Source organism: Microcaecilia unicolor, chromosome 2 (assembly GCF_901765095.1).
Source record: "Microcaecilia unicolor chromosome 2, aMicUni1.1, whole genome shotgun sequence".
Taxonomy (NCBI): Eukaryota; Metazoa; Chordata; class Amphibia; order Gymnophiona; family Siphonopidae; genus Microcaecilia; species Microcaecilia unicolor.
In genome coordinates, this window is record NC_044032.1 from 271,139,577 (window position 1) to 271,211,665 (window position 72,089).

The window sequence follows — 72,089 nt, forward strand, 5'->3', positions numbered from 1 at the left end:
ATCCCTAAATTCCTTACTCTCCCCCTTTATGACCAGATCTCACAATTCAATTCTGCCTTGAAAGAGGTTTTGGACACCATTGCTCCCCTAACTTTGAAAGTGTCGCGTCCCTCACCTGTTCGGCGCTCCTTCCGGATAGTCCGCTCCCCAGTTTCTCGTAGGGGTGGATGAGTGTCAACCAGAGTGGTATCACACTCCTTCCTCTCTGCTCCTGGTGGCAGCCATCTTGGGAGGCTCAGTCGGAGCAGTGCCTGAGCAGCGGCCATCTTGGATGGTGCATGGAGGGCGGCCATCTTCATAGACTTTTTCATGCTAGTTCTTGGAGAACAGCCAGTGAGGTTCCTCGCCGTTCACTTGTGCCTAGGTTTCTCTGATGGGAGGACTATTTAAGGCTGTTTTTCCCCTCAGTAGTTGCTTCAGCTTCTACCTTGGTGTATTCTGTGGCGATTCTCCAGACAACGTCTTTCTGGACCTGACCTCTGCTGGAATATGATTTATCTCTGCTCGCTGCCTGCCCTGATCTCTGCTGGAACTTGACTACTTTTTGTTTGCTGCCGGACCTGACCTCTGCTGGATCCTGATTTCTCTGGTATGTCGCCTGCCCTACTGTTGCCAGAGTCCTGCCACTCTCCGCTTCTGGCCCCGCAATCCCTGTAGGTTCCCAAAGCCCTGTAGGCTACCCGTACCTGGGGGCTCAACCCCCGGGGAATGGCAGCCTTCCCAGGTGAAGATTCAGGGTTGCTTGGCCGCCCAGTGGGACACAGACTCTTGGGCCGTGCTCCGACTGGGCACAAGGGCTCACAGACATCCCAGCACAGTACAGAAAGTTCAACTCAACACATCTAAGAAACCTTGGCATACACCTAACTTAAAACATTTTAGGTGTCAACTTCATCATACGGAACAACACTGGTGCCAACATCAAACAGCTACTTCATGTAATGCCTTCAAAACTGTGACCTCAGACTACAAAAAAAATCATCTTAAAGGCTAAACGCAATTAGTGCTCACACTTCTGTCTTATATGCCATGGAGGGGCATAATCGAATGTCGCCGGCGAAATAGATCACCGGCGATCTATTTTGGCGGCAGCGCTACAGCTGGCTGGAACCGTATTATCGAAAAAGATGGTCGGCCATCTTTTTTTTCGATAATACAGTTAAGCCCGGCCAAATGCCAGAGTTCGCCGGGGTTGAGATGGCCGGTTTTGTTTTTCAGCAATAATGGAAAAAAATGCCGCCGATCTCCAACCCGGCGACATCCAAGGCATTTGGTCGTGGGAGGAGCCAGCATTTGTAGTGCATTGGTCCCCCTCACATGCCAGGACACCAACTGGGCACCCTAGGGGTCAGTGCAGTAGACTTCACAAAAAGCTCCCACACGCATAGCTCCCTTACTTTAGGTGCTGAGCCCCCCAACCCCCCCCTAAAACCCACTACCCACAAATGCACAACACTACTCTAGCTCTTAGGGGTGAAGGGGGCAACTACATGTGGGTACAGTGGGTTTTGGAGGGCTCCCATTACCAGCACAAGTGTTACAGGTAGGGGGCGATGGGCATGGGTGCGCCTGCCTTAAGTGCACTGCGGTACCCACTAACAGTGCTGCAGGGACCTACTACTACTACTACTACTTGACATTTCTAAAGTGCTACTAGGGTTACTCAGCGCTGTACAATTTAACATAGAAGGACAGTCCCTGCTCAAAGCAGCTTACAATCTAAAGGACAAATGTACAGTCAGTCAAATAGGGGCAGTCTAGATTTCCTGAAAGGTATAAAGGTTAGGTGCCGAAAGCAACATTGAAGAGGTGGGCTTTGAGCAAGGATTTGAAGATGGGTAGGGAGGGGGCTTGGCGTAAGGGCTCAGGAAGTTTATTCCAAGCATAGGGTGAGGCGAGGCAGAATGAGCGGAGCCTGGAGTTGGCGGTGGTGGAGAAGGGTACTGAGATGAGGGATTTGTCCTGTGAGCGGAGGTTACGGGCGGGAACGTAAGGGGAAATGAGGGTAGAGAGGTAATGAGGGGTTGCAGACTGAGTGCATTTGTAGGTAAGAAGGAAAAGCTTGAACTATATGCGGTATCTGATTGGAAGCCAGTGAAGTGACCTGAGAAGAGGGGTGATATGAGTATATACACGCAGGCCTCTAGGACTTGTTGCTGCTGTATAACCTTGGCACACCAGTTGACACCTGAAGACTAATCTCTTTGAAAAAGTCCTTTATTTGATTAACTGCAGATCAGAGGTTGCCCCACTGGCAAAGAGTCTCCCTGGTACTGAGATTAGCAGTAGGTCAGAGCTGGCAAAATGGTGTACAATGCCCTCTTTCAGCCACATTCAAGGTAATAACTAAGGTCTCTAACGTAGGTAACACATGAAAGGGATCTAAAACTGGCTTACAAAAATGGCCACTACCTCATGGACTACCGGAAACAAAACAGGGCACACTCTGATCCAGTTAGCAGGGGGAAAAGCACCATGGGAGTAGAGCCCAACCACCCTACACCCACCACAATGCATTGCTGATGTGACTCTGCAGTGCACCTAACAGAAAAGGTGTCACACTCACCTGAGAGCCACATCATAACCAGGAAAAGGCTGTCAGAGGATAGAACACATTCTGCTGTCATGGAGGTGGGTACGGCAGTTGAGGCTGGCATACAGGCTGGGGAAAAAGTTTTCTATTTTTATTGTTTTAGTGTGGGAGGGGGTTGGTGACCACTGGGGGAGTACGGGGAGGTTATCCCCGATTCCTTCTGGTGGTCATCTGGTGAGTTGGGGCACCTTTTTGAGGCTTGGTTGTGAAACTAAAAGGACCAAGTAAACCCGGCGAAATACTGCTTAACGCCGCTTTTTTTTCCCATTATCGGCGAAAGCCGGCCATCTGGTAGCCACGCCCATGCCCGCCCATGTCCCGCCTTCGCTAAGCTGCCGGCACGCCCCCTTGAACTTTCGCCAGCGAAGTGACAGGAAAGCGACGATGCTGTCAAAAATGCCGCTTTCGATTATACCGATTTCACCGCTTTTAAGAAATCGCCGGCCATCTCCCGATTTATGTCAGGAAATGGTCAGCGATCACTTTCAAAAATAAGCTGGATAGTGAAATCACTCACCACCATACCATCCCTGGCAGAAATTACTGCTAAAATCAAATCAATCAAGTCAAATACAGCTCCACATGATTCTATTCCTTCTGCTATTCTTAAATACCATGCTACTACTCTGGGTCCCTATATTCATAGTATGATCTCAACCAGTCTTTCTCTGGCGCAGGTACCTAGTACTTGGAAACTTGCTGTCATACGTCCAAAAATGAAAGATACAAGTCAGCCATCTTCTTCTTTGCTAATTTTCACCCAATATCCAATCTGCTTTTTATCGCCAAACTGACTGAACACGTTGTCCACTCTCAACTCACAGACTTTATTAACAAAACTAATGTACTCCATCCAAGTCAGACTGGCTTTAGACCACACTACAATACAGAAACCTCAGTTCTAGGGGTGACCATGTTTTTACACTACCACCTAGACCAATCCAAATTGGTGGTTCTCTTATCTCTGGATCTCTTGGCCGCATTTGATCTTGTAGATCATACCATCTTACTCCAGCAACTTCACAGGCACAACAGGTTACATATTAGACTGGTTTCATTCATATTTGTCATCCCAGGAAAACCAGGTGTATCATCAAGGTGCATTCTCCAGATCTCATCCTTTTAAGCGTGGAGTCCCTCAGGGCTCCATATTTGAACCAATTCAATTTAACATCTTTATGGCACCTCTTCTAACATTATTACAGTCTATAGATCTTGTTTACGCAGATGACATACAAATATTGACACCATTATAGCCAACTAATTCACAGGAAATCTGCTCCCTGAATGAAATATTTTTACAAGTAACTAGATGGCTAAACGATAATAAGCTCAAACTCAATCCGGAGAAATCTAAAGCACTCTTGACTTTAGATCCTACTAATAAGACACTTCCTACGCCACTCCTGCTCTGTGGAGCCCAGATTCCCTTAGTATCTATTTTAAAGCTAATGGGAATTTTTCTTGATAACTCCCTCAACTTCCATCTGCAACTCTCTTCTCTTATTAAATTCTGTTTCTTTAAGCTGCATTTGAGTCATTCCATTAGCCCACTCCTACACTCATTAGCCCTTAACATATTGGTTCATTCCATTGTAATTATGCAGCTTGACTTCTGTAAGTCACTTTAAAAAGGTTTGAGACAAAAAGATCTGCATTGCCTACAAATGATGCAAAACAATTCCATTGAATTAATCACAGGCTCATTAAAATTTGTTCACTTCATACCACTTCTTAAAAATGTATATTGGCTACCACTTGCACACAGGATCACTTATAAGATTCTTCTCTTGGTCTTCAAAGTTATAAACTCTGGACCTCCTCCCTTTCTGGCAAGACTACTAACCCCATATGCTCCTATGCACACGCTTTGCTCATGCCAACAACACCTATTGGTTGGTCCATCATTCCAGCATATATGATACGATGCTACCCATGAGTTTATCTTATCTGTTACAGGTCCCTCTCTATGGAATGCATTACCCCTTTTCTTTAGGTCACAGACCTCCCTGACTAAATTCAAGGCAGATATTAAAAACTACCTGTTTGAGGATGCCTTCATACTATCCTAAGCACTGCCCTGAGAATAAGCCTGTCAACCAGTTTAGACTTACCCCCCTCTCCTCTGACCCATCTTTTACCTATCTTTCTATCTAGTAACTGAGTTCTTTTTCTGCCTTCCCCCATTCTATTCCTTCTTTCTTTTAAAATTTGTTTCCTCTGTTTCTTATGTATTTTAATATTGTAAGCTGCATAGATATTTTTTGCTATGCAGATTAGCAAGCCTTTAATAAACATAAACCTGAAACTAGACTGTCTAATGACTTTTGAGCTGTTGTTCACTCTCACCCTTCATTTTAAACCAAAAAACAAGAGTCTAATTGAGTTCTTAAACTACCGTCATTCACTCTTTGTCAAAGTATAGCTATTTGTTAAATTGGTTGAGAAGAACCTTTTGAAGGAATTATAAGGGAAAGGCAACTTCAATCCTCTGTATAACAACTCCATGGAAGTGCAGCCATCTTCTGTCAGAATTCTGCAACTTGTACAGAATAATGTTGGAATAGCTACAGCTTGCATCCTTCATAGGTCATATCTCTCTTGTTTCTATACAGTGCTATGATGTGAGCCTTATCCACAAAGTTTAATATCCACGCTATTACTGTATATGATCTATCTTATGTGGCCTTTCCACTTTAATGAGCAGTTCTTCCAGGGTGTATACCTAGCTGCTCTGTGAGCCACTTCTCCATTACCTGTAACAGGTCTCCCTCCTTGACTAACTCTGGCAGGCCTACCAGACACACATTGTTTCTTCTGCCCTTTTTCTCCTGGTCCTCTGCTCTGTCCATCAAAATCTTTGGTGCTCCTCTAGTCTGTACATCCAGTTATCTACTGTGGCCACCTTGTCCTCTGTTTGGGACAAAGACGAAAAGATTTAGGGCGGAAAAGACTTGCAGAAATGACAATCCAAATGTCATACCCCTGGACCAAATTACTCATTATACACCCTTCCCAATTATTCTTTATCATCACTGCACATTCTTCCTAACAGTTCCCTTAAAAACATAATCACCATTAGATGATAACCTTGCTAGCGCCTGTTTCATTGGTTTGAGAATCGGGCCTTTTTTACTAGTATTTTAATTAAATGAATGATAATCTTTGGTTATGCTTGACAGTGCTTACAGAATACCTTGTCACTGCATTTTAAATTCATTGCAAGTATCTAGGTGTATATCTTTAATTTTGATGGCAGAAAAACATAACATATTTGCACAAAACCCAAATACTAAGAAGAATGTTATATGGCAACAAGTGTAGCTTGTTCAAATATAGGAAGGAAATTAATATTTTCATTAAATTCCTCTACTTTGCAGACACAATACTATTCTACTGCTATCTTCCTAACCAGTCTTAGTTCATCACACAAAAAAAAGAATGAATTTTCAATGTGGATGGTGATCATAAGGTAACCAGTTAATACTCCCTAGTAGTTAGTGAACGTAAAAGTAAGTTATTTTTATCATGCACACCATGCCATTGATTCCTGAGTGGGAAGGGCTATACACTAATGATCTTTGCTCCCTTGTAAATGCTCATTCCTTGTCAGAGTAGTGACTGATATTGTAGGATGAGTCATGTGCATCAGATCATCTCTTTCTACTTGCTGGAATCTGATGTTGTCACCAAGGAAAATCAAGTTCACTTCATTTTGAATAATGGACAGTAGACATTAATTGTCTCTGGAAGAAACATTGATCTGCTTATCTCTAAGAACCTCCTCTCCTTATCATTGATATAAAACAATTACACTTACACTTGTCTGAATAATGGAGCAAGAAATGGATCAGGATGTCCAGCAATGAATAATTGTATAATTGTTCATGCCTCATTATACTCCAAAATAATTTTTAAAAAGCTCTACTGGTATGTTATGCAATTTAGATTTATATCTGACTCAACTACAATATACAACAGCTGCAATCAGATGCTTGCTGAAAGAGTACAATCTTATTCTTGATTCAAAGGTTTGGACAGACTCTAAAGTCAAAGGCAAACAGATAATTACCATTTCTATTGAATGTTAGCATACAAGTACTACATTAGTTATCAGCAGAAAACCAAGATGTAAGGAGAACAATTGAAGAGCTCATCATTTCTGTATAGAGCCCCATTACCCTTTTCATCTGGTATCGGTACCCACAGTGCTCAGAGCATGGGTATGTTTACCCAAAATAAAGGAGAGAATCAAGGTACAGCAAGGTAAGGATACGTGGAGGGGCATAATTGAACAAAAACGTCTATCTCCATGGACGTTTATCTCCGAGAATGGGTCCGTGAAGGGGCGGACCGAACCGTATTTTCGAAAAAAAATAGACGTCCATGTTTTATTCGACAATTTGTGAGCTGGGCGTTTTTGTTTTTCAGTGATAATGGAAAATGAAAGCGCCCAGCTCAAAAATGAATAAATCCAAGGCATTTGTTTGTGGGAGGGGCCAGGAGTCGTAGTGCACTGGTCCCCCTCACATGCCAGGACACCAACCGGGCACCCTAGGGGCCACTTTTACAAAAACAAAAAAAAAGGTAAAAGAGCTCCCAGGTGCATAGCACCCTTCCCTTGTGTGTTGAGCCCCCCAAATCCCCCTCAAAACCCACTGCCCACAAGTCTACACCATTACTATAGCCCTAAGGGGTGAAGGGGGGCACCTACAAACAGTGGGTTTGGGGGGGGGGGTTGGATGACTAAGCATTAAGCAGCACAATTGTAACAGGTGGGGGGGGGATGGGCCTGGGTCCACCTGCCTGAAGTCCACTGCACCCCCTAATAACTGCTCCAGTGACCTGCATACTGCTGCCAGGGAGGTGGGTATGACATTTGAGGGTGAAAATAAAAAGTTGTGAAACGGCATATTTTGTGGTGGGAGGGGATTTGTGACCACTGGGGGAGTCAGGGGAGGTCATCCCCGATTCCCTCCAGTGGTCATCTGGTCATTTAGGGCACTTTTTGGGGCCTTATTCGTGGAAAAACAGGGTCCAGGAAAAGTGCCCTAAATTCTAGCTAAAAACGCATATTTTTCTTCCATTATCGGCGAAAGGCGCCCATCTCTGATCGCCCGATAACCACGCCCCAGTTCCGTCTTCACCACGCCTTCGACACGCCCCATCAACTTTGTCCGCATCCGCGACGGAGTGCAGTTGAAAACGTCCAAATTCGGCTTTCGATTATACCGTTTTATTCGTTTTTGTGAGATAAACGTCTACCTCCCGATCTGGGTCGCAATATAGGTGTTTTTCTTTTTCAATTATAAGCTGGATAGCCCCTGCTATCTACAGGCAAAAGGATTTTCAAAGGGAAACAGTCCAAAGACAGTTTCCATTTGAAAATAATCTTGTAATCCCATGGTAAAATACATTCACCAGACAAAAAGTCTTGTGGTTAGTTTCAAAATTGCCCCACAAATGAGGTCCCCATCAGGATATATAAGATAAGTGCTTCTGTCTTTTTGGAAAGAATTGAGAAATACTTCCAAGCTGCATTGATTTATATACAACATTTGGACTGATAGTGTCAGGCATTGTCGCTGCTCATTATTATATAGATAAGTAAAAGTAAAAAAAAAACAGACTTGAAAGATTTTATAAGAAGATAAATGTAATTTATTAAAGTGCACTATTTTCTTTTTTTTGGTGAGGTTTTTTGACCAGTGATTGGAACTGGAGTATGAGTGGTAGCAATAGATGGTCAGAGTATCATTTTGCTCCGGACCTGCTGAGGTCTTTTTCCTCCCTTAGAATTTTGTTTTGTTGAAGGATTGTGATTTACATTATATAAATATTTTCATATGATTAGGTATGTTTTTGGATCTTTTAAATTTTGTTATGATATCCTTTACCTTGTTTTCGTATTCAGAACTTAAAATCCAACATACAATCACTAGCATATATTATGATTGGTTTTACATTTTGATTATCTGCATATGGACCAATATTTTCTCAATGAAGAAGAAAACACACAATGCTGCTCAAATGAACAGTGGTTTGATAAAGTCAATAACAGAGATTGGTTCAGGCATATACCCATCTGCATGTTTATGAACACTCTACGGACCATTGATGTTTGCAATGGAGCAGACGTGAGTGCGTCATCAGTAAATTATTCCATTGAGGAGCTGATCGTGCACCTAGGGGTAACACGATTTCTGAGAAGGGGTCATTTTTCTGGTACGTGAACGCTATTTTGCTTTGTGCTTTGGGAACTTAAAGATTGGGGTTTAAAGGAGGAATTGTAGGTTAGTGATAGGCATAATAAAAATATAAAAAGCAAATTTTATCAACTAATCTCCATAGTCTTTTCCACTTAGTTTTAAAAACTTTGTACCACGGCATTAACAGATAGAATCTAGCAGGACATCCTCAGGAACACTTGGGCGCCCTATTTGATTATGCCCCTCCACATAAACTAAAAGACACTTTTATATTAGGCTAATATCCTTAATACTGTAGCAAGTTTTAAATTATTGAAAAACTCAAAAACACTAAAATGGAGTCAGCAGTCCAGCAGCGAGAAGGGTGCTATCCAGTCTTTTGCATTGAGTGTCACATGTATGATTATCTCCCAGTTGGTGAGATGTCATATGTGTGTGCCCGATGCAAAGAGCTCCTAGCTCTCAGAGAATGTGTCCGTTTTCTTGGTGGAGCTAAGGGAGACAGAGAGGTACATAGAGGAGACCTACAGGGATGTTGTAAAGAAGTTCCACCTCCAGTCTGGTAGCCCCTGTGCTACCTTGGAGGAGGGAGGTATCCTAGAAGGAGAGCATCACCCTGGTAAAGTAGGAAGTACTCCTGTAGCCAAGTCTTGCCCACCAGGGATGTACTATCCTCTCGCACTGAGAATATGTCTCCAAGTGCTGCCCTGGAGGGAAAGGTTAGGACAGCTGTTGTAGTTGGAGATTCGATCATTAGGCATATAGATAGCTGGGTGGCTGGTGGATGTGAGGATCGCCTGGTGGCAGACCTCACACTTCACCTGGGGAGGAGCCGGCTGTCTTGGTACATGTGGGTACCAATGACACAGGAAAATGTGGGGAGAGGTTCTGGAAGCCAAATTTAGGCTCTTAGGTAGAAAGCTCAAATCCAGATCCTCTAGGGTAGCATTTTCTGAAATGCTACCAGTTCCACACGCAGAGCCCAAGAGACAGGCAGAGCTCCGGAGTGTCAATGCGTGGATGAGATGATGGTGCAGGGAGGAGGGTTTTAGATTTGATAGGAATGGGCAACATTCTGGGGAAGGGGGAGCCTATTCCGAAAGGATGGGCTCCACCTTCACCAGGGTGGGACCAGGCTGCTGGCATCGGCAGTTAAAAAGGAGATAGAGCAGCTTTTAAACTAGAAATGGGGGGAAATGCTGACAGTCGCTCAAAAGCGCATGGTTCGGGATAAGGTGTCTTTCAAAGATATCACCAAAACAGGGAAGATACAGTATCCTGATAGTGAGGTTGCAAAAGAGACCATAGTAGATCAGGTGTCCTTAAATAAAAATAAAAATCAGACACAAGATTGTAAATTAATACTGTCAAGTACTAAGCATGATGTAAATAGGAACAGCAAACATAGTTTGAAATGTCTATATGTGAATGCCAGAAGACTAAGAAATAAGATGGGAGAGTTAGAATATATTGCACTAAATGAAAAATTAGATATAATAGGAATCTCTGAGACCTGGTAGAAGGAGGATAACCAGTGGGACACTGTCATACCGGGGTACAAATTATATCGTAGTGATAGGGTGGATCAAATTGGTGTAGGGGTAGCATTGTATATTAACGAGAGCCTTGAATCAAATAGATTGAAACATCTGCAGGGAACAAAACACTTCTTGGAATCTCTGTGGATTGAAATTCCATGTGTAAAGGGGAAAAGGATAGTGATAGGAGTGTACTACCGTCTGCCTGGCCAGGATGAACAGACGGATGCAGAAATGTTAAAGGAAATTAGGGACGCAAACAAACTGGGCGACACAATAATAATGGGTGATTTCAATTACTCCAATATTGACTGGGGAAATGTAACATTGGGGCACGCTAGGGAGGTAAAATTCCTTGATGAAATCAAGGACAGCTTTATGAAGCAGCTGGTACAGGAGCCGACGAGAGAAGGAAAAATTCTAGACCTAGTCCTTAGAGGAGCACAAGATCTGGTGCGGGAGATAATGGTGCTGGGGCCAGTTGATAACAGTGATCATAATATGATCGGATTTGATATTAGCTTTGAAGTAAGTATACGTAGGAAATCCAATACGTTAGCGTTTAACTTTAAAAAAGGAGAAGAACGGTGAAAAGAAAATTTAGAGGAGCGACTGCGAGGGTCAAAAATTTACATCAGGCATGGATGCTGTTCAAAAACACCATCCTGGAAGCCCAGGCCAAATATATTCTGCGTATTTAAAAAGGAGGACGGAAGACCAAACAACAGCCGGCGTGGTTAAAAAGTGAGGTGAAGGAAGCTATTAGAGCTAAAAGAAAATCCTTCAGAAAATGGAAGAAGGAACCAACTAAAAATAATAAGAAACAGCATAAGGAATGTCAAGCAAATGCAAAGCACTGATAAGGAAGGCTAAGAGGGACTTCGAAAAAAAGATTGCGTTGGAGGCAAAAACACAGTAAAATTTTTTTAGGTATATTAAAAGCAGGAAGCCAGTAAAAGAATCATTTGGACCGCTAGATGACCGAGGAGTAAAAGGGACGATCAGGGAAGACTACTACTACTACTACTACTACTATTTAGCATTTCTATAGCGCTACAAGGCATACGCAGCGCTGCACAAACATAGAAGAAAGACAGTCCCTGCTCAAAGAGCTTACAATCTAATAGAGACAATGCCGTATCGGAGAGATTAAATGAATTCTTTGCTTTGGTCTTCACCGAAGAAGATTTGGGTGGGATACCAATACCAGAAATGGTATTCAAACCTGACGAGTTGGAGAAAGTTAATGAATTCTCTGTAAACCTGGAGGATGTAATGGGGCAGTTCTACAAACTGAAGAGTAACAAATCTCCTGGACCAGATGGTATTCATCCCAAAGTACTGATAGAACTGAAAAATGAGCTTACGGAGCTATTGTTAGTAATATGTAATTTATCCTTAAAATCAAGCATGGTACTGGAAGATTGGAGGGTGGACAATGTAACGCCGATTTTTAAAAAAGGTTCCAGAGGAGATCCGGGAAATTATAGACCAGTGAGTCTGACATCAGTGCCGGGCAAAATGGTAGAGGCTATTATTAAGAAAAAAATTGCAGAACATATTCAAAAGCATGGATTAATGAGACAAAGTCAACATGGATTTAGTGAAGGGAAATCTTGCCTCACCAATCTACTACATTTCTTTGAAGGGGTGAACAAACGTGTGGATAAAGGTGAGCTGGTTGATATTGTGTATCTGGATTTTCAGAAGGCGTTTGACAAAGTACCTCATGAAAGACTCCAGAGGAAATTGGAAAGTCATGGGATAGGCGGTAGTGTTCTATTGTGGATTAAAAACTGGTTAGAAGATAGAAAACAGAGAGTAGGGTTAAATGGTCAGTATTCTCAATGGAGAAGGGTAGTTAGTGGGGTTCCCCAGGGGTCTGTGCTGGGACCGCTGCTTTTTAACATATTTATAAGTGATTATAAAGATGGGAGTAACTAGTGAGGTAATTACATTTGCTGATGATGCAAAATTATTCAAAGTTGTTAAATCGTGGGAGGGTTGTGAAAAATTACAAGAGGAACTTATGAGACTGGGAGACTGGGCGTCTAAATGGCAGATGACGTTTTATGTGAGGAAGTGCAAAGTGGTGCATGTGGGAAAGAGGAACCCGAATTATAGCTACGTCATACAAGGTTCCACGTTAGGAGTCATGGACCAAGAAAGGGATCTAGGAGTCATCGTTGATGATATGTTGAAACCTTCTGCTCAGTGTGCTGCTGCGGCTAAGAAAGCAAATAGAATGTTACGTATTATTAGGAAAGGAATGGAAAACAAAAATGAGGATGTTATAATGCCTTTCTATCGCTCCATGGTGCAACTGCACCTCGAATATTGTGTTCAATTCTGGTCGCCGCATCTCAAAAAAGATATAGTGGAATTAGAAAAGGTGCAGAGAAGGGCGACAAAAATGATAAAGGGGATGGGACGACTTCCCTATGAGGAAAGGCTAAAGCGGCTATGGCTCTTCAGCTTGGAGAAAACACAGCTGAGGGGAGATATGATAGAGGTCTATACAATAATGAGTGGAGTTGAACGGGTAGATGTGAAGCGTCTGTTTACGTTTTCCAAAATACTAGGACTAGGGGGCATGTGATGAAGCTACAATGTAGTAAATTTAAAACGAATCAGAGAAAATTTTTCTTCACTCAACATGTAATTAAACTCTGGAATTCGTTGCCAGAGAATGTGGAAAAGGCGGTTAGCTTAGCAGAGTTTAAACAAGGTTTGGATGGCTTCCTAAAGGAAAGGTCCATAGACCATTATTAAATGGACTTAGGGAAAATCCACTATTTCTTGGATAAGCAGTATAAAATGTTTTTTATTTTTGGGGATCTTGCCGGGTATTTGTGACCTGGATTGGCCACTGTTGGAAACAGGATGCTGGGCTTGATGGACCTTTGGTCTGTCACAGTATGGCAATACTTATGTACTGAGGATGGGATTGTAGAGGTGCCAAGGACGGGTGAAACACGGTCTGTGTTGAGAACAAGAATGGGAGACTGGGCGGCTAAATGGCAGATGACGTTTAATGTGAGCAAGTGCAAGGTGATGCATGTGGGAAAAAAGAATCCGAATTATAGCTACGTCATGCAAGGTTCCACGTTAGGAGTTATGGACCAAGAAAGAGATCTGGGTGTCGTCGTCAATAATACACTGAAACCTTCTGCTCAGTGTGTTGTTGCGGCTAGGAATGCGAATAGAATGTTGAGTATTATTAGGAAAGGTATGGAAAACAGGTGTGAGGATGTTATAATGCCGTTATATCGCTCCATGGTGCGACCACACCTTGAGTACTGTGTTCAATTCTGGTCGCCGCATCTCAAGAAAGATATAGTAGAATTGGAAAAGGTGCAGCGAAGGGCGACTAAAATGATAGCGGGGATAGGATGACTTCCCTATGAAGAAAGACTAAGGAGGCTAGGGCTTTTCAGCTTGGAGAAGAGACGGCTGAGGGGAGACATGATAGAGGTATATAAAATATTGAGTGGAGTGGATGTGAAGCGTCTGTTCACACTTTCCAAAAATACTAGGACTAGGGGGCATACGATGAAACTACAGTGTAGTAAATTTAAAACAAATCGGAGAAATGTTTTCTTCACCCAACGCGTAATTAAACTCTGGAATTCAATGCCGGAGAACGTAGTGAAGGCGGTTAGCTTAGCAGAGTTTAAAAAGGGGTTAGACGGTTTCCTAAAGGACAAGTCCATAAACCACTACTAAATGGACTTGGGAAAAATCCACAATTCCAGGAATAACATGTATAGAATGTTTGTACATTTGGGAAGCTCGCCAGGTGCCCTTGGCCGCTGTTGTGGACAGGATGCTGGGCTCGGTGGACCTTTGGTCTTTTCCCAGTGTGGCATTACTTATGTAAAAAACCAAGCTGGAAATTATTCACAACAAGAGTCACATTCACGTGGTTTTGTTGAACGATTACACCGGACCTATAAATAATATTGGCTGTAGTATTTACAACTCAGAGCATCTACAATTTTGTGTGGTTTGATAAAGACTTTGCAATATAAGTGATGGAAGGAAGGGAGGGATTATAGTACAATGATGTAGAATGAGTGCAATTATAATAGCCTAATATGGCTGGTGTAATGCACTAACACTGAGCACTTGTTTATATTTATATATATTTATTTATGAGAAATAGCATAAGTAAAACTTAAAAAAATATAATACAGACAACTAGTGGTTTCTTTAAAATATAGATACATTACTACAACTAGAAATCGAGGAAAGCATACTTGTTATCCCAGTATTGATTAGTGATTAAATTTTAACTGACAGATCCTCGATCATTGTTCTAACTTTTGGAGATTCCTTCTCATTGTTTCTACTCCCTCCAGGGTATCCACCCTATTGGCTATTTTCATGTTATCCGCAAAAAGGCAAACCTTTCCTTCCAACCCTTCAGAAATATCTCCCACAGAATAGGCCCCAGCACCGACCCCTGAGGAACTCCATTACTCACCTTCCTTTCCTCCAAGCGGATCCCATTTACCACAACCGTCTGCCACCTGTCAGTCAACCAGTTTCTTATCCAGTTCACGACTTTCGGTCCTAAGTTCAACCCTTTCAGCTTATTCACAAATCTGTGGGGAGCCGTATCAAAGGCTTTGCTGAAATCCAAGTAGATTACATCTAGTGCACGTCCTTCATCCAATTCTTTGGTCACCCAGTCAAAGAAGTCAATGAGATTCATTTGACATGATTTTCCTTTAGTAAAGCCATGTTGCCTCAGGTCCTGTAACCCATTGGCTTCTAGAAAGGTAACTATCCTTTCTTTCAGCAGTGACTCCATTATTTTTCCTATCACCGACGTGAGACTTACCATTCTGTAGTTTCCATTTTCTCCCTGTCTCCACTTTTGTGAAGAGGGACCACATTCGCTCGTCTCCAATCACGCGGAACCTCTCCCATCTCTAAAGAACTATTATATAAATCTTTAAAAGGTCCCTCCAGGACCTCCCATAAATTTGTTGTTTTTGTCTTCTCAATAGATTAGTAGAATAATCTAAATTTAATGCGAAGACGTGTAGAGTGATGCACATGGGATGTTGGAACCCAAAAGAGCTGTATTTGCTAGGGGGTAAGAGATTGATAAACACAGACTAGGAGAGGGACCTTGGGATGATAGTGTCAGAAGATCTTTAAGGCGATGAAACAATGTAACAAGGTGGTGGCTGTAGCCAGAAAGACAATAGGCTCCATGGAGAATGGCATATCCAGTAGAAGAAAGGAGGTGTTAATGCCTCTGTACAAGTCATTAGTGAGGTCCCATTTGGAGTATTGTGTTCAGTTTTTGAGGTCATATCTCACTAAGGACATCAAAAGACTTGAGGCGGTTCAGAAGGTGTCAAAAATGATATGGGACTTGTGCCAAAAGATGTATGAGAAGAGACTTGAAGACCTCAAAGTGTATACCCTAGTGCAGTGATGGCGAACCTATGGCACGCGTGCCAGAGAGGGCATGCAGAGCCCTCTGTGTTGGCACATGTGCCGTCACCTCAGCCAGTTCCAGCCCCCCCCGCCCCGCCCTCCGAGCACCAGGGCCCACCTTTGAATAAAAGTCATACCTGGTCAGGGTTAAGGCGGCGTTGGCGGCAGCAGCAGTAGTGAAAAGCATGCTGACTCGGCACAACTTCAGCCTTCCCTTCTGTCTCTCAAGCTCTGGTCCCGCCCTCATTTCCTGTTTCTGCAAGGGCAGGACCACAGAGCTTGAGAGACAGAAGGGAAGGCTGAAGGCGCGCTGAATCAGCACGCTTTTCACTGCTGCTGCTGCTGTCACCAACGCCGCCTTAACACCGACCAGGTATGACTTTTAAATTTTGGAGGAGGGCCCTGGTACTCGGACGGAGGGAGGGTGGGCTGCTCTGGAAAAGCTTTTGTCTTTGACACCATTGGTTTTCCTTGTCAGACCAGCCTCCAAGTAAGGTTGCTGGTGTGTTTTCACTATGACAGCACTGCAGGATTAAATAAAACACTGTTCCGTTTGTGGGGCACAAAGATTGGCTACCACAGTAGTAGGAAAATCCTGATAGGAGAGAGTCATTGAATAAGCAGCATTCTGGTTCCTCCCACGACAACCCTGAAACTGGGAGGGAGGGAGAGGGGAGGGGAGACCCTGGCCCTGGAACTAGGAGGGAGAGGGGACCCTGTGGAACTCAGAGGGAGGGGGGATTCTGTTGAACTGGGAGGGAGGGGGACCCTGGAACTCGGGGGGAGGTGGAGGGGGACAAGGGGGATGAGGGGGAGAGGGCAAGAGGAAGGGGGACGAGGGGGAGAGGGAGGGGGAATGGCACTTTGAGATAAATAATTAGATTTTGGGTTGCTGTTTGGGCACTCGGTCTCTGAAAGGTTTGCCAACACTGCCCTAGAGGAAAGGAGGAATAGGGGGGGGGGGGGGGGGATACGATTCAGGCATTTTTTTATAATTTGCTTTTCAAAAAAAAAAAGAAATACCATCAAAGCCGATAACTTTAAATAGAAATTCAGATTAAAAAATTAGGAAATTATGACAAACAGTGAGCAGCCTTCACTAAGCAATACAGCTTTAACTTAGTCCACAATATTAAGGGAGGAATCAAGAATAGGTAAATCCATAGCAAGATGGATATCTAAAAGGAAAGTAAGAAGAAGAAAAAAAAAACTCCCCTCAAATTAATACAGACCATAAATGAACAATGGAGACTTGTCAGTCAAGCAGGAGTTATACCTTTCCTTTCCAAAAAGAACCTCAGTTGGACAGATTCATAACAAATATAATGATTATTCTGATAGAACACAAACCATTTATAAGGAAACCTAAATTAGAAGGATGCGCCCAAAGAAATAACTGCTAAACTTCTTCCTTCCAAGTAGCATCTATTTGGAAACATCTGAACTTTACCTCCCAGGAAAATTGTATCTGCAGTCTTATAATAGAATCTCAATATTGACTCCCTATCCTGATGAAATATAAAAGTCACCAGCAGTGGCGGACTGACCATTTGGGCAACTGGGCAGTGCCTAAGGGCCCAGGACATTGGGGGGGGGGCAGGCATTGTGCCTGACATCCCTCTCTCACCTCCGTCCATAGGTCTGGGACTGGGGCAGGGATGTCCCCTCTCTCTTCCCCTCCTGTGCTTCCATCTCCGAACCCCCACCCTCACCCCCTGGGTAGTAGCTCAAAGCATCCTTTCCTCCATGTATGGGGCACCGGCTGCTACATTGGCCATGTGCTGATGATACCAGAATTTCTCTCTGCCATGTCACATTCTCCTTCTGATGTAACTTCCTTTTTCCACAAGGACATTCGATGGTAGAGGGAAGTTCCAGTATCAGCGGTGGATGGCCATTTTAGCTGCTGATGCCCCTGCCTCCATGGAGGAAAGGAGGCTTTGAGAAACTCGGAGGCTGAGCTGTACATGCAGCAGCTGGACTAAAGTTTTACTCCTAGGGGAATTCTGATCTACTGCACAACGTATAATTCCTGCAGAATTCCCCCTCTTGGCAGACTGTGCAAAATTATGCTTTTCCATGCAGAATTCTGTGCAGTCTGCATTTATAGGCACAGCAGCACAGATACTGGCATTGGGAAAGTGACTCTGACTCCTTCCCTCCCTCCAGCAGAGAAAGAGCTGCACAGCCACAGGTCAGGATGCTTCTTCTTCTGCTGCCTCATTCCATGGCAATTCCTTTTGGTTCCTGATTTCCTTTAAGCCATTTAGCTTAATGGAGGCCCATGTGGCTCATAGGAACAGTCAGGCCAGGGATGACAGAGGAGCACAAAGCAGATTGACCTGTGGTTCTGAAGCTCCTCTTCCTCCTCCTGATCCTGCAGTGCTGGACCAGTGAGTTTACGGGAAGGGGATCTCTGGAAAAATGTGGAGTATGGGTGCAGGGAGAGGGCTGGAAAAAATATAGATGGTGTGTGGGTGCAAGGAGGGGGGCTGGACAAAATAAGGATGGTGTGTGTGCTGGGGCTGTGGAAAAAATATGGACCTGTGTGTGTGTGTTAGAGGGGCATGGAAAAAGGGTGGATAGAGTATGGATGCAGTGAGGGGGCTGGAAAAATATAGCTGGAGTGTGGGTGCAGGAAGGGGCTGGAAAAAAGTTTGATGGTGAATGTATGCAGGGAGGAGGCCTGGATAAAAACATGGATGGAGTGTGAGGGTCTGGAAAAGGTGTATGGATACAGGGAAGGGGCTGGAAAATGGTGGATGGAGTGTGAAATTTTGGAAAAATGTGGTTGAGATGTGTGGAGGTCTGCATGGAAAACTGTGGTGGGGGTGGTGGGTATTTCATGCCTGGGGGAGATATCATCCCTTACAATAGGGGAATTCTGCACAAAAACAAGAAAAAAAATTACAAATAAAATGTGAAGAATTTTGCAGAATTTTCAATTTCTTTGCACAGAATTCCCCCTGGAGTAAGGAAAAGATCAGTGGCATTGGTAGCTTAAAAGAGGGGGGGAGGGGGAGAAGGAGGCAGCAGGACCTAGGGAGGGAGGAATGGGAGGAGGAGGAGGCCCCAATGATCATTATTGCCTGGGGGCCAGATAACTGTTAGTCTGCCCCTGGTCGCCAAGAGTAAATCTCGCCGAGACTTCAATCTCAGATGATTCCAAAATAGCAGATATGTTCAAATCCATTGAAACTTCTGCTGTTTCCTTTTAAGTAGATGGAATATAATACATCTTCTGGATAGATGGCAAAGCTGCCTCAGGGTATTTCAATACCAATTGCAAAATCCTATTAAAAAGATTCCTAGAAGAGGTCAGCTTAGACTGTGGAAAATTTAAAAGCCTTAAGTTCAAACCTTTAATCATATTTTCCAATTTTTCAATCTTCCTTAACATAAGATGTTTATCTTGAAATACAATTGACTGAGAAGATTTTAAATAAGTCACAGATTTATCAACCTCTTCATTCCAGGAGGCTTGAGAGGACAATTTAGTCTCCAAATCCTGCAGCTTATTAGTGGAAGAAAGAGAAATATTAACAAATGAAGGGCAAACATGGTACAGACTCTCCATGGTTGACCACAATGTCTCAAGGGTCACTACCTCCGGCTTCACAAGTGAAACAGGATAAAAACCACTGGAGGAACAGAAGAAAGTTCTGCTTGTGATAATTCTTCAAGATAAATCCTCCCCCCCCCCCCCCCCCACCCCACACACACACACACTTGCTAGAGACTGGGTTTGGCTTTCCTCTGAAGGCAGGTCTGTAACAAAATGCCTAGCCACCCACCTGGGGTTACCCCATGGCCACTTAGAGGGTTTATCCCCTGTACAGCTCAGGTCCGCTTGCACCTCTGCTTATGCTCTACAGTAGAATCCTCCTCCCACCAACTGGGTCACAACCGCCTCTGGATGAGTCTCCCGCTCTCAAATTATCCCCAGTGATTTCTAGGTTACTGGGTCCATACTCCCAGTGGTCCCACAGTTCCAAGGAAGCACTCACAGACCCAACACACAAACCACCAGGATTCTTTATCAGTCCAGAAAGAGAGGCAATAAACTAAATTATTGTCTTAAAAATTGAACAATGAACAAAAATGTGCAATCAGCAGAACAATAACACGCAACTGAAATATGGATTAATTATACCATTATCTAAACATTTGTATACTGTCTCAACAGTACCTGGGAAGATTAAAACTCTTCACAGATCCTTAGCAAAGAGATCTGTCTCTTTTCTCCCAGGCTAAGACTGAAGCAACAGCCAGTACTACTGGGTAATTTTTCAAACTCCAGGCCAATCAGAGCCCAGTCAATAACTTTTAAAAGTATTGTGCTGCTTGCTTCCTGCTTGTGTTAAAGAAAAAGAACATTCGAGGGCCTTTTAACTAAGGCGTGCCGAAAAATGGCCTGCACTGGTGTAGGCAAGTTAATTGGATGTGTATAGGTCCATTTTTCAGCGCACCTGCAAAAAAGCCCTTTTTTGCTGAAAATGTACATGCTGCAAAATAAAAATTGGCGCACGTCCATTTTGGACTTCAGAACTTACCGCCACCCATTGATGTAGCGGTAAGGTCTCACATGTTAACTTGGCGGTAATCATCAGTGCGGGTACACTACTGATTACTGCCAGGTTAGCGCCACACAGTAGAAAATAGAAACCATTTTTTGCCGCAAATTTTGGATGCGCATCAGAATTAGAATTACCGCCCGGGGCACACATTAGTCGGGCGGTAGTTCTAGTTTGACGCATGTTGTATGCGCATAGGTGCCTTTTGGGCTCATTTTCAAAAGAGAAAAACATCCAAAAAGTGGCATAAGTCTGCATTTGGACGTTTTTCTCACAAAAACATACAACTCAGTATTTTCAAAACTAATTTTTAGATGTTTTTTCTATGAAGTCCATCAGAAGTGTGTTCAAATCGCAAGGGGGCATGTCAGGGACGTGTTAAGGGTGAGATTTGGGCATTCCTAACACATTTTTCAGCCATAATGGAACAGAACAAAACCGTCCAAGACTAACACTTAGTTGTTTTGACCTAGACCTGTTTTTATATTGATTAAGGCACAAAAAGGTGCCCTAAATGACCAGATGACCACTAGAGGAAATCAGGGGTGACTTCCCCTTATTCCCCCAGTGGTCACTAACTTCCTCCCACCCCCCAAAAATGCGATTAAAAACATTACTTGCCAACCTTAGATGGTGTACTCAGGTCCATTAGAACATCATGCAGGTCCCTGGAATAGTCTAGTGGTGGGTGCAGTGCACTGTAGACAGGTGGGCCCAGGCCCATACCTCTTCCTACCTGTTACACTTGTGGAAGAAATTGTGAGCCCTCCAAACCTCACCAGAAACCCACTGTACCCAAATATAGGTGCCCCCTTCACCCATAAGGGCTATGGTAGTGGTGTACAGTTGGGGGTAGTGGGTTTTGGGGGGGGTTTGGGGGGGTTCAGCAGACAAGATAAGGGAGCAATGGTGAGATGTGTACCTGGGTGCATTTTATGAAGTCCACTGCAGTGCCCCCTAGGGTGCCCTATTGCTTTCCTGGGATGTCAGGGGGACCAGTCTACTAAAAATGCTGGCTCCTCCTACATCCCAATGGCTTGATTTTGTGTGTTTTGCCCTTAGACGTTTTTTGTTTGAAAATGGATCAAAAAAACAAAACATCCAAATCACAAAACCTTGTTCAAAACAGTATTTTCGAAAACAAAAGATAGACATTTTTCTTTTTTGAAAATGACCTTCTTTCCCATTCAGATTAGATGCCATATCAAAAATGCCTCTCCATGCATCTTAGTAAAAGGGCCCCACAGTTCCCTATAACAGCTTTACAGCAAAGAAACACCACCTGCTGGCCAAATAGGAGAAATACACTTTAGAACACAATTAAAACAGGAAAATTTTTAATACATTTTACAAGCTTATAACACATTGGTGCCCTTTTACCAAGCTGCAGAAAAGGGGCCTACGCTGGCGTCAGTATAGGTTTTTCATGTGCACCGAGGCCCCCTTTTACTGCAGCAGGTAAAAGGGAAGTAAAGCACTTACATCATGATCATGCACTTATATGAGTTTGGTCCTTTTTAGAGAATTCCTGTTGGAATTGTGAATATAGTTAATGTGCGACAAATTTGTTAACCAAGTATCAGATGTCTTGCCCTAGGCCAGAAACCAATCGGTTGATATGTATCTGGATAGACTTCTGCTGAGTAGATATGGCAGAGGCTGAGACTGTGTATATTGTCATAGAAGTGTGAAATTACTATTTGATGTCATGGTGCGTTCTATAATTCTGGGTGAAAATAAGTGTCCACAGTTGTAATGGCTGTTAACTCCCTCTGAAAGCCCAAATTCTGGCTCAAAGGAGAGTTACACTCATGCTTACTGCTCCATCTGGGTATTTATAGAATGGACATTTAATATTCTGAAAATTAGATTTTACTGTCTGGACCTCTGTGCTGCCTTACTGCCCATTAGTCTAGTCACAGTCTGCCAAGTGTTTGTGTTATGCTGCATGGTGCCAACCTTTGTGCTTAAGAGCATCTGCCATGGCCAGATGAAGAAACTGGAGGAGGATAATGCTGATCTTAATGCCGAAGGACAGGATACATTTTAAATACAGTGGTTGCAGCAATAAGTCAATATTTCAACTGAAATCTAGCAAGTAGTGTGTGTGTGCAGTGCTCGCCCATAGCTTATAAGGATTTGAGGTGGATTGGGTGATTCTGAATATATTTCACCCAATCACAGCAGTGGATGCCTTTAGAAAAGCAACTTTATATATGTAAAATCGGATGATGAGTATCATTCATTGTCAGAAAAATTGGTAAGGATTTTTTGCTCTCTCTTCAAAACCATGACTTCAATTGATATTATCTTTTAAAGGAGTTCCTAGGTTCACTTTTTGAGTAGAATAAGACAAGCAAAGACATCTTTGTCGTGCCTCTGCCATAAAACCCACTCCCCCCCCCCCCCTTAATTGGGTATGGCAACACTTTTAAAGATGGAATCAGAGTACCAAGATTATGAAAGAGACCATCAGTTTACACTATTCCTTAACATGACTCTTATCAGGATGTATTTTGTAGGCAAAAAAGGAAGTGGAACTGGTGGAGGGGACAGGTTGACTAGGGACAGCAGCAACAGGAAAAGAGTGGCTGAATTAAGGAGTAAAGGGACTATTCTCTGCTCCATGCTCACTCCATCCCCTCCTGCTCCCTGCAGGCTTCCTGAAAGCAGCCTCTTCATGGTCTGGAGTCTGAAAAGAAGTGGTGGAACTGTGTTCCAGGTCAGTCCCCCAGAAATTAAATCCTGTCCATTATATATAAAAATGTTCCCCAAGCATATAACAGGAGTGTAATTGTCAGTGCTGCAGATTTAGCTCACATTGGAGGTCTTTTACTAAGGTGCACTCACGTTTCTGGCACGCGCTAAACGTTAGACACCCATAGGAATGCATTGGCGTCTCTAATGTTTAGCGTGTGCCCAAAAATGTGAGTGCACCTTAGTAAAAGGGGGGGGGGGTCTTTATTTTTAGCTTTTAAGAATCCAAAATTCATAATAAAAACAATTATTTTCTGACTGAGCTCATCTCAGCTTTCTTGGAAAAAAGCTGAGGTTGATTTGTGAGCGAGAGAGAGAGAGAGATTTCCAGTCAACCAGCTTCCTCCTTTGGGTTTCCAGTTGAAGTGGAATCAGATCTGGGATCAGTTGCTATGTGCCTTTCTTCACAACTACCCACCTGTATAATCTTATCCCCCATATGTCTTTGAGGCTCACTTTCAAAAAAAAAAACGTCCAAAAAGTGAGAAGTCTGTATTTGGACATTTCTCTCGCCCAAAATCAGTATTTTTAAAACCTCTTTTTAGATGGTTTTTTTTTCTGAAGTCTGTCATAAGTCCGTCCAAATCTCAAGGGGGTGTTTCAAGGAGGGGATTTGGGCGTTCCTAAGACGTAGAAATTTTTTAGCCATAATGGAACAAAACAAAAACGTCCAGGACTAAAACTTAGACGTTTTGACGTAGACGTGTTTTTATAACGAATAAGGCACAAAAAGTTGCCCTAAATAACCAGATGATCACTGAAGGGAATCAGGAATGGCCTCTCCTTATTCCCCTGGTGGTCACTAACCCCCTCCCACCCCCAAAAATGTGATGAAAAACATTACTTGCCAGCCTCTGTGCCACCCTCAGATGTTATACTCAGGTCCATCAGAATAGCATGCAGATCCCTGGAGTAGTCTAGTAGTGGGTGCAGTGCAGTGCACTGCAGAAAGGTGAACCAATTATGGAGGAAATGTGAGTTCTATAAAACTCACCAGAAACCCACTGTACCCACATATAAGTGCCCCCTTCACCCGTAAGGGCTATGATAGTGGTGTATAGTTGGGAGTAGTGGGTTTTGGGGGGGGGGCTCAGCAGACAAAGTAAGGGAGCAATAGTCAGATGTATACCTGGCATCATTTTATAAAGTCCATTGCAGTGCCCCCTAGGGTGCCCTATTGTTGTCCTGGGATGTCAGAGGGACCAGTCTACTAAAAATGCTGGCTCCTCCTATGTCCCAATGGCTTGATTTTGGACGTTTTGCACTTGGACGTTTTTTTTTTCCAAAATGGACCAAAAAACAAAATGTCCAAATCACAAAACATCCAAAATACAAAATGTCCATAGTATTTTTGCCAAAAAAATATAGACGTTTTTCTTTTTTCAAAATTGACCTTCTTCCCTGTTCAGAATTTGGATGTTTTCTGTAAAACATCCAAATTCAGATTTAGATGTCATATCGAAAATGCCCCGTCATAATTTGTTGAGATTTCTGGTATATTCTTAGTCAGACAGTTCTATTACTGTATAAATCAAGGCAGTATCAAATTGCAATTATACATCAGAGTATAAAATGGCTTAATAGCATAAAAATCTATCGCCAAAACACGTGGACATGGATGTTTATTTATTTTATTTATTAGGATTTATCGCCTTTTTGAAGGAATTCACTCAAGGTGGTGTACAGTAAGAATAGATCATACATGAGCAATAGGCAATTACAGCAGTAAAAATATTCAAATAACGATACAAAGTATGGCATAGAGGGGCATAATCGAACGGGAACGCCCATCTCCATGGGCGTTTATCTCCGAGAACGGGTACGTGAAGGGGCGGGACAGACCGTATTTTTGAAAAAATGGGTGTCCATCTTTTTTTCTGATAATACGGTTTGTGCCAGCCAAATGCATCGGATTTGTGCGGATTTGAGCTGGGCGGTTTCGTTTTTCAGCGATAATGGAAACCAAAGGTGCTCAGCTCAAAAACGACCAAATCCAAGGCATTGGGTTGTGGGAGGGGCCAGGATTCGTAGTGCACCTGTCCCCCTGACATGCCAGGACACCAACCGGGCACCCTAGGGGGCACTTGTAACAATTAAAAAAACAAAGCAAACTACCTCTGAAGCCCATAGCTCCCTTCCCTTGGGTGCTGAGCCCCCCTAAATCCCCCCCAAAACCCACTCCCCACAACTCTACACCATTACCATAGCACTTATGCCTGAAGGGGGCACCTAGATGTGGGTACAGTGGGTCTTGGGGGCGGTTTGGAGCGCTCCCATTTACCACCACAAGTGTAACAGGTAGGGGGGGATGGGCCTGGGTCCACCTGCCTGAAGTCCACTGCACCCTCTAACAACTGTTCCAGGGATCTGCATACTGCTGTGATGGAGCTGGGTATGACATTTGAGCTGGCATACAGGCTGGAAAAAAAAGTTTTTAAAGTTGTTTTTTTTTTGGGTGGGAGGGGGTTAGTGACCACTGGGGGAGTCAGGGGTGGTCATCCCCGATTCCCTCCTGTGGTCATCTGGTCATTTAGGGCACGTTTTTGGGACTTGTTCATGAAAAAAAAGGTCCAAAAAAAGTGACCCAAATTCATGCTAAAAACGCCTTTCTTTTTTTCAATTATTGGCCAAGGACGCTCATCTCTCTTCGGCCGATAAACTTGCCCCAGTCCCGCCTTCACCACGCCTCCGACATGCCCCCGTCAACTTTGGCCGTTTCCACGACAGATGGCAGTTGAAGATGCCCAAAATCGGCTTTCGATTATACCGATTTGAACGCCCACGGGAGAAAGACGCCCATCTCCCAATTTGGGTCGAAATATGGGTGTCTTTCTCTTTCGAAAATAAGCTAGATAGTATACTACTTACAATGTCAACACAATACGTAATAGAACATTTTAATTGATAGTGAAAGATAAAGCAAAGATGAAACATATAGATAGGTAAGAGAGTAAGAAGAGTTAGAAAGTAAAGTGACTGATTTAAAGAAAGTTGCACATGAGGTCAGAGAGATGGTTAAATATTATCTCTGCTAGGGTAGGAGTGAATAAACAATGTATGTTGGTGAAATAGGAGTTTTTTAAATTACATTCTCAAGCCTTCTGTATTGTGTTTTTTGTTTCTTTCTTAGGGCCTTGTTTACTAAGCCATGGTATAGGTGTGCTAATGTTTCTAGCGTGCACTAATGCTAGAGACACCCATAGGAATATCAGGGCCCTTATTTAGTCTAATAAATAATACAAGAAAACAGCCCAGAGCTAAGTAATTTTGTTCCCCATTTTCCCATGTGGCAAATATGGCAAAGCTCATAGGAATTGAATAGGCTTTGTCGTACCTGCTATGCCAGAATCGCTAGCACGGCTTTCTAAAAGGAGCCCTTGGTCTTTTTCAAAAATCTTTTTCTGAGAAATGTTTTGATTAATGCCTGAGCTAAATAGTTTTGCTAATAATGTAATTTCAGAAATATTTGTAGACATAGCTGTAGTGTAAAAAAATTAATGATTAGCTCTCATTGCTAACTATAAGCCGGAAGAGTAGTAGTAATAATAAAAGGTGTGAACTTTGGGGAATTTTGATGAAATATTTGGAAGAACATTTTTACTGTGCGAGTAAGCAAACATGCTGAGCACCAGAACAAATTTGTTAGCAAGATAATAAAATCTCCAGCAGGAATTAGGTAATTTAAGAGATTAGACAGTCATTTTAGTTGATACTGCTCAGTAGTGAGACAATATATAAGAGATTTGGATCACACCTTTTTCAGTAGTAGCCAGGGGCGGACTGACAGTGATCTGGGCCCCCCCCCCCCCAGCCACTGCCCGCCACCCCTCTGCCACTCCACATGCTGCCGCAGCTGCCTCCCCCTTCCCACACACCACAGTCCCGCCAGCCTCAATGGGCTTTTCCTGATCCTACCTTAAAGGGTCCTGGTGGTCTAGTGGCTTCTTCAGGGGCAAGAAAGAGCCTCACATTTTCCTGTCCACTACTACTATTATGCCCGACACTGCCGTGTTTTCAAAATGGTAGTCTTGCGGGTCTTGTGAGACTGCCGGAGGGAGTCTTGACAGCCATTTTTAAAAAACGGCAGCACTGGGCAGAATAGCAGCAGTTGGCAGGAAATAGTGTTGCTCTCCCCCCCACCCCCACAGAGGCCACTAAAACACCAGGGCCCTTCAAGGTAAGACCGAGGGTTATAGTGTGTGACAGCAGAGGCGGGCAACCAGGCAGAGTCTCTGGGACTTTGGGCACTGCACGGTTGCCCGAATGGTTGCCCTGGTAGTCTCTCAAGGAGGTTCATTCAGGTTCAGTAGGTATTTCTCTGTCCCAAGAGGGCATATAATCTAAATTTGTACCTGAGGTAATGGACAATTAATAGACCTTTTTACAAAGCAGTGGTGAGCCTTAATACTGTATGTGCTTACTGCAGCAAAAAAATGGCATACTATGGGGCGTACTGAGGTGTCCTACGTTAATTTTGTTGTGTGTGCATGCTACCCAAGTGTTCAAAAATAAAATGCATTTTTTTGGCACAGGGGTTGTGTTTGGGGGTGCAGCGCGGGCATATTCTGTGCTAATCAGTTAGAGCAGCTACATTGCTGCACTTTAACTGATTAGTGCATGCTTAGCATGTGAGCCCTTACCCCCTACATAATGGGGGCAGTTAGGGCTCATAAGTACATAGAGTAGCCCTACTGGGTGAGAACAATGGTCCATCTAGCCCAGTATCCTGTTTTCCAAACAGTGGCCAAGCCAGGTCACAAGTATCTGGAAGAAACCCAAATCATGGCAACACTCCATACTACAAATCCCAGGGCAAGCAGTTGCTTCCCATGTCTGCCTCAATAGCCAGAGCTTAACTATTCATTGAGTGAAAAATTATTTCCTCCTATTTTTAAAGTATTTCCATGTAACTAGTCTTTGCGCTTTTGGAACGAGTAAAAAAAAATTGATTTACTTCTACTCGTTCTACACCACTCAGGAGTTTTGTTGACCTTAATCATATCTCCCCTCATCTGTCTCTTTTCCAAGCTGAAGAGCCCTAACCTCTTTAGCCTTTCCTCATACGAGAGGAGTTCCATCCCCGTTATCATTTTGGTTGCTCTTCTTTGAACCTTTGAACACACTAATCTGTTTTAATGACCATGCACTAATGAGCCTGTGGCCATTAATACCAAAAATAGGAATTTAGTGGGAATGAACTGTGTAAGTGCGCTAATGGGCTATTTTACTAAAGGGCAGTAGGGCTACTGTGCAGCAAAACAGCACCACCACAGGGTGCATCTCCCAGAATTGATGTCATCAAAGTGTGCCTATCTCCACACTAGAAAATAAAAATTATTTTCTAGCACGAGGGTACAGAGTGGGCATGCCCTGTGGTAATCGGACAGTGCACTGCCATCACTGTGCACTGCCCAATTACCACAGGATTAGCACATAAGCTAAGTATTTAGTAAAATAGTAACATAGTAAATGACGGCAGATAAAGACCTGCACGGTCCATCCAGTCTGCCCAACAGTCTGCCCAACAAGCCGTTAAGCCCATTTTAATGGGCTTAATGGCTTGTTTAATAATAGTTTGCGTCACTTGATATGCCACTCTTCAGAATGCTTTGTGGGACAAGCTTTTTAATTGTGGTTTCTGTGTTGCATACTTTTATATTTCAATGTCATAGTTTAGTTGCAGTCTATTTTTATGCTCGCAATCTTTTTAGTTATTTTGGTTCAGATTTACACTGGTGTGCATTTATCTTTCTCCAGCGCATATCATTGTCGCACTGACCTCGGATTCTAGGCTAATAAAGATTATAGTTTCTTTTATCTGTGCCCACTTTTTAAGGATAAATTCCATGATTATACATTTTTTTTTAATTCAGCTTTTTATACATTTTTTATGTTTAGCAGGTTCAGCATTGATTAGTCTTTATGTTTTGCATTTCAGTGTTTATTAGTGTTCACAGCTTCATAATCTTTATATATATATTTCAATGTGATTGTAGTTGTATTATATTGTAAGCCACATTGAGCCTGCAAATAGGTGGGAAAATGTGGGATATAAATGCAGCAAAAAACAAACAAACTCATTTTAAATTGTATGTGATACTTTATACGTATAGAGGGGCATAATTGAACGAAAACGTCTATCTCCATGGGCGTTTATCTCCGAGAACGGGTCCGTGAAGAGGCGGACCGAACCGTATTTTCGCAAAAAATAGATGTCCATGTTTTATTCGACAATTTGTGAGCTGGGCGTTTTTGTTTTTCAGTGATAATGGAAAATGAAAGCGCCCAGCTCAAAAATGAATAAATCCAAGTCATTTGTTCGTGGGAGGGGCCAGGATTCGTAGTGCACTGGTCCCCCTCACATGCCAGGACACCAACCGGGCACCCTAGGGGGCACTTTTACAAAAACAAAAAAAAAGGTAAAAGAGCTCCCAGGTGCATAGCACCCTTCCCTTGTGTGTTGAGCCCCCCAAATCCTCCTCAAAACCCAGTGCCCACAAGTCTACACCATTATTAAAGCCCTAAGGGGTGAAGGGGGGCACCTACATGTGGGTACAGTGGGTTTGGGGGGTTGGACGACTAATAAGCATTAAGCAGCACAATTGTAACAGGTAGGGGGGGATGGGCCTGGGTCCACCTGCCTGAAGTCCACTGCACCCCCTAACAACTGCTCCAGGGACCTGCATACTGCTGCCAGGGAGGTGGGTATGACATTTGATGGTGAAATAAAAAGTTGTGAAACATCATTTTTTTTGTGGTGGGAGGGGGTTAGTGACCACTGGGGGAGTCAGGGGAGGTCATCCCCGATTCCTTCTGGGGGTAATCTGGTCATTTAGGGCACTTTTTGGGGCCTTATTTGTGAAAAACAGGGTCCAGGAAAAGTGCCCTAAATTCTAGCTACAAACGCATACTTTTTTTTCCATTATCGGCGAAAGGCGCCCATCTCTCCTCGGCCGATAACCACGCCCCAGTTCCACCTTCGCCACGCCTCTGACACGCCCCCGTCAACTTTGTACGCTTCTGCGATGGAGTGCAGTTGAAAACGTCCAAAATTGCCTTTCCATTATACCGATGTATTCGTTTTTGTGAGATAAACGTCTATCTCCCAATTTGGGTCGAAATCTAGGCGTTTTTCTCTTTCAATTATAAGGTGGATAGTCAATTTAGGTGGCAGTAAGGGCTAGCGCACAGCTATTACTGAGACAAATTGTAATTCCAACATTTTTCAGCTGTGCTAGAGAGTGGCCGGAGAGTGTGGCAAACCCATGCGCTAATTGAAGTGCTGTCCACTTTCTACCATGGCTAGGTAAAAGGACCCCTAAGTGTGCTGAGGTCACTTTACACTGCTGTTTGGTAAAAGGGATCCTACATAAGTTATTCAAGATCACAAGGAGCAATAGCAGATTTTTTTTTTTTTTTTTTAATTTTTATTTATAGTCAATTAGGGGCCCTTTTACAAAGCCACTGTGTGCCACATTGGCCCTACTGCCAGGTTCGATCAGGAGCCCAACGGTATTTCCTGCTTCCGGCTTGTGGTGATTACAGCCCTAGAAAATACTTTTATATTTTCTAGCATAGGGGATATGACCGGTGGTAATCGCACAGCACCACACACTACCCAGTTACCGCCGGGCTACTGCCAGAGCCCCTACCGCCTCCTAAATAGGAGACGGCAAAGGTTCCCTTCGGAAATGGCTGCTCAGCAAGTGTTTAACTTACCACATGGCCATTTTCTTCCTTTAAAGAAAAAGGTCTTTTACTGGAAATTTTTCTCCACTGTCATTGAAGCCAAGATATTAGGGGAAAAAATAGAATAAATTTAGAAGTAATCTAAACTTATTACATAATGAGACAGACAAGAGGATTAACAATCACAGCCAGTCTAGCAGCGTGAGGGAATGTTTGAGGATGCATTAATTTCTCTTTCCTTCACAACTATAGATTCCAGCAGGTTTTTTTGGAACAAAAAAAAACATAATTAACAGCAGTTGAAGACGTGAAACGTCTACAGGAAATTTTCAACTAAAAAGTACCCCCCAGAGAGAGAACTCCTTTTCTGAGTGTCTCTAGTTAAGCAATAGTGGGATTTTGAACTCTCACTTCCCTCATTCTCAAGACACTGTTTTAACCATTACCCTTCTTCAAGATTTTTAGGTCTTTTCTAATGACCCCTGATTTTTAACAAAAAGACAGTCTGAATCATATAAAGACAATAACCCTAATATTGAGCTTGTAACAGTCTGCATTTTCTTTAAACATTGGCTGCCATGGGCAAACAAAAGTCCGGATATTCAGTGCTAGTATCCAGATACTGGCTGCTGCTGACTATCTGGATAAAGCAGTGAGCTGCCAGCGGTATCTGGATGGCCGCAATATTCACCTGCTTTCTGGATAGCTTATCTGGATACCACTTAAGACATCATTGTTGCTGCCCTAAGCAGGGCTGCAGACAGACTGAACTGGGTCCAGGGCAGGGCTTTGCCCCCCCCCCCCCCCAGGATCGCCGCCGCTGCTGCCCCCCACTGCAACTGCAAATACCTTGGCTGGCAGGGATCCCGAGCACTGTCAGCAGAAGTCTTCCTCCAGCACTGCTCTTCACTCCAGACGCATTGCCTACCCTACCCCTGCTTTTTCTCTCATGTCGCGCATGCTCGGTTTCAAAACCGAGCATGTGCGGCCTAAGGGGGAAAGCAGTCGCTTTGCAGACAATGCAGCAGAGTGAAGAACAGCTCTGGAGAAAGATCTCTTCTGCTGGCGGTGGGGGGAGGCCAGCCCTGGCCTGAAGCACTGCTGTATCTGCTCCTCCCCAGCCTCCAAGGGGGGTCCGGCGCCTTAGTTTTTTCAGGAGCAGGAGAGAGAGACCCCGGTGCCAGGCCCCCCTTGAAGGCTGGGTCCGGGGAATTTTGCCCCTCCCACTCTTGGCGGCCCTGGCTCTAAGTTATCTGGATAGTTATCCAAATAGGAGCGTTGAAAATCACCAGTGTCTGGTATCTTGTTTCTTCGCCCTCACACCACCCCCAAAATGCAGGAGTAGCTTGATATCCAGGGGTGGCCCTTTCAAATCCCACTGCTGCTCCTTGTGATCTTGGACAAGTCATTTAACCCTCCATTGCCTTCAGTACAAAATTAGATTGCGAGTCCTCCAGCGATAGAAAAATACCTTGTATAGCTGAAAGTAACTCACTTTGAGTTACTACTAAAAAAAGCTGTGAGCAAAATCCAAGAAATAAATAAATCTCCAGCACTATCCATATAGGGCCAAATTCTATATTTCTTACCGAAAAAAATTGGCACCTATTGAGAACGCACCTACAAGTATTCTATAAATCGCACCTAAAGTTAGGCACAATTTATAGAATACACATAGCGCCATCCACGTGACTAAAATGTAGGCAGAGCCACTTACACCAATGAAGAGCCTAACTTTAGGCACAGAGGGGTAGGTTCTATACACGGTGCCTAAAAAAATCAGAGTGGAAATCAGTACTGACTAAATATATTCTATAAGCGGTGCCTAGATTTAGGCGCAGTATATAGAATACGCTTGGTTGATATCTCAGTGCCTAAAACTTTGTGCATTCATTTACAGCAATGAAAACATGGCGTAAATCCCAGTGTGTAGATTTGTGCACACTAGGCCATATTCTATAACTATGTGTGTAAATTTCAGAATGCCCATTTTCCTGACCTGACTCTTTTATCCTGTGCATGTTAGATATTCAGTGCACTTTGTTACAGAGTACACTTAGCAAGTTGTTCATGAAACTTCTAATTATGGCTTGATAAGTGCTGTTATCAGCACTCATAGGGGAAAGGGATTGGGACTTAATATACTGCCTTTCTGTGGTTACAATCAAAGCAGTTTACATATAGGTACTTATTTTGTACCTGGAGCAATGAAGGATTAAGTGACTTGCCCAGAGCCACAAGGAGCTGCAGTGGGAATCAAACCCACTTCCCCAGATTCTCAGGCCACTGCACTAACCACTAGGCTACTCCTCCACTCCATCAAGATAGTGCCAAGACAATCTGTAAAGATATGCATTAGCTTATTAAGTTACGTGCGTTGTTATAGAATCCGCTTGGATTTTGGCACGGATTTCTAGGTGCACTATATAGAATCTGGGGAGAATGGGTTATTCAATAAAGGGTTCTTTTATAAATGTATGTTGAAAATGGCTTGCAGTATGTATGTGCAGGTTTTGGGCGCATGCCAATCCATTTTTCAGTGCACTTGTAAAAAAAGGCCTTTTTAAAATTTTTTGCCAAAAATGGATTTGCGGCCAAAACAAAATTGCCGCGCATCTATTTTGGGTCTGAGACCTTATCGCCATCCATTTTGCGGTGTCGAAGGAAGAGGAGGGAGGCAGGCTGCGTCCCTCCTCCAACCAAGGTAGGGGGCGAGCGGGGGGCAGGCAGAGAGGAAGGGTGGGCGTCGGATCGGATGGCAGAGCGGACCCTTGCCAATGCTGGGGGTTGGGTTGGGGGGGCGGTGGCCACAGCCACTGGACCACTGGACCACCAGACAGGGACCATTTGGGGGGGGGAGTTGGAGGGGCTGGAGACCCACTGGATCTCCAGCCCTCCTTGAACCTGGGGGGGGTGGGATCTTCGGGAGGGACCGGAGGTCCGCTGGACCTCCAGTCCCCTGTCGCTGGGGGGGTGGTTTGCATCGTTGGGGGGAATGGGGGCCTGCCAGCATGCAAATGCATGCTGGACAGGGCTCACCATTCCTCCCCAATGATCTGTAAACCCTAAAGCCAGCTCAGAGCTGGCGTAGGGTTTGACGCAGCCAGCGACCCAATATTTGGCGCGCTGGTCGCTGATCATTAGGGATGAATGTGTTAAGCCCCATTTAGCATGCATTAGCATGCTACTTGCGCTAAGAGCCCTCAAGTGCATTGTTTCACACACTCGAGGGCTCTGATCATGGGGCGGCAGGCAGCAAATGCCTGCGCTAGTATGGCGTTAACAGCCTCTAGCGCCGGCGTTTGCTTTTGATCATGAGGGCCTCTGTGCCATTAATCTAGGAAGCAGGTGCCCCAATAAATGCTTTGAAATATCAACTTCAATGTGTTTTTGTTTGTAATAATGCAAAGAAGGAATGCGCTACCTGCTAGTGCATATTCAACGCATTTGCTTTCTGTGGTCAAGAAAATTGCCAGGGAGAAAAGCATGCAATTAAATGAAAGTGAGTAAAAAAATCAGCCAAACGTAACACCAAACTTATTGAAAAGAAACAAACCCCATCCATCTAGGTATAAAAAAAGAGACATGTCCAAGTTAGTTTTGTGTGCTCTTAAAATTCTATACACCATGCAATCCTTTGACACAAGTGTGTCAGCTATAGAACAAAAACTAACACCTTTCTGTTCTGCTGGGTTTTTTTTATTTACAAATTGTTCAAAAACCATTAATCATCTGCATCTGCTCCACAACATTTCTGTAGCATTCTGAAAAGAAAAATGTAAGAGAATCATATGCATTAGGCAGGTTCTAAGACAAATATGTTTTAAAGTTATTTCCCAACAGAAATATGGAATGAAACACTCAAAACAGCAACAACAAAAATCACTTTTATCTTTGCTGGATCTTGCTGAACTTGGTGAGGAGGCTGCAGGACTATGTTCTAGTAGCTGATAGTAACTGAGTACTGGCTGTGTCCTAAATATAGCTGAAGAGTCAGGTTGTTTGTTGGTTCGGTGACTTCCTAGCAGTGGCGTAGCCAAGGGGGGCCTGGGTGGGCCAAGGACCACCCACTTTGGGCTCAGGCCCACCCAGTAGCAACACACCTATGATGTGGCTGGCAGTGATCCCCGCCATTAGGTAATGATTTACTGAGATGGGAAGGTACGATTTACTCTTCTGCAGATGACATTCTGTTCTTGATACCTGCATTAGATGATTTAGTCCAAACATTTCTCAGAGCTGAAGAAAGCATTGATCTTGTGGAAAATTAGACTTCAAAACATTTCTTAAAACAGAAAAAGCAAAACAAAAAGACAAAACAAAAATTATTTGGTTTGGTAATGTCCATGATTTCTTACCAACAGTTATTTAATTGCCTTCAGGTGAATCCCTTCCAACTGATAGGTCCTCAAAGGTTTTGAGGTTTGTACTGGATTCCATTCTGTCTATGGAGGCTCAGATAAATAGTTTGATCAAGAAAACTTTCTTCAAAACAATTAAGACCTAGTAGATTTTGAGAGGCATTGCTGCGTGCGTCTGGTAGCGCTATACAAATGTTAATAATAATAATATGTCCAAATGTTGAAATAAATGTTTACAGGAAAACATCTAAAACGTGTCTATAATGGAAGAAAAAATAAATGTGTTCTGATATTCAAAAATACACATGAAAAATGTTTAGAAAGGATGCACTGCAAAAATCTTAGATGTTTTGAGGTAAACATCTCTGTCGATCGGAAATACACTATCAGGCTCATTTTCGAAAGAGATGGATGTCCAAAAAGTGACAAGAATCGGCACTTGGACGTCCATGTCACAGAGACGTCCAAATCGGTATAATCGCAAACTGATTTTGGACGTCTTTCTCTGAATGTTGCTAATAATTGGGTTTCTGCCAGGCACTTGTGACCTGGCTTGGCCACTATTTGGAAACGAGATGCTGGGCTAGATGGACCATTGGTCAGACCCAGTATGGCTACTCTTATGTTCTTATAGCACCTGTGTCTGAATACTGCACTTCCTCAACCCCTTCCCGCCCCCAAATCTGGCTGTATCCATCTGTCACAGGCTATGTGAAGAGCATTGCACATGCCATTAAAAAACAATGCATTTGATACCAGGAAGGCCAATCATCTGAACCCTGTCTCCACCAGCTTTTGTTTTGTAGGATATTCAGCAGCCACAGGGACACTGAGGCGCTGAGGTGCCAGCACTGTAAAATATGGTGGGAAGATCCAGACCTAATCCAGTGCATGAGGAAGCCTCAGGGCCTGACATAAGTACCACTGACATTGTAGCCCTATAACAGCACTGTCCTGGATCAAGGCCTGAGTGTGCAGCTACCCTCATGACAGTGTTGCCCCCACCCCCTATATCCACTAAAATATGTTGCAGCCAAATCCAAACTTATGAGATCACATAGAAAGGAAGGGGGATGAGGAAAGACATTTTGGTCAACATCCTCCTGTGACCCAGTGTCTGCAAATCTCTTAGATTCCTTTGGCATCTCCTCACTACCAAGGTGCCCCCAGGAATTTTCAGGGGAATATCTAGCCTAAGGTCTCATCTCAGGAAAGGCCTCACTCACAGATGCCCTACAGCCAGAGCCTAGTCAGTGTCCCCCTGAGGAGTTGGGGGAAAGTAGCCTATGAGCTGAACAATACCAATCTCCTCATATGTAGCTACAGTAACCTACAGGAAGGAGTGGGAAATAGACCAGGCAAACCAGAAGAAAGCAAGGAGTCTAGTCCTATATGCCCCCTCCACCCTGCAGACCCACACCCATTTACCAGACTGCATATAGCTAAGCTAAGTAAACGCTTGTTGTCTTCCTGGTGTTCCTAGGCAGTGCCCAGACTAAAGTTTACTCTCAGTTCAGCCTGCTGCCTTGCCCCCAACCAGCATGGATGAGGGCTTAGGATGATGCACAAACAGCTGCTTATCTATATATTTACATTTTTAAAACAACTTCAATAAGATGGGTTGAGGGAAGGAAAAACAACTATATACAAATATGGATGATATATACAAGTGGAGGAAAAGGAAATATTATACACGTATCTGTTGTCTCACAATAGCGACCAGTCAGGTACAAACCAGCAGACCTTCTTTACTACTGCACAGACTAGAGTTTATTCTGTGTTGCGCAGGCCAGATGACAGGGGAATAGTCTAAGCATGGTGCACACACCAAGGTTTGCAACAGCACACTACAACTCCCCACCACCACTACCACCAGCACCACCACCACCAGCAGACACATGACCCTAGCACTAGAACTGGTGAGGACCCGAGAGTTGACTGCCACCACAGATTGCAGGTGGGAACCAAGTTGGTCCTGTGTGGCCCCAGCATCAGCTCCAGGGAATCCTAAAGCTAGGACAGGGGCCCTGGCCTCTACTCAATGTGAAGGCCAGGATCGGGATAAAGGTTCCCAATACTGGACATTGTAAACCTAAATGGTGGGAATGGTTGGCCATATGCCCCAAGCTTAGTGGAGTTTATTACACAAATGGAGATGCTGAGGACTAGCCAAAAAAAAAACCCCAGGAGGTAGCTGAAGAGGGAGGTGAAGGGCAAATCTGGAGAGAATCCGCTGGATGTGGACCCTGTGAACCTCAGTCCTGAGGAGCACATGGTACACAGACCCATTCCCCAGGGACACCAACTCTCACCCAGTTTCTCATGAAGATAGCCAGAAAAGGGTGTGTCTACTGGGGTACAATCTGTATATATCCCACAGTTAGTTCATTTTAGAATTGAATAATAAATAAATAAATAAATAAATAAATACCTAGAATAAAATGGTGTGTTGCAAAGTCCACTACTGTCCCTTGTGTTGCTGCTGACCAGTGACTGTGCTATATGTTGTCCAGTAGCCAGGTCCTGTAAAATGAAAGGAGTCCTTGGTTAGAAGAAACAAGGGGCTGACCAGATTTCAGGTCATCTACCTAGAAGAGGGGGAAGGATAGGTTCTGAGGTCTCTGCTTACCTGGAGACAGTGGTTCATGGCTCCCAGGGTTAAGCTGCCTGATGCTATGGGGATAGAATGGAGAGTATAAAAGTCAGTTTCTCAGGTGTTTAGGATTCCTGGTTTCTCCCTTAGTAATGTTAAGGTATCATTGAGGGTCGAAAATGGCGTCTAAATCACTTTATTTAGCTGTCATTTTCCCCAACGGTTTTATGTGTGAGCCATTACCAAAAAAAAAAAAGTTTATCCCCCAAATGTCTAAGTGCCCACAGCTGATACATCTAAAGTGCTCTATAAAAACGTGCATCTTGGGGTGCCTACAGGAGAGAAAAAAGGATATTAGACCTATTGTATGCCCTAATAGAGAAGAGACCTATTCCCAACTGCCATCACCCATACGGTGCTTTATTTATTTATTATTTATTTTACAAACTTCTATACCAACTAAATATAAGTAGTTTGTAAAATACAAACAGAACAAAATTATAATAAAACGCACACACAAAAAAATTGAAAAACTCTGCTACAGCTGTAACCTACTATTGCACTCCATTTACAACTGTTACAGTCTAAATTTACATTTATTTATTTATTTGTTTGTTTGTTTGTTACATTTGTATCCCACATTTTCCCACCTATTTGTAGGCTCAATATGGCTTACATATTACCGGAGAGGCATTTGCAGACTCCGGTGTGAACAAATACACAGTGATGTTGTGGTAAGATAAAATTCATGTGGCACAGCTACATTAGGGAATCGTACAGCGGAAGTGTTGTGTCACGTCCATTACGTTCTTTAGTTTGTTGTGTTGCGGAGATCAGGCATTTAAGTTGGATCACTAGGTTATGCCTTTTTAAACAGGTTGTTTTTTAGTGTTTTACAGAAGTTTAGATGGTCGTACGGCATTTTCAAGGCTTTTGGTAATGCGTTCCACAGTTGTGTGCTTAAGTAGGAGAAACTGGATGCATAAGTTGATTTGTATTTAAGGCCTTTGTAGCTTGGGTAGTGCAGATTTAGATAGGTTCATGCTGATTCGGATGTGTTCCTAGTTGGTAAGTCGATCAAGTCTGTCATATATCCCGGGGCCTCACCGTAGATAATGTTGTGGACCAGGGTGCAGATTTTGAAAGCAATGCGTTCTTTGATTGGGAGCCAGTGTAGTTTTTCGCGGATGGGGTTTTGCGCTTTCAAATTGCGGTTTACCAAATATAAGCCTAGCTGCCGTGTTTTGAGCGGTCTGAAGTTTCTTTAAGGTTTGCATTCCACATAAATTCCATTGCAGTAGTCTACGTGGCTTAGTACCATTGATTGTATCAGGTTGCGAAAAGTATCCCTCGGGAAGAATTGTTTCACGCGTTTGAGTTTCCACATTGAGTGGAACATTTTCTTTGTTGTGGATGTCTTTTGACTCTCTAGTGTTAAGTTGCGGTCCAATGTAATGCCAAGGATTTTCAGGCTGTCTGAGATTGGGAGGGTGTAATCTGGGGTGTCGATACTTGTGGGATTGTCCACACTGTGCTGGGATGAGAGGATGAGACAGTGTGTTTTTTTTTCTTTATTGAGTTTTAGTTGAAATGCATTTGCCCATGAGTCCATGATGTTCAAGCTGATCTTGATTTCTTTGGTGATTTCTGTCAATTTAGTTTTGTATGGGATGTATATTGTGACATCGTCTGCATAGATGAAAGGGTTGAGGCCTTGGCTGGATAGGGACTTGGCTAGTCGGGTCATCATTAGCTTGAAGAGGATCGGTGATAGTGGTGATCCTTGTGGTACTCCACAATCTGCTTTCCACGGTGATGATATGTTTGAGTTTGATTTTACTTGATATGTTCTTGTGGTTAGGAAACCCTTGATCCAGCTAATTATGTTTCCACCAATCCCGAACTTGTCTAGTAATCTTATTAATATATTGTGGTTTACCATGTCAAATGCACTAGACATGTCGAATTGGAGGAGAAGGATGTTTTTGCCCATTGCCATTTCCTGCTTGAATTTGGCTAGGAGAGTGAGTAGTACTGTTTCAGTGCTGTGGATGGGGCGAAAGCCTGACTGTGATTTGTGTAATATTGAGAAGTTGTTTATATAATCTGTAAATTGTTTGGTTACAATGCTTTCCATCAGTTTGATGGAACGGGATAGATGCTACTGGACGGTAGTTAGTGATTTAATTTGTTTTTTTCTTGGTATCTTTTGGTATCGGGGTGAATAGGATGTTGCCATTTTCCTTAGGGAAGAGACCTTGCTGAAACATGTAATTTAGGTGGGATGTGAGGTTTGCTATGAAGCGGTCAGGGGCGGATTTCATTAGGTAGCTGGGTCAGATATCTAGTTTACAGTGAGTGTTGGAGAACCTGCTGATCGCCTGGGTAACTGTTTTGACGGTAAGGAGGGCGAAGTTTAACCAGGTTCGGTCAGCCGGGTATTCTCCAATGGTTGGGTCCAGCTCATTAAGGAAGTTTTCAATGTCAGTGTTGTCCTCAGGTAGCGTGTTGCACAGGTTTACAATTTTTTCATTGAAATACTTAGCAAGTTTATCTGTGGATGGGATGTCTGTATTCATTGTAGAGACCAAGTTGGTGTCTAGGAGTTTGTTCACGAGTTTGTATAATTTCTTCATGTCTTTGTAATCTGTCCCTATTTTAGTTTTATAGTATGATCTTTTGGATTGTCTTATTGCGTATTTGTATTTTCTTTGTATTTGTTTCCATGTGTTGAGTGTATGTTCATCTTTAGTTTTTCTCCATGCTCGTTCGAGTTTCCTGGATTGTGTTTTTAGCTTTCTCAGTTCATCGTTGAACCATGGTATCGAGTTATGCTTACGTGAAGTTCTTATTCGTAAGGGTGCAATTTCATCTAGTATGCTTTTGCATCTTTTATCCCATTCTATGAGGTAGTATACGGAGTCTGTTTGTGCTGTCCATTCGTTATTGTATATCAGTTGCCAGAATGTTTTCATGTCTAGTTGACCTCTTGTGTTGTAGGATATGCGTTCTTGTATTCGGTATGAACCTTTCTTCCGCCAATGTAGGGATACGTTTAGATTGTAGTGATCAGTCCAGGGTGTTTCTGTCCATTTAATATCTGTTATTATTATATTCTGGTCTGTTGAAAATTTATGTGAGACGAGATCGAGTGTGTGCCCTTTGACGTGAGTAGTTTGCATTTGTGGCCATTTGAGATCACATGAGTGGAGGAATTCCTTACATTCTCGTGCGTTGATACAGTTTGGGTCTTCTAAGTGAAGGTTGATGTCTCCTAGTACCAGTATATTGGAGTTGGTTACACATGTGTTTGAAATAAAGTCCATGAAGTTAGTTTGGCTTTCGTTCCAATTGCCTGGAGGTCTGTAAAACAAGACACAGTTCAAATGATCGCAAAGGGTTTTGTTGTGGATTCTGATTGAGGCAATTTCAAGCTGAGGTGTTATAGACTCGGCAGTGGTTTCAGTGGTAAAGTGGGATCGATAGATTAGTGCTATGCCTCCGCCTCTCTTTTCCTTTCTGGTCCAGTGTGTGATTTTGTATCCTGGAGGGCACAGGTCTAGAATTATAGGGTCCTTTTGGTCATGGATCCAGGTTTCGTTGATGAAAAGTAGGTCAATGTTTTCTGACATGATCCAGTCTGTTAGTATTGCTGTTTTATTTACTACGGATCTGGCGTTGATGTAGCCCACTTGGATTGTTTGGAATGGGTCTTATGTGTTTGGTGTTGTGTGGACTTTTATTAGTTGTCGTTTTTTGTTAAGGTGGGTTTGTTTGGACCCTTCTTTCCCTTCTGTTGAGGTTGAATACCTCGATGGTTAAAGAGGTCTCCAAATAATGTTTAAATTGTGAAACCTCTGTACGTAAAAGATGAGGATACTAGTCCTGAAGAGGCGGCTCTTTCCAAACAGTCATCATCCAATATGGTACTCTTATATTATCTATGAGTGCTAGTGGATAAAAGGAATTATCCATCTGCCGTGTCTGTGGGAAAGAGGAGGATTATAGACCTATCATGCACCCTGAGGGAAGCCTGTTCCTGACTGCTATCACCCATACAATGCTCTGTTATCTGTCAGCGCTGGTGGATAAAATGAATGTCCTGGCTGTGGTGCAGCCACAAGGATGTGCCCAAAGGAGTACGACCCAAGAGGCACGTTAGAGAAAAATCACTTTTATAATTCTATCAGGCTTTTGGATTTCCCTGGATGACCAGACCCTGCCAATGGATGAGAATAGACCATAGACTGATCCCAGTGGCACTACTTTCTTAGATTTATTTATGTATTAAGTTTTTTATTCTATATGTTTTTTATGTTTTATTATTTATTTATGCATTTGTTTATAATATTTTTAGACCCCTAATGCAGGCCAGTAGGTTGAAACAAGTTGTGTCAGGTCCCTTTATTATTGAAGACTGTTGTTAATAAAGATCTTTCCTGGATACCATCTGCGAGAGGTTTTTCCTTTTTTTCTCTACTGTTTGATGCCCGGTGTTCTCCTTCAGTGGAGGTTTTCTTCTGTTTGTGTTTGACACCCTATTAATGCCATTATCCTCAGAGTAAACTTCATTTACCACTGAACTTTGTTGGATTCTCAACCAGTTTCCAACCTAGTCTGTCAGTTTAGGGCCCATATCAAGGGTGTTCAGCTAATTTAAGTTACCTGTGTGAACTCTGTCAAAGGCTTTGTTTAAATCTAAATATCTCACATCTAGTGTTGTTGCTTGCTTGATACAATTCTCTGGTCATCCAGTCAAAGAAATTAGTCAGATTTGTCTCTATTAAAACAGATTGTTTGTGTTTAGTAAGGAAAGATGCTGTATTGCTTCCCATTCTGTATTAGCTTGAATACCACAGTGCAGAAAAGTTATTTTCTGGCTATGAGCTCCTATCATTTCCATTCTCTGTGCTGACATTATGGTTTGTTCATCTTCATTGTGCTTCATGTATGCCTATTCTTGGCAGGATTAAAGCAGCCTTAACAGTTTGCACTAAATTGAAGTCAATGTATATTTGCTAGAAAGTTTGTAGACACTGCCATTTGAATTAAGAAGGTTTCATAATTAAGTGACATTTTCAATCTGAACATTTGCAGCATTAATGGACTAGATTTCTTTATGCCCAGATTGCTCTTTGTACTCATCCATGCTTCTAGAACTTGACCTTTTTTAATGTCATCAACCCAGACTGCTCTATTTTTCATGCTTATCATGCTTTATAGTATTAACCGACTTCTTCTCTCTTTCCCTTTTTAGGATGAACTTATATTTGGTTCAGTGACCATGGTTTACAAGTGAAAAATTCATCTTGATTAGTATTCTTCGTTCCTGATATTTTGAATAGCCAATCAATGCAATGAATACAAAAAGGAAGCACAATTAGTAATGCATTGCTCATTAGAAAAAAAAAAATTAGTGAACATTCCAAGAATGCAAAAATAGAACTCTATGTCCATTTATTTAAATCAGGTGGAACTTTTCCTTAATTCTTATTGGATAGTAGTTTTGGGGGCCCTTTTACTAAGGCACATAGGTGCCTATGCACATCCAATGTTTGGAACCAACACCTGGCTACCACAAGCCCCGGGCAGTAAATCCATTTTTACACACATCTGATGCACTCATCTGAAAATATTTTTTATTTTCTACCACTTGGCACTAACCGGGTGGTAATCGGCGGTGTACACACATTGACGACCACCACCCAAGTTAAAGTATGAGACCTTACCGCTTAGTCAATGGGTGGCGGTAAAGTCTCAGGCCCAAAATGGGTGCTTGCCAATTTTTATTTTGCTGCACGTCCATTTTTGGCCAAAAAAGGCCTTTTTTGCAGCGCGCTGAAAAAATGGACCTGCGCGCGTCCAATACACACGCCTACAACAGCGCAGGCCATTTTTGGGCACATCTTAGTAAAAAGACCCCTCTGTATGTATACAATTTGAAGTTGAAATACAGTGTGTGCTGTGGATATTGGAATAGTAGATCCAAACAGTCTGAATGGTATTGCACTATTGTATATATGCTTCTCTATAAATTATGTAGAACTATTCAAAATATTGTAAAAGACTTTTATTTATTATTTACAGTATGCTATTTATATGAGAATCTTATTCAGGCCTTAGAATTCTACTACATCCATAAATATGGTAATTTTAACATTTACTACCTATTTGCTTCATAGAAGTGATGCTCTCTACAGGCCCACCACTTTGACATTTCCTTTCTTTCTTACAAAGCTATGTAGCATCCTGGAAGCTCCTGCCTCAGTCCCAGTTTCATTAGCATTCATAATAATAATTGCCAAAAATTACCAGCTGCAAAAAGTTTTATCTAACAAAAGCTTTGTGGTTTTCTCCAGACAATTTAGTGCCATTTGTGTCCCGAGCAAACACTTGCGAATGTAAATAAGAGAAGTCAACAGTGTAATTAATATTTAAAAAGGAAAATGTCAAGCTCTACTTAGCAGATTTTCTGCATCCATCTTCCTTTTTTGTCTGATTCAAGTTCCATTGAGCACTGTGGTTTGGGACTTCACTAAGGAGGTTACAATTGATTTGAAACATTTATACAAACAGCAAAAAGTTAACCATTACTAAAGAAAGAACCTAAGCTGAAGACAAGTGCAGTTTAACTGCAAAATGAACCAGCATTTTTACTTTATTAATGGCATAAATCTGTTAAATAAATGGATCTAAATGTGATAATCTGCAAATTAGGGTAAGCATATAACAAATGTATACACATAAAAAAAAAAATCAAAGAGATCAATACTGTGCTAACCAAGCCAAACTTAGGGCCCCTTTTATTAAACCACTAGTAAAAAAGGCCCGTTTCTTAACGCAATGAAACGGGCGCTAGCAATGTAATGAGTTCCTGCCATTAATGTTTCCACGGTTGTATTCTGAATATAATTGTTGTTTACATGTGTAAGATTTCTTTATATACAATATTTTTTGTGTAAACTGTGTTACAATGTGGTAAAAGGTTTCCTTGTTCAGGCCCTTCAATCAGTTTAACAGTCACATCAGAAGAGCTCCTTACTCGTGAGAATGCAACATACAGTTGCCCATGCGAGAGACTGAGAGTGACAGTGTGTTTTACAGACAGGGTAAGAGAGAGATACACAGAGTGATTGAGTGTGTGTGTGTGATGTGTGTGTGACAAAGTGATTAAATGTTTGTCTTCCTTTCCGTTCTGTGCACTTGCCTCCACTGATGTTCGTACAGAGTAGTTACTTACCTGTAACAGGTGTTCTCCGAAGACAGCAGGCTGCATATTCTCACAAGTGGGTGACGTCACGTCGGCCCCGGAGGATTTTAAAGCAAAATCTAAAAATCTGTTTAACGGCGTTCCGTCGCGCGAGCGATCACACCGCGCATGTGCGCACACATCTTCCCGCTCGCCATGCGGACACGCCCCTCAGTTAAATCCAAAAGATGAAGGAGACAACTCCAAAAGGGGAGGTGGGAGGGTTTGTGAGAATATGCAGCCTGCTGTCTTCGGAGAACACCTGTTACAGGTAAGTAACTACTCTTTCTCCGAAGACAAGCAGGCTGATATTCTCACAAGTGGGGTATCCCTAGCTTCCAGGCTTACACAACACAACAAACAGTGGTCAATTGAGTCTCGCAACGGCGAGGCCAGAATAAAAATTGACCTGAAAAGAAGAAACATCTAAATGAGTGTAGCCTGGAACAGAACAAAAATGGGCCTAGGAGGGTTGGAGTTGGATTCTAAACCCCAATTAAGTTCTGCAGCCCCGACTGCCCAAACTGACTGTCGCGTCGGCTATCCTGCTGAAGGCAGTAGTGAAATGTGAATGTGTGGACTGATGACCACGCCGCAGCCTTGCAGATATCTTCAATAGTGACTGATCTTAGATGAGCCACCGACTCAGCCATGGCTTTAATTTTGTGAGCCGTGACATGGCCCTCTAGAGTCAGTCCAGCTTGGACAAAAACAAAGGAAATGCAATCTGATAGCCAAGAAGAAATGGTGCGGTTTCCGCCAGCAACTCCTCTCTATTGGCATTAAAAGAAATAAACAACTAGGCGGACTGTCTGAGGGGGCTCGTCCGCTCCACGTAAAAAGTGCGCAGCTTGCTTTCGCCAGGGCTTGTAAGATGAGGGAGAAAGAATGTTGGCAAGACAATTGACTGGATCAGATGGTACTCCGATACCACCGCCAGTAAGAACTTTGGCTGCATGCGGAGAACTACTCTGTTAAGATGAAAAGTAAGGTAAGGCGCTTGAGCTACTAGAGTCTGAAGCTCACCGACCTTACGAGTTGAAGGATCAGCCACCAAGGAAAACGACCTTCCAGGTCCAATACTTCAGATGGCAGGAATCCAGTGACCCAAATTGAGCTTTCAGTAGCTGGATGAAAACGACATTGAGACCCCAAGATACTGGAGAAGGATTGATAGGGGCTTTGAGCGAAGCATAAGAGCCAACTTTCAAAATTATTGGGGGTGCTAAGCCCAACAGAAATAACCCCCCCTAGACACATACAAGGAATTCTCTCAATATTGGGGGAGAAGTAAACCTCTCATGAAGTGGACAGCTAAAGGCTGACCTTCTACACGTTGATGATAAGCACTTATTGCACGAAGATGAACACTGACAGAGTTGGTCTTGAGACCAGACTCAGACAGGTGTAGAAAGAACTCAAGCAAGGTCTGTATAAGACAAGAGGCAGGATCTAGGGCCTTGCTGTCACACCAGATGGCAAACCTCTTCCATGAAAAAGAATAACACCTCTTCGTGGAATCTTTTCTGGAAGCAAGCAAGACTCGGGAGACACTCTCTGGAAGACTCAACGAAATCCACACTCTCAACATCCAGACCGTGTGAGCCAGAGATTGGAGGTTGGGATGTAAAAGTGCTCCCTCATTCTGCAAAATGAGAGCTGGAAAACATTCCAACTCCAGAAGAAGAGGGAACCGTATCCAACGCAGCTAGAAGGGAGCGATCAGAATCATGGCTCCACAATCTTGCTTGAGAATCAGCAAAGTCTTTTCCACCAGAGGTATGGGAGGATACGCATACAGAAAGCCTGTCCAGGACTTCGAGCATCTGGGGCCTTGGGCTGATTCACAATCTCCACTGTAATGTGTCAAGACAGATAGAAGATCTAGAGAATTCTCAGCACAGAAAACCCCATGGCCTTCATGTTCATCAGATGAGCCATCATTGAATTGAGCTAACAACTCAGACAGAGCAGCTCAGATCCAAACCCGTCCGACATGGAGGCGCGGTAACCTCTACGACGGGGTCGCTCTCCAGACGACTCCAGTGAAGGAGAATCGACCCAGTAGGCTGCGAACACCAATACCGGAGGCAGCATCGGTGAAGGAGATCTAATCCCAGGTGAAAAGCTAGATGCCGCAGGAGGCGCTAGCATCAATGGCACCCGATGGTACCCATGGTACCGAAGCCGAGGGCAGAATCTGGAAATGCTGGGGAATCGATACCAGACTGCCAGATGACGTGCGTGTCCATAACAGAGATGGGACCGATGGTACCGATAGTACCCATGGCACCGACGGTACCAATGGTACACATGGTACCGATGGTACCCATGATACCCGGTGCCGATAGTACCCATGATACCTGGTACCTATGCTACCCATGGTACTGATGGTACCTGGTACCGATGACAGTCATGATATCTGGTATCGATGGTACACATGGTACCGATTATATCTGGTACCGATGATACCCATGATACCTGGTACCGATGGTACCCATGGTATCGAAGATACCTGGTACCGATGATACCCATGACATCTGGTACCGATGGTACCCATGATACCTGGTACCGATGGCACCGACGATACACATGGTACTGATGGTACCGATGGTACCCATGATACCTGGTACCGATGGTACCCATGGTACTGATGGTACCTGGTACCGATAGTCATAATATCTGGTATCAATGATACCCATGGTATCGATTATACCTGGTACCGATGATACCCATGATACCTGGTACCCATGACATCTGGTACCGATGGTACCCATGATACCTGGTACCGATGGTACCCATGATACCCGGTACCGATGGTACCCATGATACCTGGTACCCATGGTACCGATTATACCTGGTACCGATGATACCTGGTACCGATGGTACCCATGACATCTGGTACCGATGGTACCCATGATACCTGGTACCGACGTCCGATGCCAGGATACCTCCATAACAGAGGGAGCAACGCTCTGGGCACCGATGGTACCGATGTCCGCCGATACGCCCGAATGACCTGCAAAGCAGGAGGCGCCGAGGCGGGTGGAGACTCACTCGATGCATCCGGTTGCAGCGGGTACAAGGCTTAAAGTCAGTGGAGTGCTGGAGCAGGCTCTCACAGCTCTCGAGAGCCATTTGTTAAGTTTTTAAGAATTTTGGGACTTTAACAAATGGATCCTAAAATGTGGGCTTGGCCTCCTGAATTCTCTTTTACTTTGCTGGCAAGAGAGAGCCCACAGATAACAATTTACCAGCACACTCTTCTTTAATAATAAAAAAGAAACTTAAAAAGAAATACCTATAAGTTTTGGTTCTCATTTCAGGCACAGCCCCTTGTGACTCTGGCAATTACTTAAACGTTCCTTGCCCCAGGTACAAACAGTACCTGTATATGTAAGCCACAATGAGCCTGCCATGAGAAAGTACAACTGAAAAAATAAAGAACACCCAAAAGGGTAAAATAAAAAAGAGATTTAACTCCAAGGACCTGAAGAAAACACGAAGCACTAACGAACTCCGTGTCTCCTCAGACGCGGAAAAAGAAGAACTGAGGGGCATGTCCGCACGGCGAGCGGGAAGATGTGTGCGCACATGTGCGTTGCGATCGCTCGCGTGACGGAACGCCGTTAAAGAGATTTTTAGATTTTGCTTTAAAATCCTCCGGGGCCGATGTGACGTCACCCACTTGTGAGAATATCAGCCTGCTTGTCTTCGGAGAACTCCCTGTATATGATTGTTTGTTAGAGATTCCAAGTTCCGTTCTGTCTGATTGGTTCTTCGTTGGCAGTGAGAGCCAATGATGAAATGCTGAACTACAGACTTACGAACCCTACACTGCCACAGTGCCACAGAGTCAGCTTCAGAATGTTGGAGGTGCTTTATATTATATAGGATGCTAGTAATTCCCAGCATGGCAAATGTGAAGTTTAAATTTCAACGGGCTTTGTTGCATTTGCCACACAGGCATCGCTAGTGTGTTTTAGTAAAAGGGGCCCATAGATACTCAGCAACATATACCTGAATAGTGCCGCTGAACATTCGAGCAGACCACCAGCATTAACTGGTTAGTATCAGGGTGATCTGGGGTGGGGGAGGGTCGGACAGAATCAGGCAGACCCAGTAGTTATCTGGGCACCACAGATATTCAATAACCATGGTTGAATAGCTAACCAATTATTTATTTATTTATTTATTTATAACATTTGTATCCCACATTTCCCCACCTATTTGCAGGCTCAATGTGGCTTACATAGTTCCGTAGTGGTGATTACCATTTCCGGAAAAAAAGAAATACATAGTTAATAATGCTAATGCTCAGTGTAATCCTTCAAAAAGCAGATTAAGACCCTCATAAATATAACTCACCCATAAAGCTAACCAGAAGTCTGGTAGCTAAAAAGGGCGTACAAGCTTTTTCATTCATTGGGTCCTTCACACTGCAAACCAAAGCCCTTAGCCAACATACCCATTAAGCAGAGTAGGATAAACAAGCAAACTTGACTAAATACACTGTGCAAAATCACTTAATATAAAGGAATACAGCAAAAATCTCTCAAACATAATACACCCAAATGCAGCGATACTCCTTCATAATAATATAGTAGAATCATACAATTTTTCAAACATATACTTATCTTCATGCTGCCGGATAAGAGACACTCCCATTCAGCAGCTCCACAATCAGAGCGCCTTGAAAAATTGTTTATCAGCAACTTCCTCTTAATGTTGCTTCCATGAGCTGCTGTTAACATTAAGAAGAATTTGCTGATATTCATCTTACCTGTGCTAAGCCCTTGAAAGTCGAGATGGTTGAAAGGAAGGTGAAAATCAAAAGTCTTTACTTTTCCCCAAGTGTCACAGTGGATCAGTACATATTTCAGAAACATCTTTCGCAGAGTCTTAAGATTCTCAATTAATCCTAGACTTGGGAACATAGTTAAGAACCAATAAGTGGATACTTCCTGGTACTATTAGTTATACAGCTTGTTGGAACTCCTTCATTTGTTGTGTTGAGTAAAGGCCATTTTTTGCATGGCATGGAGGAAAGAAAAGCTAAAGAAACTAACTGTATCTTTGATGTATATCTTCAAGATTACTAAGATAATTTGATGATTATCTATTGCAGTGGCTATGTAACATAACTGTTTAATTAGAAAAAGATTATGGGCCTAATATGCAAAAGGGTTTAACTGAGCAGGAGAGGCCCCTAACCGGTTAAACCATGTTGAGCAGCAGGGCTGCCGAGAGACTGAGCCGGGCCCGGGGCAAGGCCGCCACTGGGGCCCCCGCCCACCCCCCTCAATCGCTACTACTGTCGCCTCCCTCTCCTGCTCTCAGGTCACCGGCACCGCAGTCCCCAGTCTCCACCCACCCACCCCCAGCCCCGTCGACAGCCCCCCTTCGTCCGCCACTGTGACAGGGTCCCCTGCATTCAAATCGGTAGAGCCTCATTTCCGTGTGAAAGCGGCAGATTGCCTCCCTTTCGGACCTTCCCTCACTGTGTCCCGCCCTCGTATGATGTAACTTCCTGTTTCCATGAGGGCGGGGCATAGTGAGGGAAGGCCCGAAGGGAGGCGATCTGCCGCTTTCACACGGAGGTGAGGCACTGCCAATTTGAATGCAGGGGGCCCGATCACGGTGGTGGATGGAGGGGGGCTGTTGATGGAGCTGAGGGTAGGCAGGTGAGACCGAGGACTGCAGCGCCAGCGGCCTGTGCGCAGGAGAAGGAAAGAAACCCCGGCGCCGGGTCCCCCTTGGAGGTCCGGGCCCAGGGAATTTTGTCCCTCCTGCCCCCCCCCTCTCGGCGGCCCTGGTGAGCAGGCTGGCTGCTGAATATTGGCTCTAACTGGCCATGTTGAATCTGGACGGTGGATAGGTATTTTGGAGGAAGAGTCAGGGAGGAGACAGGAGTTATATGGGTATTGGTAAAATTTAGTGCCGGTGTCCTGTCACGCTCCACCCACCCATAGGTGTGGGCTGAAATACCATGAAGAACTCTTGTCCTACACCACCCACCGTGAAGACTTCAGGTAGTCTGCTGCCCACCCATTTCCTCAGCCTTAACCCAGCTCTCCCAGCATGGGGTTGGGTCCTTCCAGAGGAGCTGTAGGTCCCAAGCCTATCGTTTGCCTTCTCCTCTTCAACATTGTTCAAAACATTGTACTCCAGAAAACAAACAAATATACTATATTCAAATAAAGACAGTTTCCTTTCTAAGTATCCATTTGCAGAGCTGTTAGGATTTTCTTACAAGTCCAGAGTCAAGTGTAATACTAGAGCCTGCCCTCCTCCCTCATAGCTTATTCCTCTTAACTACAGCCACCAGCAAGCAGGATTCAACAATCCAACAAATAAGAATAACAAGGAACAATAATAGCAGTTCAGTATCTCCTTCCTTGCAGTGCAGGCCTCAGCTTGTGGTCCAGCGTCCTCCCACTCAGTCTTCATAGAAGAAGACTATGATCTGTCTCAAGATCCAGTCTTCTACAAGTCTGTAGATTCCTCCTCCAAACTCCAACCTATTATTGGATTGGACAGAAAATCTGGTCCCCTTCTGTGATTGGAGGAACTAGGTGGGTGATCTTTTGAACTCAGGTGATTTCTCTTCACTACATTTATTCCCAGGGATTGATCTTGTGGTTCACCAGGGACTTTTCTTATACCACTCCCTGTGGGGGCTGATCCTAATTCCAGGCTTCTAGTTCCTGTTTCCACCCTTTTCCCTATCTATGGGTTCTTCTTAAGTGACAGGATGTAGTCTCCATCACATACCTGCATACATATGCAGCCAGATAAGACTGCACAAAAGGCTGTTTTAGCTTTGGTCTCTTAGCTATGCGAGTGCTGATACTGAATATCAATTGGCACCCATAAAACTTCCTTCTCTTTCCCCAAACATATGAGACTTCCACTAGAGATCATTAAAGACATTTATAACCCAGAGCCACCATAGCAGGGATAAGTTGGGATTGCTCCTACCCTTCCTACACTAGACCACCAGAGGCCTAAAGGGGGTGGAGGGGGAGAAACCATCTGAAGTAGGGCAATGCTCATTGGGGGAAGCTTTAGCTAGGAGGGGTGTAAAGGAGGGTGCTACTGTTGGGGAGAGGGAGGGGGTTGGCTCTGTTTAGAGGGCTGAAGAGGGGGTACCTTCTTGATGGGGAGGACAGAGAAGGCTTTTGTTTAGGTGGAAGTTTGCATGAGGGATCAGCTGGGAGGGGATTGGAATAGGGGAAAGGTGGGATCCACATAAGTGCTGGCTGCCAGCACATGTCTGGTCTTATCTGGAAATTCAATACAGGTGCCTGGCATTGAATTTTGGGTCTAAGTAAGCTGGTAAAGGTCAACGCTTAAAAATCACTGACTGTCACTGGATGAATATTGACCAGTATATGCCATCTTTCCTGGAAAAGGTCTATGGTTAGCACAACTTGAAAAATACGGGATTAGATCCAACAGCATATTAAACCTGCCATATTTTACAAAACTTCCATACAGACCATTGTTTTCTCAAATTTCCTTTTTTTTTTTTTTAGAGAAGACAAATGGACTGAACTCTTCCTCTTCATTCTGGCTTCCACAGGGGCTATAGTACATAATTGACTCTGGTCTCAATTTCAGATCTTTTTGCCCAGTTTTCAGCCAAGAAAAATTAGACCTGCTTGTCTTGTTAGACTATTCTTTTGATTTTGGTCTTGTAAATCAGGATTATTACAGAAATGTTTAATTCTGGTATCATCAGGTAGAATTATCGAATAGATTTTTTTTTTCTTTCTTACATTTAGGTATCAGTTGGTAGCTGTGAATTCTACTTTAACCTCACCTAAACTTTTACTATATGGGTACCCAAGAGTCATCATTATCAACTCTGTTGTTTAACATATGTTTGCAGCCCTTGGGAGAGATCATCAGGATGCATATGCAGACAATATTCATTTAATAGTCCCTTTGGGAGAGGACCCAGATGGAGTAATGAATTTACTGCATTCATGTTTAGATGAGGTTGCTTCTAGGCTTTTGACTAATAAATTAAAATTAAGCAGCATAAAATTAGAGATATTGAGGGAAGGGCCACCTCAGTTGTAAAAAAATATCTTTTCAGTGCTTAGGAAAAGGAATACATTGCACCCCATGTTCACTTTTAGAAGATCAGGAGTGCTGCCTTTAAGCATGTGCATTTGCTCACATGCATTCAGGGGTCCTTTTACTAAGCTGCAACAAAAGGGGGCCTGTGCTGGCATCAGTGCATGTTTTTGATGGATGCTGAGGCCCCCTTTTACCGCAGCAGATAAAAGACTGTTTTTTTTTAAGGAATGGCCATGCGGCAAGTGAAGAACTTGCCGCGCAGACATTTTTTGGGGGGGGAGCACTTACCGCCACCTATTGGGGTAGCAGTAAGGACTCCCATGCTAACCTGGCGGTAACTGGGCAACACACGGCACTGCCCGATTACCACTAGGTAAACACAAGTGCTACAAAATGTAGAGGGGCATTTTCAATATGACGTCTAAGTCCGAATCTGCCCGAAGAGATAAAATCATTACATATGGTATGAGCTGATACAAGGTGACATAACATATGTATACCTGAACTTGATTTAGCCATGTTATTTTCAGGGCAAAGACTGTAAAAGTCTGCCTGACACTGTCCTTGTTCAAAAACTTTTGAAGTTGTTATCAAAGCCCTAGATAAGCTCCATTCCAGTCCATCCACATCTATCCAGCACAGACCGTAGAAGTCCGCCCCATACTGTCTTTGCTTCCCAATTACCAGTGTTGCCACCTAGTCTCTGCTAAGCCTCTTTGGATCAATTCCTTCTAAACAAGATTCCTATGTGTTTATCCCATGCATTTTTGAATTCCATTACGGTTTTCATCTCCACTACCTGCCATGGTAAGTCATTCCAATTTTATCCACCACCCTCTCGGTGAAAAAATACTTCCTGACATTATTCCTGAGTCTTCCTCTCTTCAACTTCGATTGATGTCCTCTAGTTTTAACACCTTCTTGTTTCTGGAAAAGTTTTGTTTGCAGATTAATACCTGTCAAATATTTGAACATCTGTATCATATCACCCTGGTTCTCCTTTCCTCCAGGATGTACATGTTCAGGTCATTAAGTCTGTCCTCGTACGTCTTGCTATGCAAACCATATACCATTTTCGTAGTTTTTCTTTGAACCACTTCCAATTTTTTTTACACCCTTAGCAAGATACAGCCTCCAAAACTGATCAGAATCCTCTAAGTAGGGCCTCACTAATGACTTGTACAGGGGCATCAACACCTCCTTTCTTCTACTGGTTACACCCCTCTCTATGCAGCCTAACATCCTTCTGGCTGTGAACACCACCTTGTCGCATTGTTTTGTCGCCTTGAGATTCTTAGATACCATCACTCCAAGGTACTGAGCCAAGCTTACCAATCTCTCACCTCCTATCCGGTACATCTCTTTTGGATTTTTGCACCCCAAGTGCATCAGTCTGCACTTCTTTACATTAAATTCTAACTGCCAGACCCTTGACAATTATTCCAACATTTGGAGAGCCCTCCTCATGGTTTCTATACCCTCCAAAGTATCCACTATATTGGCTATCTTTGTGTCCTCAGCAAAAAGGCAAACCTTTCCTTCTAACCCTCCAGCAAAGTCTCTCACAAATATATTAAACAGAATCGGACCCAGCATCGACCCCTGAAGCAATCTACTGCTCACTTTACTTTCCTCTTAGCGGGTTCTATTTACCACCAACCTCTGTCGCCTGTCGGAACACTACATATCATTTTAAAGGTTTACTTTGTACAGAGAAGAACTGTAAAATAAGCCAAAATATTTTAGTAAATATTTGATTGCTTTTGTTTATAAATAATGGATTTCATCCTGTTTTGGAAAAGCCCTTTGCAGAATAGGCCTGGGCTTAATATTTCTAAACATAACTGTTGATGAAAAAGTTCATCATTCCATTACAGTAGAATAATGTAGTGTAACAGCCTTATTAGACCACTTGTATTGTATTTCAACCTATCAGCACAAACATTTTAAGTTGATTTATGGATGGTAAAAATTAAAAATATTTTTCTAGTGCCGGAGATGATGCACGCTGGGGGTAGGAACTACCAGGCTTCTGGTTTAGTGAGCAGTACGCCCGCATTGGGCTTACCACCGCTTAGCAAAAGACCTCCTCAGTTTGTTTGGATGCATTAACAATTTTACTGCATGCAAAATCAATTGTACATACAAAAAACTACAAACTAACATGTGCACAATTAATTTGCATGCATTAACAAGTTCTAATGGGTACAAAAAGTTATTAAAATAAATGTGTGAAATTTAAACAAAATTTAAAAATTGGAAAAATCTGAAAATGTACCACATTATTTTCTGGCCATGAAGATACCTATGTGCATGCACCTAACTGCCTGATATTTAAGAGTCTCATATTATAGGGATTATTAGGTGGAAATTTAGAAGTCGCTTAGTGGTTCACAAAATGTAGTGCAAACTTAGGGGGTCTTTTAATAAGGCGCGCTTGCATTTTTAGCGCGCATTAAAAGTAGGTGCACGCTAAATGTTAGAGATGCCCATAGGAATACATCGACGTCTCTAACATTTAGCCAAAAACGTAAATGAACCTTAGTAAAAGACCCCCTTGGGAAGCCAGTGTTCAAATTCCACTTCACCCACTGACATTCTTTGTGACCTTGAGCAAGTCATGGTCTCTGGTTCAACCACATTAGAAGCCAATTAGGGCAGAGAAATAACTCATGTACCTGAAAATGTAACCTTTTTTGAGCTTTGATTGGAAAAAGAGAAGTAACTAATCCTGAAATCCAGTTCCAATTGTACTTTTATTTGTTGTTGTTGTTGTTGTTATTATTTTTGGAACTGTGGCCTTTTAAAACTATAAACCTCTTCCTTCATAGACCCCAATTAGATTGTCAATACTTTATGGAAGCTAAAAAGACAGAGAGGATAAACCAAACCAAATGAACAGGGGTCTACCGTGTGGTAAATGGGCGTAGTTCTATGAAGTGGGCACAAATACTTATGTGTCACATGTGTAACTAAGGGGCCCTTTAACTAAGTTGCTGTAAAAAGGGCCCTGCAAGTAAAACGACTGGAAAAAAAAGACATGACCATGCAGTAAGATTGCTCTTACCGAGTGGCCATGCGTGGGGAAGCACTTACCGTTCCCACTAAGGTGGCAATAAGGGCTCCCACGCTAACCCGGCGGAAACTTAGTACCGAGTGGCGCTGCTAAATTACTGCCAGGTAACCTTCTGCAGAAATATTTTTTTAATATTTCCACTATTGCTGGAAATGCTGCACACCGGAGATGGAACTACCACTGACATCAGCGCTGACGCCAGCGGTAGCTCCAGACTGGTGCACAGTAAACCTGAGGTGTGCTTACTGCTACTTAGTAAAAGGGCCCCTAAGTGATTAGAATACCAGTATATAGCAGGGGCGTAGCCAGACTTCGGCAGGAGGGGGGTCCAGAGCCCAAGGTCAGGGGGCACATTTTAGCCCCCCCCCCTCGGTGCTGCTAATCCCCCCCACCATTTTTAACCTCCCCCCGCCATTTTTGACCTCCCCGCCACCACCACCACCCCTTTCCACCCCCTCTTCCCTCTTGGTCATCAAGCAACAAAATGCTTTTAAGACCAAGGTGTTTAAGAAACCAACAGACAGAAACACATTGTTGCAATTTCACATCAATCATCCAGTTTCAATAAAATGTAGGTTTTTTTTCACAGTTTTTGAGATCGAAGGATCTGTAGTGAAATTAATGACTATAAAATCCAAGCTGGTGATCTGCTGGAATCATTAGCCACTCGGGGATACCCAGCGCAGCTCTTGAGGCGCTCTTACACTAGAGCAAGGTTTAACAACCAGGATCTTTTGCTAAACAGTGAGTGCCAACCCACTCAAGGGGACCTTTGTGAAACATTCGTGGTACGTTATACGACAGGAGGGGAAGAGGTGGCAAGGATCATTTGTAAGAACTGGGACATCATACAATCACAGAAGCTGTTCCAAGACCATCGACTGCGTATAGCCTTTTCGCGAGACCGCAATCTGAAGGAGAGTGTCAGTCCAGCAGACTTGGTGGAGCACAATGTGGGTGAGACTGGAGGACATTCAAAGTGTGGTTCCTTTCGATATTGTGACATGTCCATCGAACTACAGGCCAGTTAGTTTGACCTCTGTGGCAAGTAAATTAATGGAAGCACTTTGAAAACAAAAAATAGTGAGGTTTCTGGAATCTAGTAGACTGCAGGATCCAAGGCTGCATGCTTTCACTAGAAGCAGGTCTTTACAGACAAATCTGGTTAATTTATTTGACTGGATGACCAGAGAGCTGAATCAAGGGTCCTACATGTGATGTACTTAGATTTTACCAAAGTCTTTGACAGGGTTCCACATAGACATTAAAAAGCAAACAAAAAATACTCCTGAATGCCCTCAATGTGGGCCCAGGAGCTGACTGGGTTAGGAACTAGTTGAGTGGAAGGTGACAGAGGGTAATTGTAAATGGAGTTTACTCTGAGGAAAGGGATGTTACCACTGGTGTGTCACATAGTTTGATTCTTGAGCTGGTTCTTTTCAACATTTTTGTAAGTTATATTGGCAAAGGGCTAGTTACTAAGATTTGTCTCTTTGCAGATGATAAAATCTGCAATTGGGTAGTCACTACTGAAGGTGTGGATAACATGAAGAGGGACCTAGAGAAGCATGAAGAATGGTCCAGAATTTGTCAACTAAGATTTAAAATCTGAGGGAGTGGCACAGTTTAGGGGATGAAATACTTCTGTTCACAAAAGAGGAGCAGGACTTGTGTATATGTGTGTGTGTGTGGGGGGGGGGGGGGGGGGGGGGGGATCTTATGTGATGAACTTAAGGTAGCCAAACAGGTAGAAAAGGTGACAGCAAAAGCCAAAAGGATGTTTGTGTACATAAGAGAGTGGTGGCCAGCAGGAAAAAGGATGTAATAATGCCTCTGTAGCAGTCTCTACAGTCCAGGATAGGTTCACTGGGAAAACAACTGATTCAGAGAGTCATAGGTTCAAGGTTGGCTGGTGGATCAATAGAAGAAACAATAAAGATCAGTGGTATTGACTGAGCATCATCATGGGGTGTAGAAGAAATTTTGTATCTGAATTTAAAAGAAAGCTTGGGACAAGTACATATGATCTCTAAGGGAGTGAAAGCATAGATGGGCAGACTGGATAGGCCATTTGGTCTTTATGTGCCTTCATTTTTCTATGTTTCTCTTTGTGTACAATTCTGGAGGCCACATCTTCAAAAAAATATAAACAGGATGGAGTCAGTCCAGAGAACAGCTATGAAAATGGTCAGTGGTCTTTGTTATGAAGCATATGGGGGAGAGACTTAAAGATCTCAATATGTACATAAGGCAGGAGAGAGGAGATACGATAAAGATGTTAAGTCAAGTCTCTTTCAATAGAAAAGGAAGCTCTCGAATGAGGAGGCACCAGGGCCGCCGAGAGGGGGGGACAGGGGGGACAAAAGTCCCCGGGCCCGGGCCTCCGGGGGGGCCCGGCGCCGCCACAGTCCGGCCCACCCGCTCTCCGTCGCTCCCACAACTAACCTGAAGCGCCTTCATCTTCGACGCAAGCAGCAGCAGCAGGGCAGGCCGCTCCTTCCTTCCATTTCCCGCCCTTGCCTGATGTAACGTCTGCGAGGGCGGGGCAGGGAAGGAAGGAGAGGTCTGCCCTGCTGCTGCTGCTTGCGTCGAAGATGAAGGCGCTTCAGGTTAGTTCAGAGGGCCCGGCACTGGCAGCGGGTGGAGGGGGGCCCAGCGACCTCGGGTGGGGGGACGCAATGCGACGTGACCTCGGGGGGGGGGGCAGGGAGCAGCCTTGTCCCGGGCCTGGCCCCAGCTCTCGGCGGCCCTGGGAGGCACAGGACAAAGATGAAAGGGGACAGACTCAGGAGTATCCTAAGGACAATAAGTAGAACAGCCTCCTAGTAAGGTAGTGGAGACAAAGACTGTATCTGAATTCAAGAAGGGTTGGGCTAAACATATACCATGTCTAAGAGAAAGAAAGGGATAGTAGATGTCATTGGATGGGCATACTGTATAGGATATATGCCCCTAAATATTCAGTACTATTTAACTGGCCAGAGCGGCCGCTGACCAGTTAAATAGTGCTTAATCAGCTATCTGCCAATATTCAGTGGGGGATATCAGCCAATATAACTGGCTATCCGCCAATTTTAAAAGCTGGTTTCAAAGTCATAATTGAATATCAACTTAGCCAGTTATATTTAAACTGGCCCAAAATAAAAGAGATATTCAATGCCTGTCACTGCAAATGGCCCATCATTGAATATCTGGTTTTAGTGCTGACTGCGCAAGTTAGACGGTCTAACTCCTGTGGTCTGAATATCGGTCTCATGGTCTTTATCAGCCTTCATTTTTCTATGTTTTTATTGACCCCTCAAATGGCTGCCCAGAAGTAAAGAGTTGAATGGCTATATAGCCTGTGATTCTTGAGCCTCCAGCCTTTCCAGTTTGAAGTACAGCACCAGGCAGGAAAGTTCCACCACGATGTGGGTTTCCTCTCCCCAGTAGTGGCACAGGAATTCAACTGGGCTAGGTTGAGCTGAAGGGAAGGGTATGTGAGGGAGTATAAAGAAGAACCCCGTCCCTCCTTTAAAAACTCCCACTCTGGTCTACCTTAACTAAGCCAGAGCAGGGAAGCTCAGTTAGCAGGGCAGGGTCCCAAACTAGGAAGTATAAGAACCTGCTGTTACAGAAAGTCAGAAGACTCAGAAAGAAGAGGAAGAAGCCTCCAAAGCAAGACTCCAAGTCAGTTACAGACTATTCAACAGAGATTTGAAGCTCTACTGCCTGTGTTTGTTGCAATGAAAGTTTTTCTGTTTTTTTGCTCAACCTAACTACACCACTGTTATTTCTGTTGAATTTAAAGACACCAGTAAAGCCTCCTTGTTGTTACTTAGCTATGGAGTGGAAACACTGTGCTGGTTCTGGTTAGGGTTACCGTCAGGTTTATTTTCGAAAGAGATCGCCGGCCATCTTCTGACACAAATCGGGAGATGGCTGGCCGTCTCCTAAAGCCGGCCCTTGCCCATCTTCCTTCTCGGTCTCAGCTGGGGATTCAAAATGGCCGCCGAGAGTTGAAGTCTCGCGATGCCGCGTCAACTCTCGGCGGCCATTTTGAATCCCCAGCCGAGACTGAGAAGGATGTAGGCAAGGGCAGGCAGCACTCCGGGTAGGAAAGAGGGGGCTCTTTCCTGTCCTGAAGACGTCACTAGACCACCAGGGAAGATGGTAAGGAAGGGGAGGGGAGGGGAGTATGTGATGGAGGGGGGCGCAGGGGAGGGGACTATGTGATGGGGGAGGGGGAAGGGGCGGAATGAGGATCTGAAAGGGGCGTGGTGGGGGTGTGGCAGGGGCAGGCGGGGGGCATGACATATGTCCTCTTTTTCAGAGGACACAAAATGGTAACCATAGTCTCATGGAAAGTTAAATGTGGACGTATCTTATAATGAGTAGATGAGGTTTTCAGCAGCACAAGTGTGGAGAAATAGACAGGCTATTCCAAGAATATGCCTATGGCCTCTATACTACTGTAGACCATCAACCAAGCTAAAAAGATATTTTTTCGAGATGATAGTAGCAACAGCTGCACCTTCCAGTACAACTATGAAAGAGCAGGTATCAGGTCCAACTACCTTCTGATCCTCCTCTGAAAGTCTGAGACAAAATGGCTCTCTCTCTGCTAATCCTGCCTATGTCTTTCAAGCTGACAGGTGGCATCACAAATGGGATTTCAAGCAAGGATAGAACGTCTTGGCAGTTGTCAAAGAGTTCCAGCAATATTTTTGAAGTGTCTTATACGTCTGACTTGACCCCTACACCTCTCCTCCTCCATCTTCCAGAGTGGATCCAGCATGTTTGTGCCTATGCCACAAACAAATGGGACAAATGGTGATTTGTGAAAAAGTGTGGGCTCATAAAATCAGTTAGTTGGCAGCAAAAGTAATGAATTATACTGCTATTAGCTGTCTTTTACTTTTCCTATGAAAACTAATGCACATCCCTATAAAATAGGGATATCTGTGCTTGTTAGAGATTTGGGGCCCTTTTACTAAAGGGGTTAAGCCTTTAATACACAGTTAGCACATGAAAAAAGACTACATGTTAAAGCAATTTTTGTAATTTGTCCTATTTCTATGACACCATTTCAGAAAGATTCTGATGGTGATAGACACTGCGATAACAGATAGTATATAAGGCAGCTAGTGATTGCCGAATGGTAGCTCCTGATGAAGCTTGATAGTGAAACAGAGAAGCTCCGTCAAGGGGAAGCCATTTCAGCTAAGTTGCCACTATAGATTTGCATGCTGCTTTTATGCACACTAAAAAGTTTATTAAGTGGGAAAAAGAATTTGGAGTGATTTTGCAATAAATTAAAAATTAGTAAACTTAATGTTTCTTTATATGAGTAGGGGAGGTTTTATGACTGGTGACAGTAATGCTCAGTTTAGTGAGAATTTTAATTCAGTGGCTGAGTTTCTCAAGCCTTTTCCTCCTCCTCAGAATAAGTAAACTAATAGGAAAATAATATTACAACAGTGAAATATTCAATAAGACTTACATTTGACTGTGTGGTGCATGCAATAATGTTGCCATTAGCAGGCGGTCATTTTTAAAAAATACATGAGCATTTATTGTCACCCATTTTGGTGGTAAGGTCTCATGGGGTATCCAAGCACTTGAAACAAACAAGAAGAAACTCCAAATCTCACTGATGTGTATAAAGCCAACAGTCAAGAATGAGGAAGCAAAAAAAGAGGAAACCATAGTTAATCCAATAAATCAGGTCTTTATTGCCTCAAAAATTATATACGCCAATTGTCGAAAGGCTTGACATGGCTGTGTTTCAGCAGCTGTGCCTTCATCAGAGCCTTATCTTATTGACCACACAAGCAAAAGTGTGAAATTGAAGACTGGTACAAATATAGGACACATTAGATTAAAATTTGTTGAGTGGTTACACCTTGCATCAGGCTCACTTTTATTTATGTGGTCAATAAGATAAGGCCCCTGACGAAGGCACAGCTGCCGAAACACAGCCGTGTCGAGCCTTTTGACTTACATTATTTTTGAGGCAATGAAGACATGATTTATTGGATTAGCTTTCGTTTCCTCTTTTTTTGCTTCCTCGCTCCTGACTGTTGGCTGTATCAATGTGCTAACCAGGTTGTGCTCAGAAATGTAGCTGTGCTAACTTGTTAATGAAGGCATGCCCATACTCCACCCCTGATGCACCCCTTTAAAAAAATAAACATTTTTTTAGTGCATGGTTAGTGCATACAGATTCCAGGATTACAGAATGAGTACTGTATTGCATCTTTCAGTACTCCATTTTGTGCTGTGTTAAGCTTGCATTAGCATGTAACACATTTTAGTAAAAGAGAACTTTAACACCCAGTTTTTTGGCTCCTAATCATTGGTGACCTTTCTTGAATCTACCCAAATGTTTCATTCTGAAACAGGGAAGAAACATCTATTTACATGCCAAGCTATTGTCCAACCCTAAAGATGCCCAGACCATGCCCCCTTGCCATTTGCAAGCCTCTGGGTTTGATGCATACATACAGTGGGGGAAATAAGTATTTGATCCCTTGCTGATTTTGTAAGTTTGCCCACTGACAAAGACATGAGCAGCCCATAATTGAAGGGTAGGTTATTGGTAACAGTGAGAGATAGCACATCACAAATTAAATCCGGAAAATCACATTGTGGAAAGTATATGAATTTATTTGCATTCTGCAGAGGGAAATAAGTATTTAATCCCTCTGGCAAACAAGACCTAATACTTGGTGGCAAAACCCTTGTTGGCAAGCACAGCGGTCAGACGTCTTCTGTAGTTGATGATGAGGTTTGCACACATGTCAGGAGGAATTTTGGTCCACTCCTCTTTGCAGATCATCTCTAAATCATTAAGAGTTCTGGGCTGTCGCTTGGCAACTCGCAGCTTCAGCTCCCTCCATAAGTTTTCAATGGGATTAAGGTCTGGTGACTGGCTAGGCCACTCCATGACCCTAATGTGCTTCTTCCTGAGCCACTCCTTTGTTGCCTTGGCTGTATGTTTTGGGTCATTGTCGTGCTGGAAGACCCAGCCACGACCCATTTTTAAGGCCCTGGCGGAGGGAAGGAGGTTGTCACTCAGAATTGTACGGTACATGGCCCCATCCATTCTCCCATTGATGCGGTGAAGTAGTCCTGTGCCCTTAGCAGAGAAACACCCCCAAAACATAACATTTCCACCTCCATGCTTGACAGTGGGGACGGTGTTCTTTGGGTCATAGGCAGCATTTCTCTTCCTCCAAACACGGCGAGTTGAGTTCATGCCAAAGAGCTCAATTTTTGTCTCATCTGACCACAGCACCTTCTCCCAATCACTCTCGGCATCATCCAGGTGTTCACTGGCAAACTTCAGACGGGCCGTCACATGTGCCTTCCAGAGCAGGGGGACCTTGCGGGCACTGCAGGATTGCAATCCGTTATGTCGTAATGTGTTACCAATGGTTTTCGTGGTGACAGTGGTCCCAGCTGCCTTGAGATCATTGACAAGTTCCCCCCTTGTAGTTGTAGGCTGATTTCTAACCTTCCTCATGATCAAGGATACCCCACGAGGTGAGATTTTGCGTGGAGCCCCAGATCTTTGTCGATTGACAGTCATTTTGTACTTCTTCCATTTTCTTACTATGGCACCAACAGTTGTCTCCTTCTCGCCCAGCGTCTTACTGATGGTTTTGTAGCCCATTCCAGCCTTGTGCAGGTGTATGATCTTGTCCCTGACATCCTTAGACAGCTCCTTGCTCTTGGCCATTTTGTAGAGGTTAGAGTCTGACTGATTCACTGAGTCTGTGGACAGGTGTCTTTCATACAGGTGACCATTGCCGACAGCTGTCTGTCATGCAGGTAACGAGTTGATTTGGAGCATCTACCTGGTCTGTAGGGGCCAGATCTCTTACTGGTTGGTGGGGGATCAAATACTTATTTCCCTCTGCAGAATGCAAATAAATTCATATACTTTCCACAATGTGATTTTCCGGATTTAATTTGTGATGTGCTATCTCTCACTGTTACCAATAACCTACCCTTCAATTATGGGCTGCTCATGTCTTTGTCAGTGGGCAAACTTACAAAATCAGCAAGGGATCAAATACTTATTTCCCCCACTGTATTCTGGCTTTTTGTAAAATTGGCATGAAAACATTTATTTTGCATCAACATCTAAGTGCCAGTTTATGCATGTCTCAGAGCCCTTCTAAAATGAACACCTAAATGTAATGTTTTTTTTTTATTCTTTATGAAATTTTTACAATATTATAGCAAAACAAACCATCTTGTATAGCAATTTCCCTAATCTATAGAAAACATTTAATGTAATCATTACATCCAAACTTTAGAGAGACCACAAGAAGGAATTCAAGAAAAAGAGTCCAGAGAGGAAAACAACAAATGAAGGAACCCCCCCCCCCCCCCCCCCCCTGATATCCAAACATAATTCATTCTCAGAAATTAAATGTAAAGGTTTAATGGAAAAAGCATAATGGGACTTTCACAGATTTTCCTTACACTTTTGTTTGTTTTTTGGGCGAGGGTAGGACAATTGCCCCTTTCCAAAAATTAGAGCAGATTAAAATATCGGGCAAAATATATGCTATTTCAAAACTGTACAAGCCAACTGACTGCTGACTGGCAAGACCGAGGCAATGTTTTGCTTTGTTTAACCTTGATCTTTCAATACAGCCCATTTCATTTCTTTTTTTTTATTTGTTTTCTTCAATTATCCAGTTCCAAACAGGAGGGTTTTTTTTTTTTTCCATTGTTTTTATAGCTTTTCAACAGAGAAAACAAGCTGCTGCTTTGATAATAGGAGAAAACATGTTCAGTACCCTCTTGAGCTCCAAGACATGACACCTGTTATACTGTTTTCATGTCTTTGAAGCTTTTATGATCTTCTTCAGAAGTGTCAGACTTATGAAGATGATTGTGCAGGTGGCATAGTTACTATGCCTGGGGCTTCTTTAGCTTTCTCAAAGCTCTCTAATTTTCTGCAGTTTGAGACGTGTGGACTGTTGATATAGCACTATCCAAATAATACTAATAATATGAAATCACTCTGAAACCCACTGATTAAGTAAAGCTAATAAACTAGAGATCAGATATAGGTAAAACTGAATCCTTCAGGTACCCCTAGGTTAGCTGAACTATAGATGACTCAGAATTGAATGTTGCCTTTTGAATAAAAATCCTCTTCTGTGCTTTACTATCTCATGGGTCAGGGGTGGCCTGACCATTATGCCATAAGTACATAAGTACATAAGTAGTGCCATACTGGGAAAGACCAAAGGTCCATCTAGCCCAGCATCCTGTCACCGACAGTGGCCAATCCAGGTCAAGGGCACCTGGCACGCTCCCCAAACGTAAAAACATTCCAGACAAGTTATACCTAAAAATGCGGAATTTTTCCAAGTCCATTTAATAGCGGTCTATGGACTTGTCCTTTAGGAATCTATCTAACCCCTTTTTAAACTCCGTCAAGCTAACCGCCCGTACCACGTTCTCCGGCAACGAATTCCAGAGTCTAATTACACGTTGGGTGAAGAAAACTTTTCTCCGATTCGTTTTAAATTTACCACACTGTAGCTTCAACTCATGCCCTCTAGTCCTATTATTTTTGGATAGCGTGAACAGTCGCTTCACATCCACCCGATCCATTCCACTCATTATTTTATACACTTCTATCATATCTCCCCTCAGCCGTCTCTTCTCCAAGCTGAAAAGCCCTAGCCTTCTCAGCCTCTCTTCATAGGAAAGTCATCCCATCCCCACTATCATTTTCGTCGCCCTTCGCTGTACCTTTTCCAATTCTACTATATCTTTTTTGAGATACGGAGACCAGTACTGAACACAATACTCCAGGTGCGGTCGCACCATGGAGCGATACAACGGCATTATAACATCCGCACACCTGGACTCCATACCCTTCCTAATAACACCCAACATTCTATTTGCTTTCCTAACCGCAGCAGCACACTGAGCAGAAGGTTTCAGCGTATCATCGACGACGACACCCAGATCCCTTTCTTGATCCGTAACTCCTAACGCGGAACCTTGCAAGACGTAGCTATAATTCGGGTTCCTCTTACCCACATGCATCACTTTGCACTTGTCAACATTGAACTTCATCTGCCACTTGCACGCCCATTCTCCCAGTCTCGCAAGGTCCTCCTGTAATCGTTCACATTCCTCCTGCGACTTGACGACCCTGAATAATTTTGTGTCATCGGCGAATTTAATTACCTCACTAGTTATTCCCATCTCTAGGTCATTTATAAATACATTAAAAAGCAACGGACCCAGCACAGACCCCTGCGGGACCCCGCCTGAGGCAGGAGCCTCAGGCGGCACTCTTTAGGAGCGGCATCTCGGGGGGCAGTTTCGTGGTGTTTTACCTGGTCACGGTGACTTGCCAAACCTGACAGCGATTCCCATACGCTGCCCTGCTGCCACCAGCACCTGCCTCTTCCCTTTACTGCGGCCGCCTGATGTAACTTCCTGTTGCACTCAGGCAGCCGCAGTAAAGGGAAGAGGCGGGTGCCAGCAGGGCAGCGTATGGGAATCGCTGCTGCTGCTGCCGGGTTTAGAAACTCACCATGACCAGGTAAAACACATGGGGAGGGGGGCGGTATCCCGGGGGAAAGTAGTATCTGAGCCAGGGTGGGGGGGGAAGCAGGTGGTATGCAAGCCCTGCCTCAGGCAGCATCTTGCCTTGGGCCGGCCCTGCATATGACATAGATAGTCTTGCATCATGAAATGACTGTAATACAGGGGTTCTCAACCCAGTCTTCAAGACACACTTAGCCAGTCAGGTTTTCAAGAGACATCCAAGTCAGAATAGTGACATCCAAGTCAAAACATGCCAAACGGACAAGGACGTAGCTACGTGGGCCACGGGGGTATGGGCCCCCGTAGGTTTGGCCCTGGCTACCCCCACCACCAACACCTTCGACCCCCCCTCCTACCGCTGACCCTCCCCCGCTGCGTACAATGTGCAGGACGTCAGACACAGAACCAGAAGCCTTGCAGATCAGCAATGCGGCTGCCACGGAGAAGAGGACTTCGGTTGGTGGGGGTTGGGGACCCCCGCCAGCAAAGGTACCCGACGGTGGGGGAGGGTTGGCGGTGGTGGGAAGGGGGGGTCGAAAGGGTTGGCGCTGGGGCGGTCAAAGGTGGTGGTGGTGGCGGGGGGGGGGTCGGCGGCACTGGGGGGGGGGCTAAAATGTGCCCCTTCACCTTGGACCCTGGACCCCCCCTCCCGCCGAAGTCTGGCTACGCCCCTGGACAACCATCTCAAATGTATTTTCTAACAGGAAATGCGTCAAAATTTCCTCTCTGAAAATAAGTGAGATGGACACCCATATGCTGAAAATGTCCAACATGAACATCTGTTTTACAAACTAGGACATTCAAATTATGAAGGGGGAAAACAAGTGACATGAATGTATGTATGGTGGCAGTATTCTTTGAAAATGGCCAGTCTTTTGTGCAGAAACCGGATGTTGGAAAAACCCCACAATCCTTGGTACAAGATGCATGTAATAAACCAACAAAAACCAAAGATTACTGCTGTTATATAGTCATGAATACAGGCTACCACTAACATATAATTAGTAACTTTTTATATATACTTGTACCTCACTACTATTTTTGAAAACTTTTTAAGGAGTGCCCTCAGAAATTTCCACTCATAAGGCAATATCATTTGTTTTGCCAAGTGGCATAGCACATCTTTCATAGGGCCACTCCTATTTTTAATGTGAGTGCTATAGTCTGATTCAAACAGTGCTAAAAAATGCTGTGCTCAAAAAATATAAAAAAAAAATGTGAACTTATCTTAAAACGTTTTTTTAAAGGGTTCTCATCCAGCTTGCGAAACTTGCTTGCTGTATACTTCCTAGTCATCGAATGTACTAGTTTGAACGGCATCCCCTGGAAACGCCAAGAAATTTCCTCAGGGACTCGGGTTAGGACCATCCAGCTCTCCGATATAAGTCACAACCATCTGATGCTTCAAGCTGCACCATACTGCGGTGTTGGATGTCCCTTTTTTGCCTAGAAATCTTTGCCGGAGGATAGGGTAACTGCGGTTAGCGTGTCTGAGTTTAAAAAAGTTTTGGACAAGTTCCTGAAGGAAAAGTCCATAGTTTGCTATTGAGACAGACATTGGGAAGTAGATGCTTGCCCCAGGATTGTTAGCATGAAATGTTGCTAATAATTTGGTTTCTGCCAGGTACTTGTGACCTGGCTTAGACACTGTTTGGAAACGGGATACTGGGCTAGATGGACCATTGGCCTGACCCAGTATGGATACTCTTATGTTCTTATGCCTTTGTAAAATCAGTACTTTGATGTTTCAAGCACATGGATGTCCATTTCAGTCTTATGAGATGTCCATATGTTTCAAAAATAAGTGTCGTAGTGAATATGCATGAGATGGATTTACAAATGGAGGTAAAAACAAGCAGTCTAGATGGAGGAACAGTCTGTTGATAAATTGATTAGGTGTCTACAAAATGTTAACAGTTAACATACAATGCCTGACACAGCAATGTTTCACACTTACCATGGGCTGCGTCCAGGGTAAATAAAATGTCAATATAAATTTAAAAGTAAATTAGATAAGTATACAATATATGAATATAACACTGTCACAAAATGCCTAGCCATCCACCTGGGGTTGCCCTGCGACCACTTAGAGGGTCTATCCCCAGCACAGTTCAGGTTCGCCTGCATCTGCCACTTGTGCTCTACACTAGAACCCTCCTCCCACCGACTAGGTCACAACCATCTCTGGGCGAGTCTCTCACTCTCAAATTATCCCCAGTGAGCTCCCAATGGTCCCACAGTTCCCAGAAAGTACTCATAGACCTAACACACAAATCACCAGGATTCTTTATCAGTCATACAGAAAGGCAATAAACTAAATATTTTTTATTGTCTTAAAAACTGAAAAGTGGAACAAAGTGTAATTAGCAAACAATAGCAGGTAACTGAAATATGGATCAATTATAACACTAGCTAAATATTTGCATACTGTCTAAACTGTACCTGGGAAGATCAGGACATATAATTCACTGAGCCTTAGCAAAAAGATCTGTCTCTCTTTTCTCCTGGGCTAAGACTGAAGCAACAACCAGCAACAACTTAAAACAACTTAAAATTAACTCAGAACCATCTAAATTTCAGAAAACTACTGAAGACCACCCTGTTCAAGAAGGCTTACCCTCCAGACCCAACCTACTTCTTCTTTGTTATTGCAAAATTCATGGACCTTACTATCTTTTTTTCTCTTATTATCTTTGTTGTTTTTACGATACCTATACAATTATTATCCTCTAATCGTATTTTCTGAATTGTAACCTGCCCTACAGTTTTTGTGTAAGCCACATTGAGCCTACAACTAGTGGGGAAATGTGGGGTATAAATGTGTTAAATAAATAAATAAAACTGCTGGGTAATTTCAAACTCCTGACCAATCAGAGCCCAGTACCGTGATGCTCACAGTACTGTAGATTCACTTCTTCACTAAGTGAAACTAAAAGAGGGCATGCACTTTTTTTATAACAGCTTTAACATAAAACGTGCACCACCTGCTGGCCAAACTAGAAAAATGCACTTCAAGAGTTAATAAGGGCAGTTTTACAGGTTTAAAACACACCGTTCTGTCACAAACACCATATAAAAAATGACTAAAAGGAAAATATCAAAACAACTAATGTGCACACTAATTTTGTGTGTAAAATTTCTATATAAACCATTGCTAAAACTAACTAAAATTTGTTCAAGACAAAATTATAACAGATAATAATATAAATAATAAATAATTCCCATATAAAATAGTTTTAAAAGGTATAAAAACGTATTTGATGTAATAAATAAATATGTAAAGCCAAGTATATACATATAGAAGGTACATAAAAATCCCCAAAATGGCATTCCACATACCCAGAAGAGAAAAGATATATTAGCCTGCCCCTGACTTGAAAGGAAGAGAGTGCATTTTCTAATTGCTCCCATCACAATACTGAAAGCATTAATGTACGTCACTTTGATGCGTCTAGAGAATGATGATCCTGATGAACACCTTATCTAGGAAACTGTGGGCCATGTGATAGTTGGCCTTATGATCCAATCATATGGCAGACCTTAGCATTCTGGATTTTATCCCTAATCATTGTCAGAGTATCTGTGATCCTGTATCCTAGGACATACCAGGTCTGGCCAAAGTGAGCAACCTAGTAACAACACCTTCAATCTATTTGACAGGATCTTGTAATCCACATTGAGAGAAGAGATGAAACACCAGTTGCTGAGCTTGTACCCGTCTTCCATCTGTGTATAAAAGCATGAATGCTCCTTCTCTTAGCATGCTTTCATAAATCCATCTCCTTATATAGCTCCAAGAAGACAGGGCTAACAAGCTCCCACAATTTGACAGACACCTCTGTTGTGAGGCTACCGCTGCCCATGGTTTTGTTTGATTGAATTGCCTTGTGGCATGGTGCAGTTCTTCAATCCAGCGTCCATGGGAATCAGAAGAATTATACAATGCACAGGAGGAAGGAAGCAAGTAAACTGTTCTGTGTGTATTGGCAACATCACCTTTATTTGTGCAGACTGAGATTCTGTGAGGTCACTAGCAAATGTTGGTGAAGACTTTGAAAGAATTTCAGAATCAAAAGTGAACCATGGAACATAGAGTCTATGATTTTTGTAAACTGGCAACTAACTTATTTTCCGTCCCCACCAAAATAGGCCTAAGAACATAATATAAGAGCAAAAGAATAGCCATACTTGGTCAGACCAATGGTCCATCTAGCCCAGTGTCTGTTTCCAGTAGTGGCCAATCTAGGTCACAAGTACCCAGCAGAAACCTAAATAGTAGAAAATTGCATGCTATCAATCCCAGGGCAAGAAGTGACTTTCCCATGTCTATCTCAATAGCAGACTATGGACTTTTCCTCCAGGAGCATGTCCAAATCTTTTCTAAACCCAGATACACTAACCGCTGTTACTACATCCTCCAGCAAAGAGTTCAGAGCTTAACTATTCACTGAGTGAAAATATATTTCCTCCTATTTGTGGTGGGAGGCAGGGCTGGTGGTTGGGAGGCGAGGATAGTGCTGGGCAGACTTATACGGTCTGTGCCCTGAAAAGGACAGGTACAAATCAAGGTAAGGTATACACAAAAAGTAGCACATATGAGTTTATCTTGTTGGGCAGACTGGATGGACTGTGCAAGTCTCTTTCTGCCGTCATCTACTATGTTACTATTTACTATTTGTTTTAAAAGTATTTCCTGATCAAGATCCTGGGGTATGTTTTGTACAAAGGGAGCAGATTAGAAATGCTACGGAACTCAGAAAGAGTAAACCAGAAAATGTGACTGCAGAGACCAAATTTTCAGGTGGAATTCCAGCCTTAAAAAACCTTATGGTTTATTGGCACCATTAATGATCAAGACAATACATATAGATCATCGCCAAACTGAACTATGGTCACAGCAGATCATTGCAACCTCAAAGGCCAGGTACGTCAAGAACGGAGATGGTGTCATTTTCCTACCCCTCAGCTTCTCGCAAAATATAAAGCATTGAAAACAAACTATAAACAAAATCTGTTAACCTCCAAAAAGAATTATTTCACAGCCAAATTTCTAAAAGCAATATTCTATAGAACCCTTAAGACTCTAACCACCTATCATATGACTTTTCATTGTTCTACTAGCCCTCCTCCCACAGCTCAATCACTTGCAACATACTTTGAGAATAAAATACTGACCCTTTGTAAATCTTTTCAATCCAATAATACAAATTCTACAACACTTAATTCTATTCTTTCACCAGCAGATGATTCCTTATCCTATGCAGGTTCGTTCTCTCTATCATCAAACACAGCCTATAAGTAAGCTATCCACTTTCAAAGTTCCTTCCATTACTGAT